The following is a 72,089-nucleotide window of genomic DNA, read 5'->3' as shown; positions in this document are numbered from 1 at the left end:
ATTTAACTCTCCTCCAGAGCTTGTTTGTGATTTGCAGGATAGAATTCAGAGTCTCAGGCAAAGACGCTCCACCACTAGGCTGTATTCCTGGCCCTGACTCACAGCTCTGCAGGTCAGAAATCCAACATCTGTACGCTGTGTTCATATCAAGTTGTCCATGGAGCTACATTCTATCCTGGAAACTGTAGAGGCGACTGTTTCTTGGAGCCCCATCCCCCAGCAGTCATGTTCCCTGGCTCAGGGCCCACCTTCCTATCATCAAAGCCAGCTGTGCATGGCCGTGGTTTTAAACCTGGCATCATAACACTGATTTTTGACTAACTGTTCTCTTTCTCGTTTGAGTGTCATGTGACTACACTGAGCCCACCTGGGTAGTAATCCAGGGTAGGATCTTGAAGTCAGACAACTGTTTTCTTCTGTGACTTTAGTTCTCTTTGGACACACAGCAGAACATATTTACAGATATGGGATGAAAGGGTGTGTATGTTTGGGAGAACAGTTATTTTGCCTAACATGGGGTCTGTAGGTTGATGTCAAGGCGATACATGATTGGGCAGTAGAGAGTGGGGCGGGGACAAAGTTTTTGTAAGGCCAGAGAGAGGAGGAAGGAGGGAGATCAGAGGAGGAGGAGGATGGTTCAGATTTAGGTGAACTAGATCGATTTCATCTTGTCCAGGTGGGCGGCTTACGTCTATCAAATGGCAGTGAATGTATTGTGTGGATGAATTGTGGACTGAGAATTTAACATGGAAATCTGATTGCTAAATTACAAGTTTCTGGAACTTTGATTCTACCGGGGTAAGGGGACAGTGTGAAAGAAATGGTTGAGAGGCGGTTGGAGCATGTGGATCTGGTTCTGGTGCCTTCTCGGAGTAAGAACGGGCAAGGGCACACAGAACCAGACGTGTCTGTGTGTGCCAGGTGTGGTAACTACGCCCTAGGGGACCTTGAGGAGAGGGTGGCTAGAAAGGAGACAGGCGGGGAGGTCTGCTTGAGGGCCACGTGGCAACCACAACGAGCGGATCCGACTCTCAGGAACCCATAGAAAAAGTTCCTTTTTAATTTACAGAGGGCCTTCAGCTCTCTTTGCTTATACTAATTGACATTGTCTAAATTAAGTGTGTTGGGAATTGAATAGCTGGGGGAAATTTAAGCTTATGAATTATAGAAAAAGATGTTTTATGTAAAAAAATGAAATGGAAAATATCTAGAAAGTAGGACATTATTGGCAATTCTCTTTTTAACAAACTTGACTATCTTGATGAATCAGCTCCAAAAATGTCTTTTCCTTATGCTTCTCAATATTAAAACTCTGAAGAGAAAGAGAGGCTCTCACTCATTTATGCTGAGTAATGTATACCTTTCTTAGCCAGGGACAGGAGGAACAACTTAACTGAAGAAGCCACGCAGGATTGGATTGTTGTCAACAGGAAGGGGTTCTTCATCAGTGGAAAACAGAAGTATTATTGTGAAAAGAGGGAATGTATCTTAAGCAGACAAACCCTAGAGATCTCCACTGTCACAGACAAAGATATTTTGGGTAACAGAAGCAATATGAACTAAATTGTAACAGAATCCTAATGCATTGGATACTTTTCAGACAAATTTAGCTTTGCTGCTGTGGAACCCTAACTAGCCTTGTAGAGCATGGAAAGGAGAGTGCCTTCCAGCCTGTAGAAGCATCCCCGAAGGACCAGGTGAAAGGGTCTAAGGCAAAGTCCGAGCCCTGGGTACTAGCAAGTGTTTCAGAGTGAGTGATAACAATGCTAGAATTATCCTGAGAGCTCAGAGTAATGGCTTCCTGAGCAGATGGAACTGAAGCTAATCTTAGAGGAATGTTTACGCCACACATCTTACCTAGTTATTTCTACTCTCGTTTGTATGACAAATTCAAGTCCTAGTTAGTGTCAGACTGGCTTGTTTTATGAGAAACTAGCTTTTAGGTCTCTGGGAAACAGTGAGATTCAAGGTTGTTTTGTGACTGGGGCTGGGAGGTGACAAGGGCTCAGTGATGGGTTTTGCTAGTGTGTGAAGGACCAGGGTTCAGTCCACACAGCTGGGGGGCGGGGAAGAAAGATCTTTCTGTGACTTCACTAGTCTCTGTATAACTACAGAACGGGCATACACAAAAGAGTCCTTCTCCACTCCTTTTATTTGTATCTGCCAAATCACACTATTTTCTCTCTTTGTTCTTCCTACCCAGCAGGCATTTCCCCCAGCTGTTCAGTGAAGGAATTATCTATTCAACCGAGCAGAGTTCTCAACTAAAATACAGTCCACGTAAAATTGCTGGGTGATTTTTCAAGGAAAGTAACAGAAAAAGAGATACACTCAAAGGGTGATCTTAGGCTTCACAAGGAGAACGTAAGTCATTTGAAGGTCAAAATTATTTGCAACTGAAGTACTCGCCACAAAAGATACAAAGAACTCCTGGTCAGAAGGACTGCTCGGGAATCCCAGAGGCCCCGTGAGAGCCAAGCTGTGCATCTGAAGAGGAAAGTGAAGAATTAACAAGTACGGGCAGTATGCCGCCATCACTGCCTAGAACTGTTTTCCCCTTGCTTCTGAAACATCATCCCTTTTACCTGCTTGATGTCAGGCTCTCGTCTCTCCCACTTGTTCTGCTGGCCAGTGGAAGTGATGAGTCATTTCACCATCCGGGCTACAGGGACGAGAGATGCATGGCCCGGTAAAGCTGCACAGTGTCTGCCCCACGGTCCAAAACATCTCTCCTCTGAGTGTCCTCGTCTTACATCTCCCCAAGACAAAGTGAAAGGGCATTCCGCAAAAGCAGTTTGCGGCTACCTATTTCCACGTCTAAGATGGCATTTCCAAACTTTTGGCAATATAGACTACAGACAACGCTGGCTTCTCCAAGCCCTGGGGAAGTCAGTTTAAAATATGTTATCGAAAACAGGCAGCATCATGTTTTTCTTTAAGCGTCATTCATTATCCTCAGCAATACCAGTCCCTCAAACCAACGTGAGTAGCTGAAAAACTAAAGCCAGGATTTGTTTGTTTTGTTTGTAGGTAGAATTAGTGCAGCTCAAAGGTTTCAGATTTTCAAATTGCGCGCCTGGCCCGTGTGTGTGTGTGTGTGTGTGTGTGTGTGTGTGTGTGTGTGTGTGTGTGTGTGTGTGTGTGTATGTGTGTACGTCTGTGAGTGTCTGTGTGCATACACCTGTGCGTGTGTATGCATGGGTGAGTGTGAATCCTGATAAATACAAAGTCAAGAAAATAGAATGTTTCTTATTCTCATGAAATATATAGATGAATGAAGTAAAAAATTATATTTTTTTTCCACTAGGAGTATGAACCCTTTACTCAAAGTGTCAGCAGATAATCAGCTCTTGGTTGTCTAAGATTAGAGTTATTTCTGTCATAAATAATCAATGTGAATTATATGGTATGTATTATATTACAGATTTACATATATCTTTATACTCAACCTTTTCTTCTTCAACTATGGGCAGGAGTTTCAGTTTCTTGAAGAAATAAGGTCACTACTATTAGCCCAAGGACTACAACTAAACGGTAGCATTGGCAGGGCAAAAAGCAAGATAAAAATGCAAAATAAAATTTAATTTTTACTCTGTTTTTAACCACACAGGACCTTAATGCCCTCGTTATTCTCTAAGTTATATTGGTGGTAGTGTGGGAGCCAATGTTATGTTTTACGTTTTAATTGCTGTGCCTAACAGATCCATGAAACAAAAGACCTCTGACCCGTAAGCCCCCTGCCCAAGGACAGGTACTGCCTGAAATGCTAGAGGCTGTTGTTGTTGTTGTTGTTGTTTTACTCCTCTTAGCAAGTTTGTCTGACCCATCTGCACCGGACCTGCTTGGTCACATGTGGACGGGAGGTATTCAGGAAGGAAATGCATCATGATGTATGCCTGCCCAGGATTGGATCTTGTCAATTTGCCTTTATAGCTTCTGCCAAATGTGACTTGTGGCCATTCTCTGGTAACCCAGGAATGAATTTACCCAGAGTCCATTATCCTGCCAGTATTTATTGCAGCTTGCTCCAAATTTGGCTTGGAATTGCAGTAGTGGTCTTATCCTCACCCAGTGAGGTTCTCAGAGGGTTTTGTTTTGTTTTTTTATTCTGCTATTTGGTCTTCGACACTAGTTCCTGACTTGAAAAGCTCTTCAACCTCTTGGAACTTCCTCAGTGGTAGGGATTTCTCTTGTTCTAATGAGATGCTCTCAATGAGTCCTCAATAGTTTCAGGATAGGGGCTGGTCCAGAAAGACCAATTATGATGGGAAGTTTGGAGTTTTCCACCCCATGCCCTTCTCCAAGAAGAGAGAGGGCCTGACTATTAAGATTGATCGTGCCAATACCTCGTGAATCCTTCACAAATTCCCAGTGAGTCAGAAGCTCACAAGTTTCCACTGAAATACTTGTTCTTGTAGCTTTTATCTGTTTCCTTTTTCATACTCCTTAGAATGTAGTGGGGAATAGGCTTCCCTGGGTTCTCTGAAATCCTGACATGTAATTGAGCAAGCACAAGGTGAAGTAACTTGGCAATTCACCAGATGTGATTGGCATCTCAATCTGGGGGGCAGTCTTGTGAGACTGGAGAGCTCTCTGGTCATGAGGTCCGACAGTAATACAAGGTAGAAAATGCCAGAATTGAATTGTGCAGTACTCAGCTGGTATTAGAGAGCCAGACAGTGTAAGGAAAAAAAGACTACACGTTTAGTCACAAAAGGCATAGAAAATGTTTGGTAGAAGAAAATGTTGCTTTCCATCTAGTTTCCTATATAACTTACATGAGGAATGGCTGCGGGATTCGGCTCATTGGTAACATTTCAGTAATACTCACTTATGTCACCAGGATAAGTAGACGACACAGGTGTGTATATAGATCTTGGAATTTCTAGCCATCGGATCTACAACTCATGGAGAGACGTTGGAAAAAGAAATCTTACAAGGAGAAAATTGCTAAATTTCTCTTTTAACAATTTACAGTTAGAATGAAACTTTATTTCAATGAAATCTACAAATACTGTTAAATGTTAAATAATATCAGGGAAGGGCTTTTCATTAAATAAAAAAATAAATGGATATCAGTGTCATAGCTATGTCAACTTGACACATGATAGACTTATCTGACAGGAGGAAACCTCCATTAAGAAAATGCCTCCATAAGATCAACCTGTAGAATATTTTCTTAGTTCATGATTGATGAGGGAGGGCCCAGCCCATTGTGGGTGGTGCCATTCCTGGGCTGGTGGTCCTGGGTTCTGCAGTAAAGCAGGCTGAGCAAGCCATGAGGAGCAAGCCGGTAAGCAGCACCCTCCATGGCTTCTGCATCACCTCCTACCTCCAGGTTGCTGCCCTGTTTGAGTTCCTGTTCTGACTTCTCCCAGTGACGGACTATGATGCGGATGTGTAAGCCAAATAAACCCTTTCCTCCCCAGTTTGCTTTTGGTCGTGTTGTTTCAGTGCTACAATGGAAACTCTGACTAAGACAGTCAGCTCATCTAAAGTCTTATATTTTAATCTCTTCCCCACTCAGTTCATAATGTGCTATGGACTCCGTAGCTTATTTGTCTCCGTGTTTTGCAATTACTATAATTAAAATGAATACAGTAAGTGTTCTAAACATCCACATTTTGGAAAGTTAATGCTGAGTGCTGTTCTGACATTGGCTAGGATCCCTGCAATGGATTTTTGTCATTTCTTTTGGAATCTGGACTTCTTTTCTATTTAAAGAATTCCCTACCCTATAACTCTTATGCAAAAGCAGACCTTCCTGTTATAGTATCAGAAAGCATCAACTACCTGCCATCCCTCTCTCTGCTGGCACATGGCTTAGGCTCTGGTAATCAGATACCCCTTCTAGGGACTTTGGCTCAGGAGCAGGCGAGATAAAGTGGCATGGTCAGAAAAGGATTTGTTTTGGCAGAAGCAGCAGCCAATTTTGAGCAGCCAAGTCCCTGGGACAGAGCAGGCTGCGTCGTCCCATCCCATGCTCGGTGGAGTGTCTGCAATGTCCTCGCCAGTTTGGCTGTGCTGCAAGCCTCAAGCTATCAAGCTGCACGGCCAGCCTTCTTTTCCTCCTGCCAGTTCCTCAAGTCCACCTCTCTATGGTTCTTTAACCAGCCATTTTCTAAACAAAACAAAACAAAATGGAAACAAAACTGTTACAGTCTCAGTGTAAGGTAACATGGGTAATCCCTTTCAATTTGACATCTTCCTCTTAAAAGTATGAGTAAGTGTGAAAGAGCCTCTGCTGAATACAGTGCTCTCTTCTAGGCAGTGCCCAAGTCGCACATGGGCATAGAACCCAGAGTGGGTATGCTAGGCTTCACTCGTCTCTTTGCCAATGTGTTTGCTCAAAATGGCATGTCATCTCTTATCCTCCCCATACATTACGATAATACTAGAGAATTTTATAAGCACAAATCGTTAAGTCACAGAGACAATGGGAAGGAGGCCACCAACCCAGAGATACCAATACCGTTATTTTTTTTTTTTTTTAAGAAATTAGTTTTGAGTATTACTGATGGATTCAGACAAGAAAGCGTCAAACTCAAGACTACTTGGAAGGAGTCCCAGTGGAAGTGGCAAACAAGGAGACTTAGGCCGATGCGGGAACCAGAGAGGATTTTAGAATGCTCGGCTTTGGTACTATATCAGTCAGTTGTAAGACCTGGACCTGAAAACAGGTCTGTCAGAATGGGACGAGTCACATAAACCATTCTGAGTTTCCCAGTAGCTCAGCTTAAATAGTAGAAAGGAAGGTGGAATTAAATTTAAAACCTAACATATACACTGTTAATACTTAGTATAGAAATTGTTAATGGGACATATGTTTGGCGATATTAGATCTTTAAAAACGTGGTTTGTACCTTGCATTTCCAGCCTCTTAGTAGTGAAGGAGCCAGAGTTAGGGCTGATCTGGGGCCAGTGGGAAAATTCCTACCACAAACCTCCCTTCCAGGAAGAAAAAAGCTGGTTTAGTTCCTGGAACAGCTACAAGCCAAACTGTCACACAAAGCCACCTGTGGCTTCCAACTGACCCCGCCTTGGGAAAGTCTTGAACGGTGCACTGAAGCTGATCTGGAAGTTGTTTGGCTCCACCAAATGTGCACAGTGCCCTGCCTAGTTACCATTGTTTGAATTCTGACCCAATTGTTTGCAAGGTCTATAACTCCCTGTCAGAGTCTGCTCGGGGTCATCTCTCCTTGAAGTGGGAGGACCCCGACATGTCAGAATTAAACTCCTCTTGCTATTGCATCGATCATTGCCTCTGTGAGTCTCATTCAGGAGGTCCTGGAAGAGGTTCAACTTGGACCTCACAGTAGGACATACAGCCTTTCAAGTGCCCTACAGTCATCTGAGCTGGCATATTGGACAGCAGAGTGCCATGTGGTGTAATATGTAAAAGCATTTTACAAATGTCTTTCCTCTCAGGCAGACAAAGGTAAAAAACTAAAATTCCTGTTAAAATACATTTAATGCCCCAGTTCATACTCTGGGCAATAAAATATTTAGGGTTTCACCAGGTAAAATTGTAAGCTATTCCTAAAGAACCGCAGTCACCGAATTTCCAATAAATGTATTATTTCTGGATCCACATGAACCACTTATCATCATGTACATGACGAAAGAGGAGTTCTAAAGTGGATAGATGCTATCAATGATGCTGGAATAAACGAGTTCATTCTAGAGAAAGAAGAAACCCTCCACGTGAGAAGGAAACCTCTGAGTCGAATCTTTGGAGAATTTTAAAACAGTGTTATGTCCATAAAGAGCAAGAGTGTTGTGAAAAGAAAGCATTGAAATGAAAAATATAGCGATTGAGAAAGAACGAGTCAACAGAAGGAATTAAAGGTGAAGTTTACGAACTCTCACAGAAGGTGGGGTTGAAGGGGGCACCAAAGTGCAAAGAGGTAGGAGGGCCGTCTAATACAGCTTCCCTCAAGATTTAAGCCTTGACCGAGAAGGATTTACTCAGCATCTAGCACAGAAGTCAAACAAGGCCTGCATTCAGAATAAATCATAAAGTTTTAGAGCATCTATGTAATGACACAATGCTCAAGGTTTCTAAAGGGAAATCCTTGTTCACCCACGATAGCATTCAGAACTATTCTAGCTAGTTTGGGAAAGGTTTATAGAACAGACTCAAATGTAAGCATCTATCAAATTACATATAATGTGTGTGTGTGTGTGTTTGTGTGAAATTACATCAAGGTCATACTGGGCGACCATGAGAACTTCTACCCTCCCCACAGCAGTAAAGGACAGACACATAGACACGGAAAAGCTGGGATAGTGGTCTGGGCTATCTGATGCAGAAGTCGCAGCATCCCAGACATTACGTGTTTATTAAACACAAATGAACAGGTGGGCAGGGTTATTACATACAGATAAACATGGAGGCAGGGTTAGCTGGTGTCATTAAGAGCAAGCAGTCTCTGTAGGCTGACACTGATAGCTTCTCTCAGCTTAACCGTCCTGCTGAACGAAAAGGTGAATGTAGGGAAATATACAAGGTAGGAATCTGAGGGCACTGGAGAGTTAGCAGTATGTAGGCAAGGGCTGTGAAGACACATGAGGTATTCATCCTGACACTGGCATTGACCAAAACACGGTGTCAAAGAGAAGCCCAAGCAGAAGGTGACATCCACATTGTCCTTCTCACCAAGAGACACAGATTAGGGTTCGAAATTATTCCAAGAGAATTTTAAAAACCCTCATAGAAGAACACTACAGAGAAGGAACCTGTAATGGCTGTTCCTGGTTGTCAACCTGACTGTGTCTGGAATGACCCACCGTCCAGAACTGGAAGGCTCACCAGTGATCCAGATCTTGAGGCTGGGAGATACAAGTTTCTGACCTGGATCTTGGCATGGAGATCCTTAGGCAGAGTGGCTATGAATCCCAGGAAACTAAGGCAAGGAGATCTCTGAGTTCAAAATCATCTGGGACAAAGCAAGTTCCAGATCCAGGTGTGGTGGTGCACAACTTTAATCTGGGCCACGCCTTCTGCTGGAGACCTACAAAAGGACACTGGAAGAAGGAAGATTGGCTCTTCTTTGCCTGCCTGCCTCGTGGGACTGAGCAACTGCTAGACCACTGTTGGGGAGTCGGACTACAGACTGTAAGTGATCATAACAAATTCCCTTACTGTGAGACTATCCTCAAGTTCTGTGACTCCAGAGAACCTGACCACTATGGAACCTAAGGGCCTCTACAGAAATCCTGCTCAAATCACTGACCGGTCTCTCAGTTAAGAAACAGACATGGAGCAAGCAGAAGACAACAGCTTGTGGGAGAGGGCAAGTCTGTCCCTAAGCTTTGCTGAGCTGTAAATCTGGCCATTGTCTTGTTAAACAACCCTTTTGAATGTTGTAGACTGTTAGTAGTTACTTTCCAGCACTCTGGGAAGGTTGTTTGCTAGGATTCCCAGGACTTATGGTAGCTGTCCTCAACCTTCCTAACACTGTGACCCTTTAATACAGTTCCTCCTGCTGTGGTGACCCCAACCATAAACTTATTTTCATTGCTACTACATAACTGCACTTTTCCTACTTTTATGAGTTGTAATATAATATCTGCCTCTTCCAATGGTCTTAGGGGGCTCCTGTGAAAGGGTGACTCAATCCCTAACAGGGTCATGACCCATTGGTTGAGAACTGCCGCCTTATATAGAAAGGAACATTTTCAGAGGTCTTTATAACCCCATGTTTGCTGGCTTCCCTCTGAGACTATGATTAGAACACAGGTCCCCTCTCAGCTTATGCCCACAGTTATTAAATTATATGTGCACCAAGATTGCTGGGAAAGTTTGTTTAAATACAAATTGTCACAGGGATTTCTGATTCAGGCCTCAGACTGTTCTCATGTGTCTTAGTTTGGGTTTTACTGCTGTGACCAAGGCAACTCTTAAAAAGGCAGACATTTAATTGGTGCTGGCTTACAGGTTCAGAGGTTCAGTTCATGATCATCATGGTAGGGAGCATGGAATCATACAGGCTGAGTTGCACTGGAGGAGCCAAGCAAACCTTGGATCAAAGTCAACATCTTGATCCCAAGGCAGCCAGGAGGAGGGTCTCATCTGCACTGGGTGGAGCTTAGGCCTCAAAGCCCATCCCCACAGTAACACACTTCCGTCAACATGGCCACACCATCATGAGCCAAGCTTAGTCAATTCACCACATCAGGCAATACAGATGTTGTTTTGATGAATGGCCTTTAAGTGTACACTACAGGGCTGGAGAGCTGGCTCAGCAGTTAAGAACACTGCTTTTCCAGAGTATTCTTACTTTCACATATTAAAAATAGTAAATGATAAATAATAAATAGTAAATAAATAGTAAATAGTAAATCCAGGCCAGAAGCAACAGTTATAAACGCAGGAGCTAGTGTGTGAGAATATCAGTCTGAGTTTAGAGTTCATGCTCTAAGGCTCCATCCCAGAGCGTCTCAGACTGCAACCTAAATCACGTGTGATGTCTTGGATGACTGTACTTGGGGTACATGCTGGCAAGACTAGAGACAATGACTCACATGGTGAGAAAGCGATTGCTATTTTAGGTTTATTTTTCTATCCTTTCATGACATCACAGCAAAATGTCACTCGAGTGCTGTGTCTTTATTATATGCCTCAGGTCTGATAATGTACCCTTTTAAGAAGGAGTTCCTGACTCAGAGATTTAGTTCATATCAGTCAGGGTTCTCTTGAGTCACAAGACTTATAGAATGAATCTTTCTTTCTTTCATATATATAAATATAAAGGGTATTAATTGAAATGACCGATAGGCTACAGTTCAACTAATCCAACCATGGCTGTCTGTGAACAGAAAGCCCAAGAATCCAGTAGTTGCTTAGTCCCCTGAGAATGAGTGTCTGAGCTGGTCTTCAGTATATGTTGGAATCCTGAGGAAGTAGGCTCTAATGCCAGTGAAGGAATGATGTGCTGCCAAGCAGAAGCAAGCAGGCAAAGAGCAACATCCTTTCTTCTTCCCCATGCATATATATATATATATTATTATATGTATAAATAATATATATATAAGTATATATATATATATATATATATCCAGTAGAAGGTGTGGCCGAGATTAAAGGCACATGTCTTCCTGCTTCAAGATCTGGATTTAAGGTGTGACTTTCTGTCTACCTCAATATCTGGATCAAAAGCTTGAGTCTTCCCACCTCAAAATCCAATCAGAAGTATGTCTTGCCAGCTCAAAGATCCAGACTAGAAGTGAATTTACCCACATCAAACCAACCAGAAAAATCTCTCACAGATGTGTCCTCCATTCTGGAGTGTAGTTCACTCCACAGAGTACATGATTCACAGACAGGGTATGAAAATGATTGAAATTTGAAAAATCCTGTGCCTGCCAACCTGTTAGTGTGGTCAACTGGACCAATCTGCAAGACTCTAAAGAAAAATTAGAGGAAAGTAATTAAAATATACTTTCTCTTTCAAGAGAAGTGTTTACCTAAAAGACAGAGTTGTTGTTGTTATTATTATTATTGTACAATGTATGCTAAGGGGTATTCTGGGAATTAAACTTGGCTTCACAAATGTCGAGCAAATTTTCGTAGGCTAGTATTTTATGGGAAATTTTGAATACTTTCTTTACATCAATGATAGAAAAGGTAGTTCCAGTTCACTGGTGGACTTTACAGTTAAAGGACATCACAAGAAGTGAGGCTCTTAATTCGGGGGGGGGCAGCGTGATAAATATATCTTGAGCTTTTGGGCTCTAGGTGCTGGAGCTGCGGGTGGGGGCGGGGAGTAAGAGAAGAGGACAGGACTGTAATCAGAGAAGCAGGCAAGCTTCAGGATGAGAAAAGAGGACATGTGCATCACTGACATAACGAACCTAAACTGTGACTGGGTTAAATTAAGCAAGGTGTCCAGGGACTCCAGCTGTTGTATTTATTTTGGTTGCATGCGACGAGAGCTGTTACCTCTCAGCCTGACACTCGATACAGCTTAGCTGTCAGCTGCTAAACTTTGGTCGGGCAAAATCTCCATCTCACCTATAGCTCCCCCATCCAAACAGAATCAGAGAGCAGGGTGAAGGTCTGACCAGTGGCGGGCGGGAACCGGGGAGAATCGTGAGCAAACGAGCTCTTCCTCTGGTACGTTTCTTTCCCCGTTGCTATCGGAACTGCAACTGGTTTGGGGGTTTTCTTTTCTTGCATTTAAATTGCAGATATTGCGTAGCTTCTCACTGCCTTGGGAACGAACCTAGCACCTCCATTTTGCGGGGTGCTGCGGGAATGTAACTGCGCCAGTCCTGCGCTCTGCTCTCCACACCCCCTTCCCTACAGGAGACCCCGCCCTTTTCTCCCAGCCAAACCACAAAAGGTCTGACAGCCGCTCTGGCCTCGGCGCCCCGCCCCCGCCCAAACGTCGCAGTGCTGCAGGGGCGGGCGCAGGGCCAGACAGAGGGCGGGGCCGAGCGCGTCTCCCCGCTCCTCGGCCAATCCGCGAAGGGCCTGGGAGGGAGCCTGCGGAGCCAAGCAGAGAGACAGCCCGAGTTATTTTCCCTTTTTCTGCCACGTCCAACCATGACGTAAACCTACTTCTCGGACAGCGATTGGATACGTACCTTTCCCCTGCAGAGGGTCGTGAAGCCTATTGGCTGCGCTCCGAGAGGGCGGGGCTGAGGCTCTCACTTCCTCCGCCTCCTTCGCGGCGCAAGGGGCGGGACGCGCCGCCGCCGCCACCGCCTCTGCTTCCGCCGCCGCCGCCGCCGCTGCAGCCGCTGCGCGTTCGGCGGGGGAGGAGTCGGAGGCGGAGAAGAAGGCGGTGGTGGCGGGTGGAGGATCGAGCGCTGTTCTCGCTCTGGAGCCGCTGCACATCTCGGTGAGGGGATTTTTTTTCTCTCTCCATGTCAGAGGGGATCTGGGTGAGGGAGCCGCTGCCCCGGCGCCTAGGCTTCGGGGGTCCACCGAGGAACCGGTCGGGCCGCGGCCGGCCATGGTGGGTGGGGTTGGCGACTGAGAGGCCTCTGGCCTCCGGGGCCTCGTCCAGCCCACCCGGAGCCGCGCTCTAGCCCGAGCCGCCGCGCCCGCCGCCCGCTCGCTCCCGCCAGCCGTCTGCCGTCCTTGGTACCCCGGCCAAGGACCCAGTGCCTTGCCCCTCGCGGCCCGGCAGTGCCGCCCACCCTCAGGCCCGCCGGGGAGGACCATGGCGCACTAGGCCTGCGGGGCCCCTGCCGGGTACGGCACGCCTTCCACCCCTGCCCCCCGTTTTTGCGTCCTTCCCGATTGTCACCGAGGCCCAGGCACCCTGTCAGGCAGGGCCAGTAACCTAGCTCCTTCTCATTCAGCGTTAGGCCTGAGCAAGCGGGTCAGAGGCACCTTCAGGGCTGGCCCCCACTCCCCGCCCCCACTCCATCCCCACCCCCACCCCCACCCCAAGATGCCTCCCGGTTAATCATGTTTTGCGCACATTCAAAATGGTGAGTTGAAAGCTGCCCAGACCAACTTGAAGAAAAGGTAAACAGCTTCTGATGGATGAAGAACCTGGAGGTTGCCCTCATCAGGCGTTAGAAATAATAATAATAATAATAATAATAATAATAATAATAATTTAAAAAATCGTATGTCTACATAGACAACTGCTTTGAGGCTCCTCGTTCTGTCAAGTATACGAGATTCTCTCTTTTTTAAAGAGGCCTTGCTCTATTTTTAATCACGAAGTAGTTGCTTATAATTCTTTTAAGATGGCAGTCATCTTTGCCGAAGACTAACAGGTCACTGGATGACTATGTGAAGGGACATTAAAAATAACAGAAATAAACGTGACATGTTTGTGATTGTCTTCTGGATTTCATGTCGTTTTTATGTGGAATAACTTTATTCTTCTATTACAGATGTGCACCCCTCGGTGTAAAATTCAACAGTATAAAGAAAGCAGTATTAAGTAAACACTAATATGTGAATACCTCCTTAAGCGCCCCACTAGTATTTAGGCTTGGTGGTCGTCTTTCAAAGTGCGTTCACAAATGCATCTTTAAAGACACGTGTACATGCAGAGTTGTCTGCTTCGGGAGTGGGAGTAAGGGTTTTACTGAGCACGTGTGCGCAGAGCTGGTTTCTTCCAATCAGGTATCTTGGACATAGTCCCTTGTTTTATGTAGGCTGCCCTAATGCTTTTTCTAAGGGTACATCCTATGTCTTTAACTTGATGAACTTCAATTAAATATTCCTCCTGGAAGCTGTTTGAATGATTGCTGTTGAAAGTTACGCTTTATATAAAGGTAACTAACTCATTCATTGATGCTGAATTGTAAGCTTTAAATCCTTTATTGTAGAACATTTCATGGTGTGGAAGACTGTGATGTAAAAAGAGCAACTCCCACTTTCCCTTCGAATATATTGCCTCCATCCCAAGACTCAGACAGTGTTTTAATAAGGGGAAAAACTGATCCTTCTGGAGCACAGACCATAGAAGTAGAGGTTCAGAGGTAAAGGGTATGAGTATTTAAACTTGATAGCAGTCTAACCCTCATTACTCTTTTGAAAGATATTTTGACTATTTCCTGAGTGTTTCTTCTAGGTCATCTTCAGACCACTTGTGAGTTAAAATTTAAAAACCCTATTTTGAATAATGTTACAGATAAATTCTTAGAACTGTTTTATAGTCTTAAGGCCCTCCAAAAACCTCACCATCTTTTCATACTTCACATATGAAATGTATAATGCCATTCCTTTTCAATATTTCCAGCTCCTTTATGGTTGTATTGCTGTAGTAGATGAAAACTTTAACTTTTATTTCCTGTCTCTGGCAATAAAAACAGCTCCCCCCCCCCGTTTTTTTTCATGGAGCTAATATTTTTGTTTAGTTGACAATTATCTGAAAGTATTTTTTTTTGTTTCCTTTCCAGTTTTTATAACATTCTGTTCACTGCATTGTCCATTAAGTGCTACATATTGTTGAATAGTAGGGCTAATAGTTAAAATATGTTAGTTTTCTTTAAGGTGAATGCCTCTGAGGCTGGCTGGCATTAAATACGATTTTTCACAAAGCTTTCTAATAGTCAATATTAGAAGTTAAAAATATGTCCTATTTTTAGCTTGCCAAGATGATGTTATTGTTTTCATTTTTAAAAACACTTAGCGAGTGTGTGTGTGCACATGTGTGTTGCCACAGCATGCTCATGGTGATGAGAGCACAGTGTGTGGGAGTTGATTCTTCTGTCGGGGTTTCTGGAGGTTGCATATTGTCAGGCTTTGTGGCAAGCACCTGACCTGTGCACCATCTCACTGCCTCCTGTTGCTTCAAAAAGGTATTGGAGGTTAAGGTCTTTCTTTTTTCTCTCTCTTCCTTCCTTCCTTTCTTCCTTCCTTCCTTTCTTTCTTTCTGACATCTTTTCAACTTTATATGTGGTTCTATTTGGGTGTTACTAGTAGTTTTTATATACTGGTTCCTTAAAAGAGATTATCTCTTTAAAAATCAACTTTTTAAAATTAGAGAGTGAGTTCTAATTGCTGAAATGTAATTAAGATGTGCTTCTTACTGTGTTTTCAGAAAAGCACATTTTATGTCATTATGTACATATAGATATGCAGAATATATAACACAGTGAGGGTAGTATTTTCATTTCTTTGAAAACTTACGTTCTTTTGAGGTCAACCAGACTTTGACCCTGAGCCCCGGGAAACTACATCTTTCTTACATTATTACATTGGTTTCACTTTGCCTACTGTTTCATGTAAATGTAATTATTTCTTTTGTATCTTCCATTTCCCAGCATCATGTTTTTGAAGATCATTTGTGTTTGTGTGTGTGTGTGTGTGTGTAACTAGCTTATTTCCATTTTTTTGTGAAGTAGCATGATAGTTGATTTACTGCTGTTACTTCATTTAATCAATTATGAATATTTGGGTTGTCACTGATTTGGGGTTATTAATAAAGGTTCTATGAACATTTATTCTGAATTCTTATGTGAATTAAAACTTTTTTTAACCTGAAAAATCTAGACGTGGTATTTCTTGACTTATATAGAGAGTCTAATCACTGTCCCATGTCACTTGTCTGCCAGTGATACACCAGTTTGGTTTATCCACATGCTTACACACTTCCAGCATGTATAGCACACTGGTCTTTATTACTGTTGTTCACTTGTTTATTTTCTTGGTCTTTTTGAAAAGAAATCTGTTTTGTAGCTGAGGCTGTAATGAACTCAAATGGTGTAGTCCAAGCTAGCCTTGAACTCTTAATCCTTCTGCCTCAGGCTTCAGACTTCTGGGATCGGATCATTCCTGGGCCACGGTGGATTTGAACTTGTATTTACTGGGTGACTCATGATGCTGATAAGGTTGTCGATGTCTTCATTGTAAATGCTTCCTTCAGGTCTTTCAGCCATCTTAACACTGAGCTTACCCTGATGAATGTTAAAGCATATTAAATATGTTTATGCAGCTGCTCTGACAGACACGAACCCACATTTCAACGTGAAGGGTTTTGCTTTCTTTATTTCCAAACTGTAACCAAGAGGAGGAGCTGAGGAGATGGCTCTGTGGTAAGAGCACCAGCTGCTCTTCCAGGGGACCCAGCTTCAGTTCCCAGCACCCACATTGCTCTGCTCACAAACACCTGTAACTCTAGCTCCATGGAATCTAATGTTGTCTTCTGGCCCCACAAGTAACTCCTTAAAAAGAGCTTTTAGTTAGAATTAGTTTGGCTAATGAGGTGTTTTTTTGTTTGTTTGTTTGGTTTTTTTTGTTTTTTTTTTTTCATCGTCTTTGCTAAGAATTCTTTGCCAAATGCAAGGTTGAATATGTTTCCTCATGTTTTTGGCTATATATTTAATAGTTTTGGTTTTTACATCAAGATGCATTATATATTGAGTTGTATTTTTGTTTTATGATGTGAGAAAAGGTTTAAGGCTTGTTTTCTTATCTAGTGGATATGTCATTCTAGTTCTGATTCTTGAGAACATTCCTTCTCTTCTTTAGATGAGTATAATCAGACCACAAATGTGATGTGTTTCTTGACTGCCCCTGGAGCTCTGTGCCTGTAATTTACTATATTATCCTATATTATTGAGGCATTTACTTTGTAGTAAACCTTGAAATCAGGAGATGGGAGCTCCTGAGCTCTTTTTAAGTATTACTTTGTTTGGCACTGGGGAAGATGGCCTAGTGTAGGTAAAGTGTTCACTCCTCAAGCAGGAGGCCTGAGTTCTAATCTGTAGCACCCACATAAAAAAGCCTAATGTGGCCATGTCCTTGTTACCCCAGCACTGGGGAATCAAAACAGGCGGAGCAGAGGCAGATGACCACCCAGAGTTTGCTAGCCACCAAGTCTACCCCATCAGTGAACTCCAGGTCCCTTGAACAGACTCTGTGTACCCACACGTGCATGGATACCGGAAGTGAAAAGCAGTAGGGACAGTTAGCTCAATCTAACCTTCAGCTAGAGCTTCTAGACTGTTAATTAGAAATGGAGATTGGCTGCTTTAAAAAACAGTAATTTTACCGTTTAATTCAGTTTTCTTATAGTTCCTTTACTGGTAAACTTTGCATTGAGAAATTTATTTTAGTTTTCTTAATGCAAGTCAGCTTTTCCCTGAGTGTTTCCAACAGAGATGGCAGCACATGGTACAGTCATAGTTCATTTCCATTCTGTTAGAGGTCATTGAATTCTAACTATGTGTAAGTATTGGGCTCGGTCCTGAAAAAACGTTCTGTCTTGTTTTTATTATATTTAGGGAGTTGTTTTCTGTAGTTGTAATAACTTTATTTTCAATTGTGTCATCTTGCCTTTTGTGGTTAAACCTCAGAGTTTTTATTTTTCCATCTGTCCATGAGGATATTTTTTCATTTAATTTAATTCATTTAATTCTTTTTTAGTATGTTAATAGTAAAACCTTAGAAATAATGTCTTTTATATTTTGGGGGAATTTTTTTATTCAATTATTGTTCTTTTTTATATGAATGTTCACTGGAGTTTTCAAGATAAACTTTCTTAGTGTAGAGTTTTAAAAGGCAAATTTCTTGAGTTATTACTTGAATAGAGGTAGGATTCTAGGAGTTATCTATTTCCTTTTGAAAACATGGTCTTTGGTACTGAAAGTGTCACTTTCACTAGTATCAGTATCGGAAGTTTGTGTTTTAAGAAATTCATTTAGTTAACACAATAAAGTTGCTTTCTTACTGTTAAGGACTTTGTCTTAATGGCGTGTGTTTTTTTATTTTTGGCTTTTTTTAAACTTATTTTTCTAATCATTCAGAGAAGACTTGATGTCTCCAAGTATAATTGAGAATATGTCTATTTCTTTCCTGTTCATTTTTACTGACTGTGTTTAAATATCTCTTGGTACATGTCAGTGTCCAAGATTATTCTATCAGTGTGATGTATAGACCCCATTATTATTAACTAATACCCCTGATCTCTGAAGTATTCCTCAATCTGAAGTCTAGTTTAATATTAATATAGATTCTTTTCTTTGGTTAGTGCAAATGTGATAAGTCTTTCCCATCCTTTTATTTTTATCCTCTGCTATTTTAAGTGGTTAAGTTGCTCCCTTAAAAATTATTTGTATGTGCCTGATTGTATTGATTTGTATTGTATGTGCAGTCAAGAACTCAAAGTCAGAAGAGACGTTGGATCCTCTGGATCATTAGGTGGGTGCTGGGAACTGCACCCCCTTCCTCTGCAGGAACAATAAGTGTCTTTAACCACTACAGAGCCATCTCTAACCCTGCAACTCACTTCTTAAAGTCTTACTAACAGTTTCCTTTTTATCGAGATGATTATGCCATTTACCTTTAATGGAGCTGTTGGTAGGTATGATAACATTCTTGGTTGTCAACCTGACAGTATCTGAACTATAATCCAGAAATGGAGGGCACACCTGTGAGAGATACTCTGCTTGGTTTGAAGTAGGTGAATTCACTTCTACTCTGGACCTTTAAGATGGGAAGACATCCTTTTGATTGAATCTTGAGGTAGGAAGACACACCTTTAATTCAGATCTTGAGGTGGGAAGACAGACCTTTAATCTTGGTCACATGTTCTGCTGGAAGCCTATATAAGGACAGGGAAGGAGGAAGGTTTGCCCTTTGCCTGCTTGCTCTCACTTTGCTAGCAGATCCATACTGTCATTGGAGCCTACTTCAGGATCCCAGTGAAAACAGACCAGCTCACTCACCCCGTCTTGTGGGATTGAGCAACTGCTAGATTCTTGTATTTTCTGTTTACAGCTAGCATGGTTGGATTAGTTGGACTGCAAGTAAGTCATTTCAGTCAGTTCCCTTTAAATGTTTATAGAGAGACTCATCGTATAAGTTCTGTGACTCTAGATAACTCTTAATACCGTAGAGTTAGATTTCAATCTATTAGCTTATAAATTTCTTTCTGTTTAGCTTACCTGTTCTTTACTTTGTTTGTCTGTAAATTCTTTGGGGCCAAATGATCTGCCTGTCTCAACCTCCAAATAGCTGTGATCCTTAGCTAGCCTTTATCTGTGAAGAGGCTTTCTCAGACTTAAGACCTTCACACCACACCGTCTCCCAGGAGTGCTGAAGATCACGTGTAGCAGGCAAGTGTTGTACACCAGAGCTGTGTATGTTCCTACACCTACTACCCAGTTTTGGTTTGTTGTAACTTTTACTAATGGATCACAGTTTATACCTCTCTAAAGACTATCCATTAACAAATACTGGTGTGTTTCCCCTTTCAAATGACTCCTTTGAGTTAGGTTTACAGATTATGCAGAATCTGGACGCTAGAGCACCTGGTTTTCCTCACTGAATTACTTATGTACTTTTAGATCCTTACATTCATATAGTGCATGCACTTAAAACTCTTCTCGCCTTCAAAGATGCTCGTAATAAATGCCAGGTGACGACCTTAGCAGACTCTTAAGACAACAGTTATGTCTGGACTGTAAGAAAGATGTTTGATATTTAAAACCTAATTCAGTCCTTTATTAGTCCTTGACATGCCTAGTGAGGCACCAACAGATTGGTATTCTACATTTCACAGCAGCCAAATATTTATTTCAGAAAATATGGGTCATTCATTTATACATAATAGGGCCCCACTATTTGGATCAGTTATATTTTCAAAACCACAAGATTTAAAAACTGCTTTGAAAATTCTTAGTGAAATAGCATATTCATTTTTTTTTTTTTTTTTTTTTTTGGTTCTTTTTTTTCGGAGCTGGGACTGAACCCAGGGCCTTGCGCTTCCTAGGCAAGCGCTCTACCACTGAGCTAAATCCCCAACCCGCATATTCATTCTTGATAGAATTAGTTGAGACAGCTATCAAATTTTCTAGGTTGTCTGCATAGGAAATAACTAATAACTTGGTGTTAGGAATTTGTACATCAGAATAAATACTGTGCATTTGCGTTTATAAACTACTTGCATTTATAAAGACTGTATTTCAGAAGCTCTTGTGAACATTAGGTAAAGTGCCAGGACTACTCAAACAACCCTGGTTTGTTCAGTGGTCATGATGTTGTGTTAAAAAAGACATGCATTAATTTGCATACTGCATGAACCTTCATGCACATTTCTTTGAATACTTGGCCCATGGCTAGTGAGTGATGCTGTTTTGGGAGGATGTGGAACCTTTTGGAGGTGGATCCTGCCTGGTGGAAGGCAGTCCCTGGCTGCAAGCCTTGAGTTGTGTAACTTGGCTGCACTTGTTTCCCCCTAAACCATTCCTGCTACACTGCCCTCTCATCTGTGATAGACGAGACCTGCAAACTGTGTGCCAGAAAGAACCCTTCCTGCCTTCAGTGTTTCTCGTCAGGAATTTGGTCACAGCAATAAGAAAAATTAAAGGAATTTCTCTGTGATTTATATCATGGGTCTGTAATCACGGTCTATATTCAAGCAACATATGACAGGTTGTTTCTTCCTACTGTCATTTATGCCACTATACATTTTATTTTACATATGCTATAAATTTGTACTTGCTTTTTACACTTGTCTTGGTGTCTGTAGGGCTTCTGGGGCCCACTGTAGATTCTGACGATCAGGGATATTAGCCCCTTATATGAAACACGATGTTCATGTTGGTCTACGTTCTTGCTCTACTTGAAATATTATAATGGAGATCTTACCAGTAGTTGCTAGCTTGTATTGTTTGAATAATTAAGACAGGTCGGGGAAAGGGTACACATGTTCAGTGTTGGTATAATCTTCTATTCCCTGAGTATTTTCCGTCTGAGTTAAGGTAACCGGTGGAGCTGTTTAAATTTGAGTTTATAATAGTTCCATATGGGCCTGGAGAGATAGCTCAGCGTTTATGTGCACTTGTCACTCTTGAGTTTGAAAAGCCAGCAGACATTTGTACCATAGAACTGGCAGCAGCAGCAAGGGATCTTGTTCTAGATTTTTTTTCTTCAGGCTACTTTTTGACTTTAAAAATAGAGTTTTTGACTTTGTAAAGTGTCTTCACATTTTTCATGTAAATCCTTCTTCCAGTTCCTGCTCTTTACCCTTCACCTAGAGCTTTGTATGTTAATTAGAATGGAGAGCAGGGACTTAGGAAATGCCATAGTTTCACCCCTCAGTGCCCCTTTGTTGTAGCTTCTTTGTCTTGAGAAATTGACTTGAATGTTTAGCTTCTTATTGAAAGTCAGTTTTTTTCCCCAGAGTGCTTAGTCTGCTTCCAACAAAGATAACAGCAAGTGATATATTCATCATATCTAATAATGACTGTTTTGGAAGCCCTTACGTTATATCATTTGATATAATTATTTGGCTTGTTTAAATTTCTTTGCATCTTTATTGCTAGAGTTGATCTGTAATTTTTCGTTTTGGTAATTTTGGCTGTTGATTTTTTTAAAACATTTTTTAACTTAAAAAAAAAAAAATCAGTTTGAGGCAGAATCTCATACAGCCCAGGCAACCTCAGCTAGGCACGTAGCCCAGGCTAGGCTTGAACTCTTGATCTTCCTGATTTTACCCCCCAAGTTCTGGAATTACAGCCCTGACTCAGCTCCTAATTTTTCTCATTAAGTCAGCTACATGTTTTTGAAGCTATTAAAATTATTTTGTGCTTTTTTGGAAAGTGGTTTAATTAACTTCCTTGAATGCATGGTAGAGATTTTATTAAGTTCTGAGGGCCAGGCACTTTGGGCCCCATGATCTGTGGGAGTCGGTTTCGTCTACTACTATATTCTGGGTTCTAGGAACTGATTCAGATTGCCAGGCCTGGTGGCACGAGCTAATGTACCGAGCCATCTCTAACCCTGTCTGAATTTCTCTACTGATAGAGACCAGAGCATCTTACCCCCTGGCGTCACAGGTAGTTGTGACCCTGCTGATGTGTGTGCTGTGAACCAACTCCCCTGAAACCCACCAGGCCTCTTTATGGCCTTCGCTCTGAATTCTCTGTGGGTTTCACTGGACTGGATCTGGGAATTTCCTTTATCCTGCTGTGAGAGAATAGGCTATGAGGGGAGAGGGAATTCACTTTTGCCTTCGACTCTGGATTAATAACATTCATATGTTCTCTTTTGGGATATTGTCTATGTTTATTTCTGTCTTATTCCACATCCCATGCCTTTTCTTTATGCCTCTGTTCCATATGTATTTCTGTGTATTATACCCTGAATATTTTCTTACTGTCTGGTTTCTGTTGTGTTGATTTTCTTTCAGCCATTTCTGATCTTTTTTGTGTATTTTAGCTTTTAAAGTTAGGATTTTTTTCTTTCTGATTTCTATTTAATTGTATTTAAGTGTTAGTTTTCATACATTAAAGAATTTTACTATCCAGTCCTTGATGTCATTCTCCAGTTATACCCTTTTGTTAGCACTGCTGCCTCTGTTCCTCATGTATTCTCTTGTATGTCGGGGGCGGGTGTCATAGTCTTTGAAATTTTATATGTGGAAATTCTGACCTGATTGAAAGAAAAGAAAGTGACTTTCTTTCACTAGAGAGGAAATGTCACCTGTTTCTGCCAGGTGCCTGGGTTACTGTCCTCAGATTAGCAGTCTTCTCAGCCTGTGATTTGAGGACTGAGCAGGTGGAATGAACTGCAGCTATGAGCTAGATGAAGTTGAGCTTACAACTTGGAATTTTAGGCAAGTCAGCCTTCTTTTTCCCTACTGTCTACTTTCTCACCCAAAGCTAAGATATTTTTATGTTCTTTGATTTGGAAGGGCTTTTAGTTGTACTACACAATATAAAAGGGAAAAAAAACCCACCAACAACAACTAGTCTAGTGGCTGTAACTCATGAACTCAGAGCAGCTGCGGTTGCCTGTTCAAGACCAGACTGGTGCTAATTCCTTGGTGGATGGGGGAGGTGTTTCTGAGGAGTTATTAGCAATTGATGGCTGCCGGGGAAGAGAGAGTCTGCTTTGTACTTTTCAGGCGTAAGTCCCAGCTGGTGTACATGCTGAAGTGGATGGCCCTACACCCATGTGCATTCTGACACAATTTACTGAACTCTGGGTTTTGTTTGCTTGTTTTTAATGATCTGCAGTTGGAGGGAGGTGGGTGGTTCTGGGAGGAGTTGGTGATTCTGAGAAGAGTTGGAGGGAGGGAGTAGGGGTAGATATGATCAAAACACCGTGAATACCTGTATGAAATTCTAAAAATATAAAAAATATTTTAAACGTTACTGTGGAAATTAGAAAAATCTGAAAAGTAAAATTATATAGGTCAGGATACCTGGAACACAACAGAATGGATGCTGTAGTTTATAGTGTTACATAAGTCAGAGAGTGGTGGATGTTAATATCAAGGCTTGAAAGGAAAGATGAGTCACACCCTAAAAATATGGAAGTCATGTAAAATCAGGAATTAGTGAAGCAGAGATTTAGAGCCAGTTAATTAAGGCTCCTTAAAAAATTAAAACCACGATAAATTGGTAAGGGAAAAAGGAGGAAAGCCAAATTAATAAAACCAGGGGTTAGAAAAAGAAATTCACTATTGATAGTAAATTGTCCAAAGGAAACTATAAGCAGCGTTATTCTGTTAACGTTTTCACCTTCAGGGGAAGGCCATGAGTTCTTCAGTCTCTTGAGACAGAGGAGAGGGTCTGTCTATCATGTGGCTTCTGGCTTCGGCTGTCCTGGAACTTGCTCTGGTGACCAGGTTGGCACTGTGCTCCACTTCAGAGTGGTAGGATTTGGTGCAGGGATTAAAGGCATGCACAGCCACACCCGGACAAACTGGAAGGTCTTAAAACAATTTACCCAAACTCACATGAAGAGAGAGAGAGAAAACCTGTTGTGCTTTGTAACAAGTTGGATTTATCAAAACTTTTTCACAAAGAAGGTCCCAAGCTTATATGTTTTCACTGGGAATTCATTAAGTAAAATAAAATGTTGTATTTAGAGAGCCTTTTCCTGAGAATTACCAAATAAACATCTCAGCACCTACTATGGCTATGGTTTTTATTCATAATTGTGGTAAGAAAGCTGGATGTGACAACAGACAGTTGTAGGTCACTATTTCTCCACAACATGGATTTAGAAATAATGAAGTATAATCTAAAAACAGAGATATGACCAGCATGAATTTCTTGAAGAATAAAGTTTTTTAATTTTTAAATTATTAACAGTCCATTGCTTTAGCTGAATAATGAAGTTCTACATACCCCCACATAAGAAATCATATCACAAAATTCAATCTTTCATTAAATACTATTATCAAATCAAATGAAGAGGGAACCCTTAATTTGTTACTGTATTAACAATTCCTATGATAAACACGATGAAAAACTCGATTCTTGTCCTGTCTCTTCTATTCAGTATTGCGTTAGAGCCCTGTTTATCATCCTCTGCCAAAACAAAAATTGGTAAACCACAAAATTCATATATATATTTACTAGCAAACTAAGTGATTTTTAAAAAGCAAGGTGATTAGCCATAGGATATAAGCCTCCAAAGTTAACGTAATTTGTTTAACAGTAGCTAAGAAATACCAAATGAGAATTTTGAAAGTGTATGTAGAGTAGCTGGGAGTGGTAGCAGTTGGCCGCAGAAGTGTGTGGCTCTCTATGTATTAGAGGCCAGCTTGGTCTACATAGGAAGTGCAGGCTAGACAGGACTGTACAACAAAATTCTAACCTTTAAAAAACAAAAAAAGTGTATGTAGAATAAGGAAACAATTCACACTGTCCAGATACATAAAATAACTAAATGTTTTTGCTGTCTAATGTGGGAAAGACTTGAATGCCGAAAATTACAAAGGCATTCAGAAACATTTAAAACACTTATGTGGATAACTATTTCATATTTATATAGTAGGAGACTCCAGATGGTTAAAAATGTCAATTTCTCCATACTTGGTATGTAAATGAAATACATTTGCAGTCAAGAACCCCAGGTTATTATTTTTTGTTATAGCAGACTTCGAATTTTTTATTTCAAATGCCAGTAGCTGTAAGGATCACAGCTTGCTGTGACATTACAGTGAGATAGTATTGGATCAGGACATGCATAGACAAAAGACTGTGGAAAGGGGGCGGAGCGATGGCTCAGTGATTCAGAGCACGGGCTGCTCTTCCAAAGGACCAGGTTCAATTCCCAGCAACCACATGGCAGCTTACAAGATTTTTATAATTTGTGCTAAGTCAACTTGTGCATCAATCAAAAAAAATCAAACCTTGACTGCTATTAAATACTGTATTCAAAAGTGACTTTGAATTGTATTGTGAATAAAAATTGAAGTAACCCTGACAGTCATCTTTGTCCTGCACCTTTCCCCTCAGTGTTCCCTGGGCCAGAAGTGCAAGGGTTGTGTTCTAGGTTCTTCAGTTGGGACTGGGTTCCACAACTCTGCATTTTGATTGGTTGTAGTTCTCTGTAATGAGTCTTCATACGTTGCAAAGAATCTTCTTGATGAGCAGTGAGGACTATACTTATTTGTGGGTAAAAAAAGGGGCTAAGTATATTGATAAACTGAAAAGAATATGCCAGTATAATAAATCATTACATGGAAGCTTTGATCATTATTCAGAAGTTTTTACATATTAATCTCTTGAAATCTGTGCTTAGCTGCTGAAAACAGGAAGGTAATAGTGTAAGCTCAGTTACACTGACTCCAGGATAGGTGAGAAGGTCAGTAACATTGTTGTAAACTCATCTGGCCCTCTCATCCTGGAAATTAGTTCTAAAAGTAAGTGCTCTTACTTCAGTAAAAATATCAACAGTTCTGAAATTGTCCCCCCCAAAAAATCCCTCAAAACAGTATATTTAATATTAATTCTCCTGTTTTCACATCTTTTTGTTCAAAATAAAAAGTATAGTTTCATGAGATGTTGTTTAGAAAACTTGTTCTAATATAAGAAAATTCAGTATCTAAACACTTGTACATTATTTATATATGTTATCTGTGGAATGATAACTAGTCATGCATTGCCCTGCAGTAAACAGCAGATACTGTCTCTGAAGGGCGGTGTGGCTAATACATGATTTCTCTTCAAGGCTTTTCAGGAAGTCAAAGTCATGAGGGCTTGATTTAGAAGTTATTCTCATGTGAAAGAAAACCTCAGAGACTCTCGTCAGGAAAAAGAATGATCACCATGTGGCTCTTCGCCTTGGGCTAGTTGAGTGAGCTCCTAATGGGGCACCTGCTTCTTCTAGAGTGAGCTAAGAGAGCACAAGAAGAAGGCTATAATCCCTCTTACCTGAGCTTGTATATCACACAGTCAGTTACCATGTCTTTAGAGACAAGTCACAAGAGGGCCTTGTCATTTAAATATCAAGAGCAATTATTTAAGTATCAAGAGCAATTATTTGTTTGAGCATCAGAGTTTGACTCAATGTATGCCCAACTCCTAGCCTTCTTTCTGTTACCTATTTCCATCAACAAAAGGAGCTCATTTATTCAACTCCTTTCATTATTTGTAATTAAATATTATACATGGTATTTTTATTATTCAGGGTTTTCTGTAGGAACAGAACTTAGAGAATGTTTTGTAGATGAAGATATAGATATATATATAGAGAGAGATTGATTAATGGCTAATTCAATGATAGCTAGCTGTCTACCAACAGAAGGTCCAAGAGTCCAGTAGTTGTTCAGCCCAGAAGGCTGGATGCTTCAGCTGTCATTAGTGTACACCAGAATCCCAAAGAACTAGACTCTAAGCTGGTGAAGGAACACACACGTCAGCAAGAGCGAGAACCAGCAGGCAGAAGGAGCAAGCGTCCTTCTTACACGTCTGTTATCTAGGTTTTCAGCAGAAAGCATGGCCCAGATTATAGGTGGATCTTCCCACCTCAAAAGATACAGATTAAAAATTGGCCCTCCCACTTTCAGTGATTTAATTAAGAAAAAAAACCAAAAAACAAAAACAAACCCTCGCAAGTGTACCCAGGCACTTGCATTTTAGTTAATTCCAAATGTAGTCAGGTTGACAAGCAAGACTACTCCTCACAGTCTGTTAGCTAATTAATAGACACAGTGTATTCAAATACAATAAAACCAGGCCACTGTACGTTAAGTAGTTTACTGCGGGCATTTTTGTTCTATACCCATGCTTGTCTTTCTAGTGTATTTAGTTTTAAGTTTGTATAGCTTCTCTGGAACTAGTTTCTAACATCTTAAATAAATTGATAGAGAGTATCTGAGCTACCAATGATAGCTCAAGATTTTAGACTTGACCCTCTTTATAGCAACATACACAGTTTTAACTAGAACTATATTAAAAACTCAGAGCAGTTGAAGTAAGTAAGTAGTTGTCGCAAATAGAATATAGTCATACTAATTCTGGAGGAAAATATCTTTAGAAAAACTCACAGACCAAATACTTGCAGTTTACTTTAAGAACAAACCCAAAACTGGAAAATTAATAATTTAAGTTTTCTGTGTGCCTTGTCCCTGTTCCACTTTTCATACTCCAGAGGGTTATGGAAACATAAAATTGTTATAGATGGTTGAGTATAATGGCATTAGAGGAAATTGACATATACAGAAGCATTTCGTCTATGTAACACAAGATCTGTTACCGAAAATCATAAAGGAAATGGGGGAAATCACAGAATACCAATTGTAAATTGCTATAGAGAGTAAAGGAAAGCTAGGAAAGTGATTTAAATCTCTCCATCTATAGAATGAAAATATAGGAGAAAGGTTTAAAAACAAAAGATTAATCCACCCATTGGTCAAATATAGAAATAATAGGAAAGAAAAAGACATCTTTGTGGCACTGATAAAAGTCTTAATTAAAATAGTACAGCTGTTATTATGAAGGAAAAAATTTTAAATAGCCTGCTACTAAGTACATACTTTTGAAGTTACAGGATATCAACTTACTAAGACAGGATCCCAAATAGCTCACAGAGAAAGACGTGGTTTTCCCACTAAAGCAGTAGTAAACTGGCTCGATGTTTCCCTTTCAATGATAAGTATGTTAGCAGACAGTACCTCGAAGGTTTACAGAAGTGGTTTGGTTTTTAACTATCCTAAATTGTGACTAATGAGGTGGTTTTATAGCATGCAAAAATAATTAAAGTTTGCCTTCTCTATAAACTATCCGAAACAATCATTTGGGGATATTCTACAAAAGGGACAATGTGCGGGCAGGGGGAAGTGTGATTCAGTGTGCGTCCGAAGGTCACAGGTCTTCACATTTAAATCAACAGGCTGAAAACCTTCCAAGAATTTTGTTTGGTTTTGGTGGTGTGTGTTTGTATGTTTGTTTTAATCGGGGGTCTAATTGTATAGTTCTTGCTGCCTTTGGTGTTGGATGTGTAGACTAGGCTGGTCTTATCTGACAGCGATCTGCCGGGGATTAAAGGTGTGCAGATCCACGTCTGGTTTAAGAGTATCTTTAAAAGGAGATTTTTATGATTCCAGTTCTGTCTCTGTTTCCTTCTCGAACCTACCCACATTCCTGTCAAGGTTTTGAAGACACCAGTGCTGCTTTAACAATGCCTCTCGTGTCTGTCTTCTAGTTGGAGGTCTCCTTGTGTTTTACCGTTTGGCACATGGTCCCCACTCTAAAGGGGTGGGACCTGGGAAACTGGTGCCAGTAAATGAGATCGACTAACGTCTCAGGCAATAGCCAGCTTTATTCAAAGCATCAGACTACTTATATTCGGAGGGTTAAGAGGAGTCACATAAGTAAAATGTTTAATTACAAGAACAAGTACACGTGGTGGGTAAGCCACACATGGTGGGCAAGCCGTAGATGGCAAAAACACATTTTTCCATAGAGGCATATAAACAAATAACAATAGCTAGCTGTAATGACTTGAAATAAACTGACTCCTTTATGATACACCTAGAAGGGGCACAAAAATATGATTCAAGAACAATTCCGTTGCTTTTGAAGAAACTGAGTTTACAAGACTCTTTATCTTGGGTCCTTGGACTTTTCTCACAGACACTCAGAAATCTCACATGATTCTGTTTTTGACCACGTTCTTTTATCTCTCTCTTTTTGATTCTTTTAAAACGTAGACTATCCAGAGGGGTTTTGAATTGAGATGTTGTATATGAATCATTGCCATTTGATGCAGGGGTATCCTGTGAGTAAGCAGAGTGTAACATAATGAGTAACAGACGAGTGAAGGCATTGTGTGTAATACTCTGCTGCCAAGGACAGGGGTCCAGTACTATTGATTACTTACTATATTGATTGCAAAAGATCTAGGAGAATACCTTTCAAAGAGACCCATGTGATTGATTAAGGCCATATTTGCCCTTTAAGAGGAATATAAAAGTTATAATGTCCTATACAGATAGAAAGTGATTAAAATCCCAAGTGAAAAGTGAATACGTTCCCTTCTTTAGATGAATAAATGAGTCTACTACAGTCCCAAGGTCCCATCAGGAACACAGAGTCACTAGTGAAATACCAGGAGCTGGATCCATCCAATCTCAGTGTTGAAATAGAGGAGGGTGAGGAACATGAGACCAGTACTACACATGCTCAGATGCATTCACTGCAGATGTACGGGTCAGAGCAGCCTCATCAGACGACGATTCTCGGGTGACACAGGGCTCTGTGTATGTCGTAGAATAATCTCTTCCTTGATGTGTAGGGCCTTAACTTGGCTCCAGGGGGGCAAACTTGACTTCTGATGATGTAGTCAATGCTCTGCTTTTGCCCTTAGGTAGATGTAGATTGACTGTCTTTCTGGTGACTTCCACAGTCATCCTTACCCTCCACAGTCATCCTTGATAGGCTGGGGCCAAAGAAAGCTTTGCAAAGAGGGCCAAAGAGGAATCCATGGTGTTTAAGTGCATACATCTGCAATGACAGGTGCAGACCCCTTCCCATTGTTTTTATGTCTGGAGAAGTAAATACAGAGTTTGTTAATTCATCAGCTTGGTTATTAACCTCTGCAGTAAAACCAGGAACATAGATTGCTGCTAATAGCCTACAACATTTCAGCAGAACCCGAAACAGTGTTCAAGGGTTTATGAATTAACTGCAGTAGGTGAATCAAAGTACATGTTGGGCAGAGGAAAGAGTATCTGGATCATGAATTCCACCTATGTCATTACATTAGCCATCCATAAAGACCTGTCTCAGAATATCAGGTGGTCGGATAGTTTTTATAATTACAAATTTAGTTCATAGAAGAAAATGCCAAAGCTTAGCAGCTGGATAATAATTTCCTAGCTTTCCATATTAATCTACAAATGAAGTTTGAAAGTTCATAGTTATGTAATGCTCTGTATTCAAAGCAGCAGACTATTTTTATACTCTGAGGGCTAGGAGGAGTCACATGTGTAAAGTATACAGTCACAGACTAAGGTACAGCAGGAGCGTGAGTGCGGCCACACAAACACGGTTTCCATAGAAGTCTATGAAACAAATAACAGTAGCCAGTTGTAATAATCTGAAGTAAGCTATTGTTTGCTACATCTGATAGGGACACAAATGCACAGTCCAAGAACACTTCTGTCTTTTGAAGAAACTGAGGTCACAAGACTCTTGTCTTGGTTTCTTGGAGTTTTCTCATAGCACTCAAAAAATCTCACATACCTCCATTCCTTTCCTTCCCATTAGTGTATTTATTCACTTGACATCCTGGTCACAGCCCTCCCCCAGTCTCACCCTCACACATTCCTCCCCCTTCACTGCTCTCTCCTATTCTCAGAGAAGGGGAGGCTCCACTTGGTTACTACCCTGCCCTAGAACATCAGGTCGCAGTCGGACAGTCTCTCCCAGTGAAGCCCTACTAGTCAGTCCCACTAGGGGAAGGGGAATCCAATGGCAGGCAAGAGTCAGAGACAGCATTCACTCCAATTGTTAGGGATGCACATGACATGAAGACCAAGCTGCACATACTACAAATGTGTAGAGAGCTAGGTCCAGTCCATTCATGCTCTTTGGCTGGTGGTTCAGTCTCTGAGCCCCTATGGGCCCAGGTTAGTTGACTCTAGGTCTTGTGGTAGTGTCCTTGACCCCTCTGGCTCATTTAATTCTACTCCTGACTCTTCCACAAGACCCCAGGAGCTCCACCTGATGTTTGGCTGTGAGTCTGGATCGACTTCCCTCTGCTGCTGGATGAAGCCTCTCAGGAGACATGCTAGGCTCCTGTCTGCAAGCATAGCAGACAGAATCAGTAATAGCGTCAGGGGTCGGTTGTCTCCTATGGGATGGCTCTCAAGTTGGGCAGTCATTGGTTGGCCGTTCCCTCAGTCTCTGCTCCATCTTTGTCCCTGCACATCTTGTAGGCAGGACAGTTTGTGGGTTGAAGGTTTTGTGGTTGTACTGATGTCCATTCTTGAACCGTATTCTGAAAAGCACATTGAAATTCCATAGTTCTCAGAACCTCTGTTCTTCACTGGCCTCTCCTGTGGGTTTGTCTTCACATTTCAGACTTTGTCCTCTTAGTGCTGTAAAAATCTCAGAATTACACTAATTGCTCAGAATTCTCCAGGTAAGTCCAGTTTTGGATTTTACACATTTTAATGTTTAGTAGTTCTCTTATGCTTAACACATTCAAAACTAAACTCATGGTGTTTTGTCCAGATTTGCAGCTACTTTCTTTGTCACGTACTGGCGAACACTAGCTGCCCAGGCTTCAAAATGAACCCTGTGCCTTCTTTTCTATCTTGTCAGTTAGTAATGTTGCCTCTAGTTCAGTTTGTCAGAACTCTTTCTCACTGAACGTTTTTACCCTAGTCTAACGTACTCTGATCTTATGCTGTTATTTTTGTTAACCTTGCACCCAGGCTTCCCGACAGTGGCATTTTGACAAAGTTCCAGGTTAAAACAGAACTCAGATGAAGTCTCGTTGCTCAGGACTATTCTCTGGCTTTCAATCTCAGTATAGAAGTCCACATTTCTCCCATTAGCCTATGGGAGACTCTATGGGGAGTCTCATTATATACTCTTTTATTATACCTAGAATGTGCTTTCCCAGTGTTTCCTCCTCTTTTCTGATGTTTGTGTCACTGATTCCCTCTAGTAACTCTTTGCTCTTGTGATGGTTTGTATATGCTTGTCCTGGGGAGTGCAATTATTAGGAGGTGTGGCCTTGTTGGAGTAGGTGTGTCACTGTGTATGGGTTTAAGAGCCTCACCCTAGCTGCCTGGAAGTCAGTATTCTGCTAGCAGCAGCCTTCAGATGAAGAAGTAGAACTCCAGCTCTTCATGTACCATTCCTGCCTGGGTTCTGCCTTGATCCCACCTTGATAATGATGGACTGAACCTCTGAACTAGTAAGCCAGCCCCAATTAAATGTTGTCCTCTATAAGACTTGCCTTGGTCATGGTGTCTGTTCACAGCAGTAAAACCCTAACTAGGCAGTTCTCTTCTTTACTCTAGGATAAAGCAATATAGTATGTATTTATTCCTTATTTTATTTGGCACTATAGTCTTTGGTCAGCAGATAAATCCAGTGATTTTATAATTCTTATATTCTCAGCTCTGAAAATAGTGCTTGGAACATGTTTGGATATAGTCTGTCCTAAGAAAGAAAACTTTGATTTAAGTATTTGTGATGTGAACCTAACGCTGTGGTCTTTGATGTTAGGTTATGTCAGACTTTCTTATGAAAGCAGGGTTAATGAGAACCTGTGCTTTTTGACAGCATGGTAAAATTATGATTTCTATATATGCCTTTGGTTTGATCCAGATGCATTAGAAGATGGCATGTTGCACGGTATGTGATTTTTATAAATGAATGTAGATATGTGATCTCTGCAGTGGTCAGGCATAATAACCTATGTGTAGAGTGCTTATCTAATAATTTTGTGTGATAGAAAGTTGGTGGTAGTTTTGGTGCTTAAATATTAAAAGTGTTTAAATAAGAAAAAATATGCTAAACTTAAAAAAGCTCGTTGAATGATAAGTTGTAGTACTGGTTTAGACTAGGTAATGGCATTAAATTATCTGATCACAATGGGTATGTACATCATTATTTGTATAATTACATATTTCAGTTTTCTATTAAACATGTATTTTTATGCTTAAAAAGAATTTTGCTAATTTGAAGTTACATGAATTTATGGAAAAGCCAAAATAGCATTGTGGACACTAATATAGTTAGGTCACTCTCTTATTCTATCTTGGTTGCTGTGATAAAACAATGACGAAAAGCAGCTTGGTGAGGGAAAGGGTTTATTTGGAGTGCAGGTTATGGTCCGTCATTGAAGGAAAACAAGGTGGGAACTCCAGACAGGAGCTGGATTGGAGACCACGACAGAATGCTACGTACTGGCCTGCTCTCCACTGCTGTCTCAGTTAGCAGTCGGGGACCACCTGCTCAGCGGAGGCATCGCCAAAGTAGGCTGTGCTCTCCTCAGTCAGTAATCAGGTGTGCCCACAGCCAGTGCATTGTGGGGCATTCCTTAACTGCCACTTCTCTTTGTCACATATGTCTAGGTTCGTGTCTAGTTAACACAAAAACTAACTGGCATATCCTGTTGCCCATTTGGTTGTCAATAATGTATTTGATTACTTACTTAGAAGTTCTGTAAGTACGATTGTTTGGGCTGTTGTTGCTTTGTCAAGTCAAGTTACATTTCAAAGTGAATAAAAGGTCAGTATCTTCAGTAATACCAGTTTTGCCATTATTGATTTATTCTTTTATTACTAATACTTTGTTTAATGCATTGGTTCTTTATAGGAATCATTTGCAGCTTGTTCACTGTGTAAGGAAAAACCAAATTACATCCATAATTCTATTGAACTGGAAGCATAGACGCTGCCACATATGTCACAGTATACAGAAAAAGAACCATCAGGTAAGGAAGACAGACGGTCATGCTTCCGTGTTAAGTTCTTTTTTTATTTCTGGGACACTGTAAACATGTGAAGCCAGGCAAAGTGGGTCATAGTTTTGATCTCAGCACAGGGAGGCAGAGGTAGGCAGATCTTTCTGAGTTCAAGGCCAGCCTGGTCTATTTGAGAGCTCTACGACAGCCAAAGGTTCATAGACAGAACTTGTTTCCGAAAATCAAACCAAATAATAGAACAGCCCCTCATTTCTATCCTACGTTCCATTTTGGAGGCTGTTCTTTTTATGATAGTAAAAGATGTTGATTCTTTTATTACTGAGACAAGTGATTAAATACTTTTTCTTTTTTCCTTTTTTGTAACAATTCATAATTAGTAATTGACTAAGCAGGTATAATGTATGTGTATAGTATTATACTCTTTAGTAAAATATGAATTAATATTGAAGTTGTTTAAATGCCGGTGTCTAGTCTTAGCTCAGTGTCTACCATCCATTTGTAATTTTGAAGATGGGGTAGCATGTGTTTGACTTCTGTGATTGTTTCCTTTTAGTGAATTTTTTCTTGCCCTGGGCTTTAGTACACAACTGTTTAGTTGTTTCTTGTCATCCACACACCATTGAAACAAAAGCCTGTTCAGTGGCCTGTAGGTTAGAGAGTAATAGCATGTCTGTTGAAGCACTTCCCCTCAACTTGTTGCCATAGTAAAGGTCATTGCTGGCCTCTTAATTTAATTATATTTTCAGTAATGGATCAAGACTCCAGCAAGGCTGCGTGGCCTAAACCAGCAGGAGGATACCAGACTATTACAGGCAGGAGATACGGAAGGAGACATGCGTATGTCAGTTTTAAGCCATGTATGACCAGGCATGAACGAAGCTTGGGTCGGGCTGGTGATGACTATGAAGTACTGGAACTGGATGATGTTGCCAAGGAAAACACCGCAGGTATGTAACATGTCGTCACCTAACGGTTAATTATGGTGAGGATTTGTATGGTTTTCACTATAAATACAGTACATTTTCTATTTTGAAATTTTTATTGAATTTAATAGCAGTAACAGATAAATTAAATACAGAAGAAGCTTCAGTAAGACCAGTCACTAAAATAAAACGAGCTGTCGTGGTGGTAACTACGTGGAGACATTGACAGTAACTCCTCTCCCAAGCCTTTTTTTTCCTTTTTTTTTTTTTTTTTTTTTTTTTTATCTCATTTGTATTTATCTTTATAGCAGAATGTAACTGGACATTATTTTTCCACTCACAAGCCTTGCTCAATTACAAGACCTAGGGAACGTTAGGGTTTTGTTCTGAATATTTATTGAGAATTTTTTTTTTTAAAAATCCATTTATTTATGAAAACTGGGCCATGCCAAGTCTTTTTTATGTGAACTGAGAATGTTTTTCCTGCAAACTATAAGTAACTTTTCGTTTGCCTTCCTGTAAATAACTTAGCTAGCTTATTTGTTCATTATTTTATAAAATATAAATAAACATCAAGGTGTCTGGTAATAGACCTTAATTTTTCAATAGTTTGAAATGTTATATACAGATATTCTGTACAGTGGTTACATAGTTATGTATATTTTATATAAAGTCATCTGGTTTCAGTTTTTTAGTTCTAAGCAAACTAGATATTATAGAATATTTTCATTGTCATTTTTATGTCAGAATTTAATTGCTAGCTAAGTCATTCAATTTTCTGTTATAAGATTAAATTTCAATTATTTCTATGGTTTATTCATTTTATTACAGCAAATCTCAATATCTTTGTGAAATTAATGATAAAGATAGTCAAGTTTAAAGTAGTTACAGATTTGATTTTCTTTTTTTTTTTTTTGGTTCTTTTTTTCGGAGCTGGGGACCGCAGATTTGATTTTCTTGAGGGATCAGGATTATGACAAAGTATGACTAATTGAATCAGTATATTTTTCAGTTGTATCTCTAATACCTAAATTATAAATGTATTATAATAATACATTTTGGGCATAGAATATGAATGTCTAGAAACTAGAATGTAGGTTTAATTAACATCAAAGTATGATCAGAATCTCATTTCTTACAGTTCTGTTACCTGGTATTTAAGTATATGTCATGTTTCCTGTTTTGTTTTTTAATTTTCTAATTAAAAGAGAGATGAGGAGAAAGTTGGAGGCAGGCTATTCCCTCGCTGCTTCTGTTTCCCATTGTATAGACAGCTTCTTTTTTTGCATTGAAAAGATTTTTGATATTGACACTTAAGTTAAAAAAAAATCTCCAACAGAAACACAAGGGAGAGGGTAGTGAGAGGCTCTTGGGGTCAGAGCCTAGAGCATAGTCTAACCAGGCTGACTGCAGTCACGGTAAGGAGATAGAATCACTTGGTGTGTTGTCAAATAGGTAATTACGCACTTTCCATGGGACAGATATTTTATACATTTTTATCTAAATCAATCTCTCCAAAATGCTTTCGTGTGTCCTTTTTTTTGAAGGTTCCAGTTCATTGGATCAAGTCCATCCTTCTTTACCCAGTGAACCTACAGTTGAAAAAAGTGAAACAGAAATTCCTACTTGTGGTCCAGCACTGAATCAAAGCACGGAGAGCAACCCATCCGTTGCCACAGTGTGTCCTAGTGAGGAAGTCAGGGAGACCTTAGACAGCAGTACGAATCTTCAGAATCACGCTGAGAGAGAGTGTACGCCAGCAGTTTGTAATGCCTCAAGTGTCCAGAATGGAATCGTGTTGGTTCATACTGACTCTTATGATCCAGACAGCAAGCATGATGAGAATGACTCTCTTCAACTTTGTGCCCAAGCTGTGGAAGGTGGTAGACGTCAGAAGGTTTTAGGCAATGCAGTCTTTGAGCTGGAAAATGGAGAGGTAGAGAGATATGCTGATCTGTGTCCCTCAGTTCCCTCTCTCAGAGGTGAAATAAGGGAGGAGTCTGAAGAGCTAGGTTCAGCACTCTTAGAGAAAAATTCTGCTGGCGATGCGGAGGTTGTCCATCAGGATGGGCAGGAATTTCAGAGGTCTTCTGAAGACGGCATTGTTAGAAAGAGGCGACAAGATGATACTGATCAGGGAAGACAGACAGAAAATTCAACTGAAGATGCAGACTGTGTTCCAGGCCATGTTGAACAAAATACTAGTGAGAGAGCCAACCACCATGGAAGTTCTCCTGAACAGGTAGTGAGGCCCAAAGTTAGAAAGGTGATCAGTTCAAGCCAGGTGGACCAAGAGAGTGGTTTTAATAGGCACGAGGCTAAGCAAAGAAGTGTTCAGAGGTGGAGAGAGGCTCTGGAAGTTGAGGAATGCAGTTCAGATGACCCTATAATCAAGTGTGACGATTATGATGGAGACCATGACTGCATGTTCCTAACTCCATCCTACTCAAGAGTTACGCCAAGGGAAGCAGAACGTCACCGTGCGACAGCGGAAAATGGAGCCACAGCTTCAGGAAGGCAAGAGGCTCGGGAAAATGCCTTTTGGAATGCCTGTGGAGAGTATTACCAGCTCTTTGACAAAGACGAAGACAGGTAAGCTCCACAGAGCGTTTGGTTGACTTGTGGACTGAGCCAAGGTTTTATTTTTATTTTAATATTGTATATTCATTATATAAAGTAATGGGTTTAATTATAACATTCTCATACATGTATCTTGCACTTTGATCACTACGTTTTACTGGTCCTTTCCCATCTTGCTGCTCACCTCTCTTCTCACGTAGTTCCCCTTCCACTTCTGTATCTTATATTTTAAAGCTAGATTCTGCAGCAGAGCGAGCATGCAGTAGTCATCTTTGCAAGTTTGACTAGTCTTGCTTTACACCATAATCCCCAGTTCCATCCAGTTTTCTAGAATGGCATGCATTGGTTCTTTTATGAGTGAGCAAAACCATACTGTATGTTCACATCTGTTCATGTGCTGGTGGACATCCGGGCTAACTCTTCAACCCGACCACTGTGATTGTGTTGAGACAGAGCCAATGAGATGGCGCTCTGTGGGGAGTGCTGCTTAATGGCGAGCTGAGCCTGACAGCCTGAGTTCAGTTCTTGGGTTTCATTGGGTGGAAGGAGAGAATTGATCCCCACAGTTGGTCTCTAACCTCTATACACGCACTGTGGCACTTACATCTACATACCTATCCGTGCATACATGCACATATAAATGGAAGTTTAAAATTTAAATGAAATAGTGCTGAAGTAAACATGACTGTGCAGGTTGTCTGAGATAGGCTGGCTTGGGTGCCTTTGTGATAGAACTTGATTATATGGTAGTTGTTTCCAGTGTGTTAAGTAAGGAAATCTCCCGTACAGTTTCTCCACAGTGCATACGCGAATTCACATCACTATTGGCATATGAAAGGACCCTCCTCTCGTGCACGCTCCCCAGCCTCAGTTGGTTGTTCGCTTGCTTACAGCCACTCTGAATGGATGAAGGAGACTTGCAGTGAAGTTTTAATTTGTGTTTCCCCAGTACTAAGGATGCAGACCTTTGGCCATGTGCACTTCTGAAAGCTGGCTGTTCAATTCATTTGGCCATTTACTGTATTGAAATCATTGCTTGTGTATGCTTGGTTTTTTGCACTCACCCCCTGTTGGATGTGTACCTAGTAAATTTCTCCCCATTTCATAGACACTTTCCTGGGTTAATTGCTTTGCCGTGCAGAAGGTTTCTAATTTCATGCCGTCCTACTCATCAGCTCTTGGTGATGTTTCCTGAGCTACTGGAAACCTTTTCAGAAAGTCCTTGCCTCTTCCTGCGTCTTAAATGGTTTACACCTGTGTGGGGAAGGCTGGGAGGAGGAGCCCGCCCTGGTCGCTCTGCAGTGGATGTCAGTGTCTCCAGCACTGTTGTTAAGGAGGCTGCCTGTTCTCCAGGGTGTGCTTCTGGCGGGCGTCTTTGTCCAAATCAGGTGGCCACAGCTGATGGGTTTGTTTCTGGGTCATCTGTTCTATTTCATTGGTCTCTGTGCCGGTTAAAAAAGTACTTTATTGCTAATATGTTTGATGGACTATCATATTTGATCAAGAAATGAGACATCTTGATGATGAGATATTCTGAGTACTAACCATACATAAAACTGCAAATTATTTTAGGCATTGCAATAGTTTACAGACAGTAGACATTTAGATACATAATGGTTATTACAAAGAGTAGAGGCTGATTATTTTAATTAACAACATTTCAGTGAATACAATACAAAGTATAAATTTATCGTACCTTTTTAATTTCTTAAAACCACTTTGTGTTTAGAGAGTGATTAAGATCACTGTTGATTGACAATACTGCATTAACTTTTAGTAGTTAATGTCACCTATTTCTCTTTATTTTGGATTCTTATTCTCTCTTCCTATCACTAAGTTTACTTCTTATTTATTTAAAAATTCATTTCTGAGTATAAGCCTATAGTCCCCTCATTCTTGTGGCTGAAGTAGGAAGATCATGAACTCAAAGCTAGCCTGACCTGCATAGGGAGACCATATCTCAAAACAAAAGTCCTCATTAAGTTTGATATGGTAGGTACTGTTTTTTCCTCCATTCATAGATGATGAAATGGGTATAGAAGGGTTACCTAGTATAACGTCAGCTGTGTAAGTGTACCTGGGCCTGATTCCCTGAACTCCAGGAGGATGTATTCTCTATCACTGTGCTATGTTACTCTCAAGACTTTCTATCCTTTTCAAACATACATTTCTTCAATTTTCCCCAAACTATAAAGCAGCACAAGTTGGTGGAGTGGGGAATAGAGAGTTATATTTTGTGCAGCTGCTCAATGTTAATGGCCAGAGTACAGATTTTTATGTATCTTTGTAAGCTATTTGTAAGCCTGACAGTGCTCTGTTATATACATATTTTATGAGCTGTTAAAAAAACTTTTAACTAGAAATGGATAAAGAGAATTTTCTAATTTGAATATGAAAATATTTTATACCATAGAAGAATAAATACTTGATTGTCCTTGGAAAGTGTATTTGTCTAGGGGAATTTTAAATGGTTATAGAATGTGTTCTTAGTGTGTTTAGAAGTGGTGTCAATATTAGGAATAGAGTTTTGTAAATACAGTGGACATTAGGAGAAACATTTAGCTTTAATAAAAGCTTTTCTTTGAGCCCTGCTGTAGTGTCTTGGTTGGCAGAAGTTGTTGCTGGGTGTGCCTGAGTGATAGAAGTAAGAGAAGGAAATACTAGAATAGGTCTATGGTGGTAAGAATCACAGAAGCTGGGCGTGGAGACGCACACCCGTGATCTTAGCACTTTGGAGGGAGGGAGATGAGGAGTTCATGGTTTTCTTTGGATATGGAGTAAGGTCAGGGCACTGGTCTCATGAGATCTTGTCTTAAACAAATTTCAGAGTAATTTCTGAAGAATAATGACTCTACCTTCGGCTCCATTTGTAGTTTGTAAAACCTTAATGTTGTAAAAATATAAATTTAAAATTTTCAGGCAGTCTTCCTCTATCAAATCTGATCAGTATGACTCTGTGAGGTTTCCAGAGCCTAATCACACTTTTTAAAAACACAAAGACAAAATCTTTCTCCCAAAATACTGTGTTTCTTAGTCTGAAACCAGAAAAGCTTGTATTTTGCACTCTCTCCCAGAGTAATAATATAACCATAAAACTCAAAGTCACACCCATCATGAAGACTAAACAATTTTTTAAAAAGGAAGTAAGCTAAACAATGAGCCTGATAGGCTTTTGTACTCTGTGATATCAGGACATTAACCCAAAATTCCCATGGAGCCCACGTTAAGAGAATCCGAGCTTCATGTTGTGGTAAATATCAAAAGTAACAACAAACCCTCGCTAGCCAGCATCAATGAGCCATATGGCCTTTAGCAGGGTAATTCATAAAACAAACCAAATACCTTCTACAATTCCAATATCAATAAGCAACACATCAACCAGGACTTTAGCCCAAAATATATCCATCTGTTAAGCTCTCTACCCGAAGCCACAGATTTTTCTTTAACCTTAATAACTTTTAAAATATATGTCTGCATTCACTCTGCCTGATGTTAACAGACATTCATCACAACTCTCTACTTGGAGGTAGTGACTAATTTTTCCCTATCTAAGTTCTGAACCATGGATGAAAATCCCCACCTGATTCAGGTAATCTCTTTACTCTCTTCTTTCTAAAAACAAACTCAACACCTTTTAATAATACCTGTAATTAAGAAGTAGCTTGTCTAACTAGGATTTCAACCCAAAATTCCTGTGGAGCCCACATTAAAAAGAATATGAGTATCCTGAAAGATTTTCTAAACAACTTTCTTTAAAAAGCAGCTTTTAATCTCTAACTCTCTGAGCTGCCATTACTTCTCACACAGTAGGGGACCTACAGCCTGCCAGTCCAGACTGCTTCCCCTTTTCTTTGTTTGAATTCCCACCCTAGAGATATCACATGACTTAACATGGCGCCGGCCTCCTCTTAGAAAATAAAAACTTTCTCTCAACTCTTAGGATTACTAGTGGATTCTTGCCCATCACATTGGTTCGCCATCTGTTGTTGTAAAAATATAAAACATAAAAAAAGTATTGTGGTCTTTTACCTTGCTAGGTCCGGCACCGCGGTGCCCCAAGATATCTGCTAGAAACACATCCCAACTCCGCGGCAGCCCAGTGTCTCCTTCCCTACACTCCACAAACTGTCACATAAAAGAACACACAGCACAATAATCTTAGATCCAATTGATAAGATATAATTGCCCACTTAAACATACAAAGCCCAGTACCAACCATCCCTTAGGAACATTGATAACAACCCTGTAAATACACAGAGTGAGATCTTTATGTCAGCCTCCATTGTCCTGCCCCTCACCTATACTTTACAAATTCAATGGAGAGAAGTTTCTGGTGCAGTCACCTGATTCCTGAGTAGTGACTAGGCAGCTGTCCTTGGGGCAATGGAATTAGCATCAAAATACAGATAACTCCAGGGCAAACCACAACACCTTAAAATGTATTTTAGGATTGAATTATTGAAATGGTATGACTGAATCTTCTTGCTGATCCTATTTCTTGCTTCTGTTTCTCGCTCATCTTATCTAACTCTGCTAAGTGTTACTAACCTTTTAGTCTGGTACCTGCCTAAAGCCAGAGCAAGTAGCAGTGGACTCTGGTGTGCTTCTGACCCCGCCAGTCTATCTCGTGTTTACTCTGCAGCTCTGATGGTAGTGCACTGGAGGAGGGAGGCAGTGACCACCTTCCTAGAGTGTCTCCAAGAAGGAAGTCTGTAGAACCTTTTTATTTGAGTTTGGAAATTAATGAAAAGAGTTAATCCTCTCCTTTGTATAACTTAACAATGATACACTTGGAGATATTTTGTTATGTTTGTATTATAAATGTAACATTTATCAAGAATACAGCCAAAATCCATTTGGATACTATTAGATATTTTAATTTAGCTACTTAAAAAAAATAGGTGGGCCATCAAGTAAGAGCACTTTTGCTCTTGCAGAGAACCCAGGTTCAGTTCCCGGCACACACATGGTGATTCATAACCATCTGTAACTCCCAATTCTAGGGAATCTGACACCTTGTGACCTCTATAGACACCAGGCATGCCTGTGTACAGATACACACCAGGTAAAAGCTAAATGCACATAAAACAAATGTATCTAAAACCTTTCAGTAGTGATTATACATTCTTTATAAGTAGAAGAAGATTTGATTAATATCTGGTCACTGTCTTCCTTGAAAAAGTGTTAAGTGATGGCTTAACAGTAATAGAATGCTGCGGTCTATCAGGTAAATAGCATTGCTCTGGGCTACTTGACAGAAAGTAAGTGCTACATTATGAGTTAGAACTGCAAGGGGATTTAATAGTGTGTATCATTACCAGACCTACACTCAGACTGAAGAGCTCAGGTTAGCACTGACTCTTGAAATATACCCTGAGAACTGTGGTACCTGAGGACAAGGATGAAGATAAGGACAGAAGGGGGCGGGAGGGAGGAGGGAGACTCCTTCGGTAATACTAGCACTTTTTTTTTTAACCTTGGACCTGATGTGCTGTCCTATTCTTGTCTGAAAGTTAAGCAAAGCAAAGTAAAAAAGACAGTAAGACACAGGGAAACCTCCAGAGACAAACAATGGAGTCCAGCTACACAGGAGGGCAAAGCGGGAGAACTGGAAATGTGGCAGGCTTACCTGAGTTACAGAATGAGTTCACAACTAAAGTTAGCAGACCCTCCTCAACATAGAAAGTAGAAATGGGTTGGAGATTGAACACAGTGGTAGAGGCTCGCTTTGCACGAGTATGGCCCTAGGTTTAATCCCTATAACCACAAATGTAAACTAAAAGCCTGTTTCTTTTGATATTGTTGGGAGAATAAAATGCAGATTATCTTTTTATTTAATTTGATATATTAAAAGGTATCAGACTCTGTTACAGGTGTTCTATAAATATATAATAATGCTGTCTGTTCCCATAGTGACCACCAGCCTTACAAAGAACAAAACAGAATGCACAAATTCATTGTTGAAAGGCCAAAATTACTTTTTCACATTCTATATAAATTGTCTGAGTATCAAACAAAACAAACATTTCTGACGTGGCAGTTGCTACCACAGCCAAAGGAAATAGCAAACATCTACAAGCAGCCAAAACAAAGACCTTAAATCACATGCATAGATATTTTTACAGACTTCCCTATCTTGTTCTCAAAAGTAATTTAGTAATCCCAGCTCTGGGGAGGCTGAGGCAGGCAGACCTCTAAGTTTGAGGACAGCCAGGGCTGCTGTTTGCTGAGAAACACTATGGAAAATTTCAAAAAAAAAAAAACAAAGCAAAAAAAAAAAAAAAAAAAAAAAAAAAAACAAAAAAAACAAATTGCCTAACTTCTTCAATCTTCACGTGGTATATCGTTGGCATGCTTCTTAGATAACATAGTTATATTCAAATCAAACAGTAACTTAATGCCACCCTCTCTATACATGCAGTTAAAAAACAAATGAAGTTTTTAAAAATGTTCTTTAGTGACTGAGAATATCCTTTGGTAATGGTCACTCCCACCTTCTCCCAGATCCATGTCTACCTCCTACCCCACCTTTAGCTCTGTGATACCTCTCTGCTTTTTTATTGTGTACATTTATTATAATAGTCCAATCAAATGCAATACTTTATTTGTAAATCTCAGGTAGAGGTAGCATTAAGTACCATCTAAAAACAACTTCTTGTTCCCTGATGCCTCAAAGTGCTTGGTTTACCTTTTTAGCTTTATACCTGTAAGCACAAGTGGTGTTCAGGGTCAAACCCTAATCTGTAATGGTGATATTTTTTGTTTGGATCTCTTCCCTGAACACAGTTTTTAAAGAATCACTGTAGGGTAGATTTTTTTTTTTAACTAGGAAATATATAGATATAGATATATATAAAATAACTGTTTCAAACTGGAAAAAAAAATCCTTATTTTCTTGCTCATGAGGAAGCAGATGACCTAGTTTGGATAATAGTCCAGGGTATAATTTTTTATCCTTAGTGTAAAAAAAAAAAAGACTAAAGTTGGCTTTCTCAGGAGACTGAGGTCACCAGGATAATTGAGCTGCTAGTGTAGCTTTTCTTTGGCACAGAAAAGAGAAAAATTGTGGTTAGCCAGTAAGCAACCCACTGACATAACTAAAATGATAGAGCCCGTTCTATAAAAGAAGTTAATGTTGCCTATTAAGCTATTCACCTCTTTTCAAAAATTGTATTATATATTTTGTCTCCATTTTTAATCTAAACATCATTGTAGGCTTGAAACATGAATAATGCCTTTTTTTAGTGAGGAAATAAAGCACAGAAAAAGTATCATGGATTCTAAGGATATTATTCTGGATTCAAATCTGTCTGACTTCAAAGCTTGTTCTTAGAAATTTGGTATTATCAATATTACTTTGTGTTTTCACTAAAGAAATTGGCGATTGCAGGTCTGAAAGTTTTAGTCCTAGAAAGTCAATGTGGTTAAGGGCCAGTTAGGAGTTTAGGGTTACAAATTATTAATAAATATTAGTCACAATTAGGTAACATTAATGTCCTGATTAGTAACATTCAAATTGAAGTAGTCCTAGAAATCATGTGTTTCAGTCACTTGTCACAAATATACACATGTTTTTTGGAACATCCTTATAAATGCCTCCTGCTAGCCTTTTCAAGTCAAATAATACCAATACAATCCTACATTCAAAGCTGTATGACTGTAATGAACAGTCTTTAGTATCTACTAAGAGCTGCTAAACATTTAGCTCTCCTGTCTTCTAGGAAACTGCTAGTAAGTTCTTAAGACTGACTTTATATTTATGTAACTAAGAAAATACCTTAGATCAATTAAATTTTGTAATACTGTTTGTTTTAGTAAAACAAGACCAAAATCATTCATGAATTGGGCATCTCCCAGAACTACGGCAGGATGTGAGGCAGAGTCCAGCTTACTAACTACAGCTTAGTTCGCTGGCCTTCACAACTTACAGCTTAGTGACCTGGCAAGAAGGCTGTCTGCAGCCACCAGGGCTTGATGGGGAAAGCCCTGGGTATTGCTTTGGTAATCCATTGTGGGGGGTCACAAATTTTACTTAATGCGTAAGAAAAGTAATGCAATGTTAAAGAAGTAGCTGCAATTCACAGATTTGGACCACGTAAGCCCAGTGCCCAGGCCATGAGGAATTACCCCCTCAAAAGGCAATTTCTGACAGTTATCTTCAAAGAAACGGTCTGGTCTGTCCTGAAGGGTGAGGGGCCAGGTGGTTGTGGGGCCATTTTGAAGGAGAGAGATGCATTGAAGTATGACGCCCAGACGACAGGGATAGTCTGTAAGGGAAGAAGGCGATCATCGCTGACTGCTCTCCAAGTTTCTCCTTCATAAAGAACTACTGAGTACTAATAAGACAGGCCCAGTCTCCTTTAAAGGGTCAGTATATATTTAGAAAATTGTTTCATTTACATCAGGTGAGTAATTCATACTCATTTCAGACATTGTTTCTGAGTCCCAAATTGCATTTATTTTTTTTAATTACTTAATTTATTTACATTCCAAATGTTGCCCTCCTTCCTGGTTCCCTTCCACAAGTTCTTCACCCTGTCTTCCCTCCCCTTTGCTTCTGAGAGGGTGCTCCCCTACCCACCTACCTACTCCCACCTCACCCTACTAGCATCTCCCTTCCCTGGAACATCAAGTTTCTACATGATTGAGTGTATCCTTTCCCACTGAGGCCAGAGAAGTCAGTCCTCTGCTACATATGTATCGAGGGCCACAGACCAGCCCATGTATGTTCTTTGGTTGGTGGCTTAACTCCCTGGGAGCTCTGAGGGGTCTGGGTTAGTTGAGACTTTTGTTCTTCCTATGGGGTTCCAATCCCCTTCAGCTCCTTCAGTCCTTCCCCTAACTCTTCCACAGGGATCCCCAGGCTCAGTCCAATGGTTGACTCTATCTGTATCTGCATCTGTCTTAGTCAGCTGCTGGTAGAACCTCTCAGAGGACAGCTATGCTAGGCTCCTATCTGTAAGCAGAACATAGCATCAGTAATAGTGTCAGGCTTGGCTCCTGGGTATGGGATGGATCCCAAGTGGGGGCAGTTTCTAGATGCCCTTTCCTTCAGTCTCTGCTCCATTTTTGTACCTGCTTTTCTTTTAGACAGGAACAGTTCTGGGTCAAGGATTTTTGAAGATGGACGGGTGCCCCCATGCCTCTAATGTGGGCCTTGTCTATGTACTGAAGGTGGGCTCCTTAGGTTCCATCTCCCCACTGCTTGGCATTTCTGCTAAGGTCATCCCCATTGGGTCCTGGGAGCCTCTCACTGCCCAGGTTTCTGGGACTTTCTAGAGGTTCCCCGTATGCTCCCTCCACTACTGCACATTTCTGTTCATTCTCCGATCCCTTGGGCTTCTCTCCTGTCTCCCTCCATCTCTGAGCCTACCCCTCATTTCCCCTCCCCTCCCCACCTAGATCCCATCTGAACTCTTATTTTAATACCATTACTTGTGTATTCTAGTGTAAAGGAAACACAGCGATATACCCCAGAACCCGCTGTGACCCTGATCATCGGACAGTTTCACATTCTGTTGACTTTATTTTTGTTACCTATTTATGTATGGTTTTTTTAAATCGAATGAGCACCTGACTCAGCCTAGACATCAATAGCCCTACCTAGCCCATAATGACTCCATACGACAAAAATATCTTAGTATGTGATGGTAGTTTATGTCTGTTCTGATTTGCAGTTCAGAGTGCAGTGATGGGGAATGGTCTGCTTCTCTGCCTCACCGATTTTCTGGCACAGAAAAAGACCAGTCCTCAAGCGATGAAAGCTGGGAAACTCTGCCAGGAAAAGATGAGAATGAACCTGAGCTACAGAGTGATAGTAGTGGCCCTGAGGAAGAAAACCAAGAATTGTCTCTTCAGGAGGGGTATGTTGAACAGAGAGACTCGTTTGTTTAAGTGTGCATAAGCAAGAATGGCATACACCACATTCCCACGTAGGCCGTACTCTTAATTACACTTAGAGGCCCATGTTGAACACATAGACTCTACATGGTGCTTTGGTATTTTATAGGGAATGCGTTTAAATGCTAGCGATTTCAGTATTTTTATGAGGATAGAATGTATGTTTTTATATTGCTTTATAAAGGAAATTTGAGTATTTAAAAAGTGGTTTGCAGACTTCCTGTTGTTACGACTTTTTAATACAGTTCCTCATGTTGTGGTGACCCCCAACCGTAAAATTATTTTTGTTACTACTTCACAATTATAATTTTGCTGTTATGAATTATAATATAAATATTTTTGGAGATAGGTATTATAACTCACTGGTTGAAAACTGCTTATTTGAAAGGTCATTTCAGCTAAGTTAAGAATAATTGAATTAATGTTGCCCATTGCCATACAATGAAAGAGACGTAAAAGAACATCCGTTGTAAGAGGTAAATCTGTGGTAAATTACACTTAGCATGCCTTGGTAGTTTAAGTGATTTGTGCAAAGAAATGGAGGCAGTTGAAATTGTAATATTTTTATCTAGCTCAATTAGATAATGTTTCCAGAACATTGGTGACCTATGGTAAATATCTCCGACTTTATAACTTGAATGGGAATATTCCTGTCTAGGGGTTGTCAGACTGAAGTTGTGAAAAGCCAGATAAATATTGTTATGTATGCCAGTGTCTGTTGTGGCTACTCATGCATTCTGTTGAAGCATAAAATCAGCCATAGGCAGTATGTGAATGAATCGGTAGAGTTGTGTTTCCAGAACCTAGAAAGGACCTGTGGGTCTCAGCGTGGCTGTCCTTGTAGTATTTCACCAGTAGAACAGGTTGGAATTCTTCTGTCTCCTACCCCCATGTGTGTGGATCTGTGTCTGTTGTTTTAGAAGCTGTTGTGAATGTCATTTTCCCCCTTGATTATTTCTCAGCAAGATCATTTACTGCCATGTAGAAATGGCTGGTTTTTATGCTTATGTATCCTATCCTGCCGTGTTGTTTCAGGTGCTTACTGGATCTGTTTGCTTCTGGTAGAAAGTTTCGGTTCGTTTAGAATAGAAATATACTGTCTCCAAACAGGGACTGTCAGGCTTCTCCTTCCCTATTGCTTTCTCTGGCCACATCGAGCTACATAAGGCACAAAAAGCACTATACTGAGTAAGAGGAGAGACACCCTCATCTTATTCCTAATTTTAGAGGAAAACATTGTTTAAATCACATTAAGAAATAACTTTTTAATTTATTTTATGGGATTCTACCAAGAATATTAAATTTTAAATCTTTTCAATATAAAAATTGTAACAAAATCATTTTGGTCGGTTGATCACAGGAAATTTTATTGCTTAAAACGTCTTAATTATACTTAACCATCCTATATTTAGGATGGTTTTTAAATATAGGAAGCATGATTATGTAGTCATGGTTTAATGGTAGATTGTTTTTATTATTTTGTATAGAACTTATCTGTTGATATCTTTAAGTTAGCATGATTTATAGATTTTGATATCAGTATCAATTTGCTTTCCTTTAAAAACATAATGTTTTTCTTTTTTATGTACTCTTCCTCTGCTGTTAAAATAAATTATTTATTCTAGTAAACGTTGGCATTGGATAGTGAAACAGCATCTAGCTACTTTATTTATAAGTGAATATCTTTGATTATTTAAAAACTTTTTGTTAATAACTAAATCCTTTCAATTTTTAGTTTCAAAATCTATATCCTAGAAAAAATAATCAGATCCTCTTGTGAGTTGAACTGTGATTGCTATGAAATGTGATGACATGCATGTCCCACGAAGCACTTACACACGCACATGCACGCACAAAATAAATGCTAATTTTTGAAGATTTTTTAAAAAAAATAAAGTAACTTTAATGGTTAAAGTAGAGCTATCTAGGCAGAGTTAAGGACAGAAATGCTGAAAAGGATCCGGTAAAGACGCTGATGTGGTAGGACCCAGACTGCAGGCCATACTGCACCTTCTGAAGTTAAATGAAGAGTTAACTGATCTGATAGGTGTCTTACAAGACCGTCTGCTGTGTGCTGATTACTGAAAATGGGCTACGGTGTGTAAGAGAACAAAGGGTTCTGGTTGGAGGATACTTGTGCATTTTAGAAAGCAAGCTGTATAGCTGAGGACCTGACTCTGTGGGAGCGCACATGGCTGTAGGTATGGAAACCTGGGTGATGATCAGCTCGGGCCCTCCCCCTCCAGAACAGTGCTGCTTCCAAGTGTGAGCATAGTTTGAAGTTTCAAATAATAAAATAGGTTGTAGCATTGAGGGAGAAAGAGTCATCCGTAATATCATAGCTTTCACTTTGATCACTAAGTAGATGGACAAGTCTGATGGAGAACTAGAAAATAGGAATGTAACTTGCCAGTGTTCGTTATGCACTGTGGATGATGAGTAGACAACTGAATGTAGTTTTTAGTTTAAGAGAACATCCTTCTTGAAGTTGGATACCAACACATAAGAATAGATAAAATACATTTGGGGGATATTATCTGTTTTCATCAAAATCATCCATTATGTAGCTGACCTGGTAGTTTGTTCTGTTCTAGGTTTGTTAGGGATGTAACTCAACATTTAACACCGTTGTTTTTAAATGGCTGGGCAAATCTGCAGTATTAGTTGGCTTTATTACGTTGCATGTGTATAGTAAGTTTCTAAGGATAACTATTGCAATGAGGAAAATCATTCCATATTATTACAGACTGGAAATGTAGTTCAGTGTCAGAGTGTTTGGTGGTATACACAAGAAATGGGATTTGTCCCCAGTATCAGGGGGGGAAAGGAATTAAAACTTGAATAAAAACTTTAAAATCCACCCAAAAAGAAAAGACAAAAGGAGAAGAAAAACAAAAGTGAAAAAGTAGGCTGTAGAAATAGTTCTTGCAGTCACTAGTTACAAAAATATGTGTATAAAGTCGCTGATGTTTGCTTTTTTATGAAACAGTTTATCAGAACTTTAAAAAGCTGAAGAAGACCCATTTAAGTATAAATATGTGTATAAAACAAAAGGGTAGTATGGTCTTTTAGACAAAAACTAACCATAAAAGAACTTAGAAGAGTTATATTAATGTTGGCAAAATAAAGATAAAAAAGTGTAAGCAGAGGCTAGAGCGATGGACCCGTGGTTATACTCTTACTGAACAGTCTGAAGCTCTGCGTCAAGATCCCTGTGCCCTGTGCCCTGCACAGTCAGGCAGTGATCTGGCTGTGCTTGGCCCAGGAAGTGGCCCTCTTAGGAGGTGTAAAGAGGACAGGGGTAGAATCTGGGGTAGAAGCTGGGTTTGCTAGGATTGATGGCTTACAGAGAAAATGTAAGACCCAGGTTCCAGTCCCAGAGAGACCCTGCCTCATAAGAATTGGTGAGCATTCCAGGGGAGGACACTTAATGTCTTCTGGCTTCTGTGTGGTGTGTACAGACATGTGCTCAGACATACATTCAGACCCAAAACAACTTTGTAAAGAGGCTTTGGGGTGTGTGTGTGTGTGTGTGTGTGTGTGTGTGTGTCAGAGAGAGAGACAGAGAGAGAGAGACAGACAGACACACACACACACACACACACACACACGGTGGGGGCAGAGAGAGAAAAAGGACAACTTAGAAGAGTTGGTTGTCTCTACCATGTGGATCTGGGGCTTGAACTCAGTCCTTAGGCATGGCGGCAAGAGCTTTGACCCATGAGCTTTGACCCACAGTGTCTTTCATCTCATCAGCACATTGTTTTCATTTGGAATGCAGATGAGGAAGGAGCCATTTCCATCCTAAGTACCAAGGACTTAAACCACAGGAGTAAGTCACACGTACTAAGTAGAATGGCTATAGGATGCAACATGGCGGCATGTTTGAAAGCAGCACTGTTTTATTCCTTCCTTTTCAATGTGTGCATCAGAGAACAGACGTCCTTGGAGGAGGGGGAGATTCCCTGGTTACAGTACAATGAGGTCAATGAGAGCAGCAGCGATGAAGGGAACGAGCCTGCCAATGAGTTTGCACAGCCAGAAGCTTTCATGTTGGATGGGAACAACAACCTGGAGGACGACTCGAGCGTGAGTGAAGACCTGGATGTGGACTGGAGGTACGGGTCTGCAGGCTTAGGTAGTTACCCCTGAGGAGGTCTGCAGGCCTAGGTAGTTACCCCTGAGGAGACAGTGTAGGTGCTGCATCAGTCAGGTGAGCCTTGGCTTCTTCCCATCTCATTACAGATGTCACTGCACCCATGGATGGGCTGTTCACTCTTTTTCTCACCCATCTTTGACTTTCACATCTTTGTAGCATTGATTTTAAGAGAAAAAAAATGTTAAGGCCCTGGTTTTGACTATTTCAGTATTAGAAATAATTTAAGACCTACGGAAACATCAGCAAAATTAGGCAAACTACTCCCATATATCCTTCACTAAGATCTCTTAAATGTTAATATTTTAAAACAGTGTTTACACCATTCTCCCTTTTCTTTTCTCTCTGTATTTATGGTATGAAGTCTTCTGGCCCTTTTATACATAAGTCCTCAGAAATTATTTTTTATCTATAAAAATTCTAGAATGAATTGCTGAAAAATGTGAACTTTTTTTCTTAGATAACACATAATCACTGAAATCATAAAATTAGTGTTGATATACTTCTAACATTTTAACCCCCAGGGCTTACTCTAGTGTTCAGTTATATCACGACTGACTTTATAGGAGATGTTTATCTGATTTAATCCAGGACTGTCAGTGCATTTAGTTAACTTGTTTCTGTAATTGGCCATCTCTTCAGTTAATATTTGCTTTTCAATTCTCACAAATGTTTTAAAAGTTTAGGACGTTAATTTTATGGACTGTCCTTCACATCGTATTTCCAGTATCTCACATAGAGTTACTAATTCTTAGCAGGAACAACAAAAAAGTTACACATTTTGTCCTAAGTGCATACCAGAAGATACATATGGCGGGCAACTTGGAACTGTCCACTCACCATTCCTCTTTCTGACCAGTGGCTACTTTGAGACTATAAATAACCTGCTTATTCTCCAACTACTAAACTTACATCTGCTAATTTCAGCATCCATTAGTAATTCTTACCTGATTATTCTTTAGTGGCCCAATGACAGCTAGCTATCATGTCCTGAGTGTCCAGGTTTGTTTATGTTACTGAAGAAAAAAATGATTAGGAAGTAAATTACTTCAGTCATTCGGATGGATTTTCTGTACGAAGTAGACATGTTTGTGTTGTTTCAGAGTTTTAATCTGACCTTTTGGAAAGCAGTGTTTATGGAAGGACTATTTCTACAGTTTCTTGTGTATCTGTAGTATAACCATACTACATTCTCTGTGCCTGGCATCTCTGTGTGCCAGTTTATTTTATAGATGAAGAACTGGTCAGAGTCATAAAATACATTTTTCAATTTAACTGTGATTCAATTAAATCCTATTTGACTGATCACAAGCCATTCTCTTTGCATTCAAGTTCACTGTTAGATAAAATGCCAGCATTGCAAGAGTAAATTGGTGACTCCTTTCCTTCTAAAATGGATGGATGGGTAGGAATGTTCCTGTATCCTAGGTGATTGTCTCAGTCAGGATTTCTGTTCCTGCACAAACATCGTGACCAAGAAGCAAGCTGGGGAGGAGAGGGTTTATTCAGGTTATACTTCCACATGGCTGTTCATCACCAAAGGAAGTCAGGACAGGAACTCAAGCAGGGCAGGAAGCAGGAGCTGATGCAGAGGCCATGGAGGGATGTTACTCACTGGCTTGCTTCCCCTGGCTTGCTCAGCTTGCTCTCTTATAGAACCCAAGACCACCAGCCCAGGGATGGCACCGCCCACAATGGGCTGGGTCCTCCCTCTTGATCACTAATTGAGAAAACGCCTTACAGCTGGGTCTTGTGGAGACATTTCCTCAAGGGAGGCTCCCTTCTCTGTGATAGAGAGTTGACACACAAAACTAGCCAATATTGTGATGTTTGTTGATTTCCAATACTCTTAAACTAAATTTTCTTAATATATCCTTTGTGCACTTTATTTATAATTCCATGGTAGCCAACTGGTTGACTATTTTAAGCTAACTTTTATGACTGTTTCTGACTCTGATACTCAAGTGCTGAGAAGGTATGGAGGTCAACAGAACTTAGCCTTTAGACAAACCATTTTAGACTCTTGGGTTTATACAGTGATGTGAGCACATCCACACAGAGCACCCCATAGGCAACCGGAATGTGGGTCAGGAGCTGCACAGAGATGGGAACTAAGTAAGAATGTGCGAAGAAACCATAAATATAATTGAATTAATTCCCGAGGCAGCAGGGTTAGAGAGCAAAGGCTAATGGCATGTGTGGGTGTTTTGTTTTGTTTTGTTTTAAGACAGACTATCAATATGTAGTTCTAGATACCCTGGAACTCACTGGAATACACTGCCTTTGCCTCCCCTATGCTAGGATAAAGGCATGCACTGTCATGCCTGGCTTTTCCTAATTTTAAAATACTTAATTCTACGGCCAAGGAAAATTTGGAATCTGACTTAGGATAAAGGAAATCACTTTATACCAGAATCAAACCTGTTCTTCTTGAAGGGCTTATAGTTCTTTAGCACCAAAAGTCATAAAAACGAACAGTTTGGTGAAAAATCGTTTTCTAGCTATTAATAAGTGAAGGTGCTCTGACTCTTAGCCAAGGGGAAGAAGAGGGATTGGTGAAGGCTTGAGAAATAAAGTCTTGTAAAACCCAAAGGAATTAAGCAGGTCAGAGTGGGCAGGGGTTTAGGGAGAACTATTACTTAATGTTAGAATTAAATACAATACTTTGCTTTCTCATAGTTTCACCTTTACCCAGATTGGAAACTAAAGTTAGCAGAGAGGAAAACACAGGGAAGGGATTATGTGAGTAAAAGCCGTGTGCTGTAAGCAGGCTTCTGTGTCTGAAGCTTCTGCACGCTCTGCAGTGAGACTCTGCCGGGAGGTGCAGAGCGGTGACCAACAGGCTGTATTAACTCTATGTACAACACTTAGCCTTTCTGTTGTTTTCCTGTTCTTCGGGCCATATAACTCACATGAAAATATTTCAAGAGTTTTCTGCTTACACAATTTGTACAATGTAGGAATATGGTAAGATTTCTGAAATCATAGTTATGGATCTTGGTGGGGGTTTTTTGTTTTTTGTTTTTTTTTCAGCCTATTTGATGGTTTTGCGGATGGACTTGGTGTTGCTGAAGCTATTTCTTACGTGGATCCTCAGTTCCTCACCTACATGGCACTAGAAGAACGCTTAGCCCAGGCTATGGAGGTATCTTTATAACGCCTACTGTGACTGTTTGATTGTTTACACAGGAATACACACAGACACAGCGAGGCCCTGTTGTCCAGATAGTGCTGACTTTTGACACACGTACACGCTTTTCGGCAGTAGGACACACTATCACCCCTTTTCACTTTAGCCCCCATTATACCCTTGAACCTCAGCACTGGACTTCTTTGGTTGTGTACTAAGCAGCACACCGCTCTTGTCAGCAGCGCTTTTCTTTCTCTTCCAGTGCTAACTACACCCATCGCCATCTTAGATAGTAACTTTGGGTGCAGGTCTTGGCAATGTATATTAGACTCATTATTGTCTCATGTTTGAGTGAGCACAGAATAAAATAGCAAACATCTTTAATTTTTGTAACTTAAATAATATTGCTTGAGCACCTTTGCAAAGAAAATATTTTTAAAAATTTAATCTAAGGTTAACAAGATAGCAGGTCAAAGGGAAATGTGCTTTCTACCAAACCTAGCAAGCAGGACTCAAACCCAGGGACTTACAACGTTGTGGGAGAGGACCAACCAGGAAGTTGTACTCCGATGTCCATACCCCTGCACACATGCACACATAGACACACAATAAAAATGAATTATAAAGAAATTATAAACAATACAGAAAATTGGCTTAAACTGAGTTACAGGTTTCTCATTTATAATTACAGTTACTCCCAGCTAATACTGTGTGTGTGTGTGTGTGTGTGTGTGTGTGTGTTTTACCAGTGCACATTTGGTTTGCTCCTACTTTCCCACTGTATGGCCGTTGTAAGTACTGTAAATGGTGCTGTGACAGATACATCTGTACCGATCTGTACTTGCAGGTGTTTTGAGAAGTGGAATTGCTGGATTACGTACTGTTTGTATCTATTTCTTTTCATTTAGTTATTGATTTGGTTTTATGAGACAGGGTTTCTAGTGTGTAGCCCTGGCTGTCCTGGAACTCACTATGTAGACCAGGCTGGCCTCGTACTCACAGAGATCCACCTGCCTCTGGCTCCCAAGTGCTAGGATCAAAGGAGTTCACCACCACCGCCTGGCTAAGTAATTCTAGTTTTAAATTTTAAGAACTTGCCGTACTGTTTTCTGTATTGGCTACAACATTAGGCATTCATACCAGGAAGGGGGCCCAGTTTTGGTAGCCATCTCAAAAATAAAGCATTAAGCTAGATTAATGGAGTGTTCTAACTTTGTGATCTTATGTTGTTAATAGGATGTGCTGCTAACAAGTAGTAAACTGAGAACATTAGTTATCTTGATTGAGAGCAGTTCAGAAAGAAGATTCCATTGTGACTTGAGATTGCTGGTGTAGGTTTTCTAGAAGAGTAGGCCGTAAAGGATGGACAGAAAGTGCAGGCAGAGGGAGGGAGCAGCACTGTGTGCAGTAAGAACGAGTAATGAAAACCGGCAGCAGCAGGAGAGAGACCTGCCTGTCAGATCATCTGAACTGGGATCTAGAAGAGAGAGAGAGGATGAGGCCTACAAATGGTCATGTGACCACTTGTTTTCCAGCCTTCCGTTGGACAGTCATTCGCAGAGATTTAGCCCCTAACTAAAGTTGCTGGTAGCCTTGTAGTACTTGTTGACTAGCTGTGCGCATGTGCTGGTTCTGTGCCAGGAGAGAAGGCCACAGGAAGCCGTTCATTGTTTTCGATTGTAAACCGTAGTCTCACCCTGGCGTTGTCTCAGAAGTGAGCCTTTCTGAAGTCTTTCTTTTCCTGACATTGTTGATCCCTTACAAGAGCTCTGACCATTCATCTGGAAAATGCAGATGTAATGAGCAAGGAGCTTACTACTGAAAACAGGATAGGGAGGGGACATAAAGGAGAAATATTTGACTTAATGATCTTGGTGGTAGTCTTATTGGAAGGGAGTTAAGTGGGCAGAGAACTAATAGGAAAAGAATATGAGAATGTGGCAAATGTAAATTGACGAGACAAACGGTTTCCCGTTGGTATGTAAGGTGCCTTCTGTCTAACGAAGAACTCTGACTTTCCTTTCCAGACTGCGCTGGCACACTTAGAGTCTCTTGCTGTAGACGTTGAGGTGGCTAACCCACCTGCCAGTAAGGAAAGCATCGATGGACTTCCAGAAACCCTTGTCCTGGAAGATCACACCGGTAAGGCCACGCTCCGGACTGAGATGGAGTGCTGTACACTTGGTGTACACTGCAGCATTAGGCGATGGAGTGGTTAAGATATGTATGCAAGTAAAGTACATAGTGTTATGTATGTGTGATATACACTGTATGTTTATTTATTTAAGCCAGAAGCTGACAGACCTTGGCCTAGTAGGAATTGTGTGATAAAATTACAAAGGTCAAGTGTTACCAGCATCTTTTTAGAAGAGGAATGTGTATGAAATTCCAAATTAATATGCTGGCATCGTGCCTGCCAGCTAATTGATGAAGCCCCGCCTCTCTGACCGTCCATAGCTTGCATGTGAGCCGCTTTCTTCCTGCTGAGCATGTGTGCGTGACAGATGATGTGTGCTTGTCGTTCTCAGCTATTGGTCAGGAGCAGTGCTGTCCCATCTGCTGCAGTGAGTACATTAAGGATGACATCGCGACCGAGCTGCCCTGCCATCACTTCTTTCATAAGCCTTGTGTCTCCATTTGGCTACAGAAGGTGAGTTTCCGGTGGACTTTCTTAATACTTAACAGTTGACCATACTTAATTAGAGTAATTAGAGTAGTGACCTATGGTAAGCCCAGCTTATCTAGACAGCAGAGCTGTTTAGTGGATTTTCACTTACAGCTCCGATCGTGTTTTCGGAAGTATCTCAGAAGACTCACACCATTCTAAGTGCACTGTGTGGTTTTTTGCCAGTGTGACTGGTGTTGCTGAAAATGTGTGAGAGAAACACAGTAATCAACCGGGTGACCCCTCATCTAGTTTGTGTAGACCTGCCTTGAAGACAGACCAATAACTTCAATGGTCTTCAAGTCACCTAGAGTTTACTCACACCCCGGGACCTCCGTTGTCACATGGGTGCTCACTGTTTAGCTCAGCAGAAGCCCTGAGTTGCTTTCCTGGCTCTGTCTTGGGGTTGCAGCTCCCTGTTCCCGGTAACAGCCCTGCCCGCACCCCCTCACTCCTTCCCTCCTTTCTTCTCTGCTGTTAGCCCTGTACTGTCACTTCCTACTTTTGCACTGTGTTTAAAGTCCCTGAAATTCATTGTAGAGACGTGCTATTCCCACAGCGCCTTTGCCATGGCCTTCTGCGGTGCAGTGAGGTGAATACTCACTGGGCTCTCCAATGTGCCGAAATCTTTTTCATTCCTCTGTCTCCCTCAGCTGCTTCTTCGTCCTGCCCACAGTACCCATATTCCCAGCCACCAGTGGACACATCTACACTGTCAGTAGTTGTTGACATATATGGGATTAATTTTCTTTATTTTTTTTTCTCCAACAGGATTGAATGGGTTTGTTTCTAATGCCTACTATATTTTTTAAAATATATTTCTAAGTACTTTTTTCTGCCAGACTTTTAAACCTTTTATTTCTGTGCCCCTGCCTCTCCTCTCCAGAGTCTGTTACTGTGATAGCTCTGAGTCCTCCGCCCTGTTGGAGACTTGCTCTGAGTTGGATTAGTGGAACACAAAATGCCCATGAAGCGCAGCGCCCTTTGAGTTGAGGTTGAGTTGTGTGATAGCCTAGGAGGCAGTCGGTGCCGAGTGTGTTACAGACAGAAATGACATCAGCACGATTAGTGAAACTTAGAGACGGCATGTAAACCTTAACTTAAGGCATAAATTACCTCAGTGAACCGCGTGTTAACACCAGGATTGCTAATGGATGCGTGTCGATCCTGTGTGCTTCAAGTCTCAAGACTTCTGGCATTGTGGGCGATGACTTCTCTTAACCTGTTTGTTTGCTGTTATGTTGATTATAGCATAGATGGCTATTTCAAACAATAGAATCTATCAACCTCAAATTTTATATAAAGTTGAAATAGTCCATATTATATTTAACATTTATATGTTGTATTATAGTATAAACACCCGGTATGGAAAAGTAGCAGTAAGTTAGCAGAAGTTAAGGCCAGAATTATGTAGCACAGGACTTATAATTCTAGCGCATGGTAGCAGGGATAGTAGCTAGTCAGAAGACATTTCTGAAATGAGCAGGAAAGCAGAAACGCAGGCTACAAGTCTGCGCCCTGTGCGCCGAGCCTGGGGTTCCTGTCCACGCCTGCACAGCGGCCTTCCAGCCCTTGCTCCCTCACCTGTACTAGTTGCCTACTTGAGTCCTCGTCTTCACTCTAGACTGTAGCTCTGGTCCTGTCACTCCCTGTCCTTAAACAGAGTCAGACTGAGGGCGTTTTCTTTACTTGCGGAGTAGTGGATTTCTGTCTTGGCTTTCAAGGCCTTCTGTTCCCTAGCCCCCAGCCCGTCTCTTCAGCTTTCCTCTTCTGTGTGTCTGCTCATATTTCTGTGCGTTTGTTCCTGAAGCCTGGCTCTCCTCTGTACCATCTATAAGACGAGGCACCCTAACTAGATAAGGTGAATAGAACAGCTTTCTTGACACTCAGTTACAGAGACTTAAGAAGGACTCCCTGTTTTGTACAAGCAATTGTAGTCACCACTAGATGATGCCCTGCAGTTGCCCACTTAATCCTCACAGGAACTGGGAAGTGTACTGGCACTCTGTTCCCTAGTCCAGATGTTGTTACATGGATTAAGGTGACACAGCTAGTGCATCCTAGGCCAGAGCTACACTCCTTACCCAGTACTGCTATAGAAGCCACTCATTGTGGGGCAAGTATGTAGTCAGTGTCCTTGACTTTGCTATAGCGGGGCTGACAATCTAATTTTTGTCATCCGAGGAAAGATAACCACAGTTAAAAGTGCATCTCCCTTTTACAGCCAGGCGAAGGGAATTACAGTAGCTGGATCTCCAGCTCTCAGGGAATCTTAACACTCTTGTGGCTCCATGGGGACCTACCCTGGAGTGCGCGCGCGCGCGCGCACACACACACACACACACACACACACACACACACAGTTTAAAACAAGTCTTCCCTAAGAGAGACTTGACTTTGCTTGTCTGTGATTTCTGACTGGTTGGTTGGTTGGTTTGTCTCCCTCCTCCCAGTCCGGAACGTGCCCTGTGTGCCGCCGCCACTTCCCGCCTGCAGTGATTGACGTATCTGCAGCTGCTTCCTCTGAACTGGACCCTGACGCCTCGCCTGCAAACGACAATGCTGAGGAAGCCCCATAAGCCGTCACGGGGAAATGAGATCGAAATTCTATCACAGTAAATCTGCAAATTCCTTCTAAATCTGATGTGCAAATAATTATATATAAATATATTTAAAATGCTCTATATAGTATATGCCGTAGTTTAGAAAGAGAATACTAACCTTTCTAAACTGAATTTAGGTTTGCAGAAGATACTAAACATTTTCAAGCTGAATGTTGAAGCAGTGCATCCATTTTCTTTAGTTGAACATGGTGTCCATTGTAACGTCAGTAGTCATCTCTGTGGCATACGTTTCTGTTTTGTCTGAAGTGCTGCCACTAAGAGATCAGAATTAAGCTCTCCTTTCCACATCAGATGTGAAAACTGTGATCACAACAGTAGTACAGTTTGGTTTCATTGAAAATAAACTGAATTCTAAAGCATGCTTTTTCACTGGTCCCTTTGCTTTTGCTACTTCGAGACCTCTTGGTTTATATAACACTGAGGTTAAGATTAAAGCTTTTCAGAATGCCAGGCAAAGACTAGAATTTTGACCCGAACACACACACAAAATAAAAAATAAAAAAAATTAAAAAAAAATTACATCTTAGATGTAAACTTCCTGAAACTGTCATGTGATAAACTATTCAGTGAACGTTGGATGTGTTTAAAGGCTAGGAAAGCACGTGAATTATCTGATGTGCTTCATGCTCGGCACAGTCTCATGTGCTTGGCCTGTGAAACACTGTCTAAGCCCTCGTGCAGTCTGCTTCTACTTGTTAAACACTGAAGGTGCAGACCAGTCTTGGCATCTGATTAAGAAATTGGATGTAGTTAGCTAAGGTCGTTTGGATTCTACTTTAGGAGGTCCGAGGATTTGCACATGGCCGTGTCTGTAACAGCATCACCCCAGATTAGAATGGCACAGCTTTTAGGTGGTCACACGAGTAGGCAAGTCTGTGCAGACGCCGGTGTGATAGGTAGCTTACAGGTGAGCCCTGACGTCAGCACAGGGACAACGGCCCAGCAGGCCCAGCACTGGAGCCCATCCGCGTGCACTCTACCTGCCTGCTCATCCAGTTCGGGAATATTTCTATAGCTTCCCAAATGCAGCTTCATCTGATTTGTGTAATATATCTGAGTATTTATATTCTTTCTTTTTTTTCCAGTCTTAAAAATAAATGAATTTTCACTGTTGGCACATTTGAGGCTTAAATATAAGAAACCTAACACTTGCATTCTGATTTTTGCATATATTGTAAATGTGGCTGGTATTTACAGCGAATCCTGTGTGTCCTTTTATGGGTAAAACAAAAGTGAACATTGCATGCAAGTAATGTGGTGAATTTGTAATTTAGGGGTTTTCTGGGGCTTCTGTGACTGTGGATGCTTAAATTCAGGCCTTAATGTTGCTCTAGCTAGCATGTTTCCTTCTAATGTACATAGTCAGCCTGTATCCACTAATCTCTGCTTGTTCTCCTCCGTGATCTTCACGCCGTATCCACTGATGGTCAGTTAGTGTCAGAGGTCACCCAGGTTAGCATCAGTTCCCGTGTGTGCCGTGCGGTTTGTGAGCCGTGTTGAGCTTGGTTGGTTTTCTTTTGTGTACTTTGATCAGCTGCGGCACTTACTGAGTAAACTTACGTTGCTGCAGACTGCTGTGTGACAAGCCACGTGTTATGTTTCAGTATTACACACGGGACCTTGTTTTATTCTTCTAGATAGCAGCTGTCCCAAAGAAAATATTTCTTCTTTGCCTATTAAGATTTAGCTATTATCTGCCAGTTGATAAGGGGTTTGGTTCCAAATCAACCAGAGTTGAACGTAAGAAAGCTGCTGCACTCTTGCTGTCCATCTGTTACGTCCTCCGTTGTTGGCTCCTGACTACGTACCCACGGCTGCTGAAGGAGACTTGTTTTAATTTGTTTTAAAAAGGAAAATGAAGTTTTAGGACTTTGATGGTGGGGAAGCTGACAAGTTCAGACCCCAGTCTGTCATTTGCTCTTAGCTTGGATCCTTTTGAAAAGTTAAGAATATATGAAGGTAAATTAGAAAAAGTAAAAATATTGATAAAATGTCATTTATCTTATGTTTATTTTATGTTGTTACTTGGCCTATTAATTTTAATTTTTTGAACATTTTCTTATTTCTTGTAATATGAATGCTGATATTTAAAGTTCGACTCACTTGGGTTTCTTTTGTGTTTCTTAGTTGTTATCTCTAAGCTAACTAACTTTTAAGATTATTTGTGATATGGATTTATATAAGCTGTTAAATATATATGAGCTGTTAAAATGGAATGCAAGGTTTTCCAAAGCCCAGGTCTAACTGTAATGATTGGTTTATTGTTCTACAATCCCAGCCCGGCATTTTCCGTGTAAATCATAAACAATAAACAGGATATACTCAGTGTTCATTTCTAATATTTAATTGTGTGATCCTATCACTTTTATAACACAGTCCCTGAAGGATTTAGAGTCAGTAACAAGGAGCACAACTCTTTAAGGAGCTCTGGACTGAGCTGGGACAGGGTTTTTGGTTTGGTTGTTTTTTTTTTTTTTTTTCCTAAGAAATCTGGGGCCACATATGTCACGTACAGAGGCAGCGGGCGAGCGTGTTCTGCTGCAGAGGCCCTGACTTCAGAGCCCTTTCCTGCCTGGTCTCAGCAGTCCCGCAGTCCCCCGCAGAGCCTCGCCCCTGTGCCAACTCCAACTGTGGGAGCTCTGGAAGCTCTGGGATGCCTCACTTGAGTTGGCCGTCTCCAGACCAGTCATGGGCCGCTGTGGGGCCGCTGTCAGAAACGCCTGTCAAGGATGATCCCCGTGGCTCACAAAGGGCTCAACAGCGTATTTCTGAGTTGTAGCATACTAGATTATGTCCACATTATTAAACAAAAACTAATTTCGTTTAGAAGGGCTAGAATTCTAATTTCCCTAATAAAACATGCTAGAAAAATAGCCTTAGAGTACGAATAGCAGTGTTGCTCCTATGCCCCACACAGTGCTAAACCACTTCCAAAGTGGCGTCTTCCTTGTCCAGCCACCGGTGCTGCAGCCACCTTGTCTCCCTGCAGAGGCAGGATTCCACTCTGAAAACAGCGTCATTCAGACTCTCTATAGATAGCATACATAAAAGAGTAGAGTACGAAATTGTGTCCCTTCTGTCCCTGCCTCTTCACAGCCCGCTCCGGCTCCACGTTTAAATGTTCCGTTATGTCTGAGCCAGTCTGAGGCTGTCCTTTGAGTCATTCTCTTACAGAGTTTGCCTCATGAGGCAGGCGGCTCTGAAACCTCACTAACAGTTTACAGGCGCCTCGCCAAGGTCAAGTGAGGGTCGCTGCACATAGTGGCTATGGTCACTCTTAGGCAAGCCTGCGGCGTGGCGGTGGACTCGGGCATTGCCCTGAAGCCCGTATGTAACTTACAGGGTTTCTTAGCAGCATCTCTCTGTTTCAACCAGTAAACACCCTCCCAGAGCTGTCTGCTCCAGCGTCCGTCCGTGGAGCATACTTTCCACGCAGGGTGGCGGATTTGGTTTTGAAGTTTCCGAGACGTGTTGAGGATGGACTAAAAGCCCTCCGGCAGCCCTGTAGACAGCTGTCTAGGCTGATGTATTAGTACTAACAATTCACACAACTGCCAGCCACCCTGTGGGCCGATTCAGCTTTTCCCGGAAAAGACATGGCAACTTTTTTTGCCATGTTTTAAAGATAGGTCTTTGAAAGTAGTTAAATCTGCTAGTGCACCAGAGTAAGAAAGGAAAGGGATTCAGCTGGTGATGCTTCCATTGAACAAACCGTGTGAGCTCTGTGTCTTGTTCATTCGCCGTCTGTCCCCTCGGCCATTCTAGGCTTGATAGGCCTAGAATGATAGGTCAAGCTCATCACAGTTTCTGGAACCTCCCTGTTCCCTGTTCAGATTTTGTCTGAAGTAATCCGACATTGACAAATGATAATCACTCTGCTTCTATTTTGTTACAGCGGTAAATCTAGTTAGGCTCTGCAGTCGCTCATGAACAGGTTTGAGATATTTTCTGTTATGTGCTGTCCTAAGGGGACAGTTGAGTGCTTGGTTTCCATCATTGCTTTTAGGAATGTCTTTGGAGTTTGAGAACATCGTACTATAAAATCGTAAGTGTACCATAGTCACCCTGGGGGTGGAGAAATTTTGACAGGAGAACTTCATTAAGTCAAATAAACTTTGGGCCCTGAGAGATGACTCCACAGTTGAGTGTGGGAATACACACTACAGCGTGTGGAACAACTGTCTGGATGACTCAGGGTCTTTGTAAAAACGTCCCCCACTGCCCCATGTGTGGGCTTGTGTGTGTGACTGTCATTTCAGTTGCCCCTCCATCCTAATCACTGAGGCAGGGCCTCACGGGCAAACCCAGAGCTCGCTCAGTCTTGTTCTTCAGCTGGGCCCGGGATCTCCAAACTGTGTATTTCAGTGACTAGGTTTGGTTTTTCCTGAATCTCAGAGGCCTAACTTAGTTTAAATTTACACTTAAAGCAGATAAAGTTGAGAGTGGAGAGCTTTCAAAGTCAGTGTTGTCTGGAAAGCACATTCTTGTCTCAACTTTGATCATGTTGAAGAAAAGCAAAAATGGGACTTGGACTGCAACCCACATTTAAATGAATAAAACACAGACGACAGGCCAGACTGTTAGAGTAGTGTGTGAAAATAACGCCCAGAACATGTCACACCGCCCTCTTACCTGAGTCTGCCAAGGAACATCACCAAAGCCAAAAAGGTTATCTACATAGCCTCACCTGAGCCATTCCCTAAAGATCTACCAAATGCATCGTCCCTGGCAAGGAGCGCACCCAGCTCTTGACCCCTGTGGTGAATTTCATCTTAGGGCCTCATGCCCAGGGCCTGAGGGGCTGCTATGTGGTTACTGAAGCTAGAAACAGCCAAAGGACGGAGGAAGTTGAGTGCTGTTTCCCACAGGGGATGTTAGCTACCAGAGAGTCCCTGAAGCTAAAGGACTCATCACTGGGCTTCAGGTCTCTAGGAAGTTCGCTAGACCCTCCATTAGCCATGGTGTCTCCTGGCTACCACAGTTTCAAACTGTTTCTTTTTTAGCAATGGAACTGGGTGTGGTGGAAAGAAAGCCAGAGTTTCATTTATCTTTATCTTTCCCTCTTCCCTTTGCTCTAAGACTTTCTCACACAAGCTTCCACTAAGGACTCACCCCCAGACGGAACATAAGCCAGACGTATCTGAAACATGGCTGGCAAAATACCCTGCTAGGAAATACAGTGTGCATTTTGGTGAACCCCCAGCACAGCAGTTCACCGCAGACTGCCTTACCTAAAGACTTCACAAGGAGTAAGCCCCAGAGGAATGGCTAGACTTCCTTCATTGCGGCTCTCAGAGCCACTGAAGAAGTTATGTGCACACACGGAGCCCCAGAGGAACTGAATGCCGTACAGATGCATAATTATGCTAGGACAACCCCTCCCTGCCTCAGCCAGTGTGTCACACAAAACTGTCAAACCTGGTCATGTCAGCAGCACACCACAGAGCTCATAGACAGGTTTGTCACAGTATAGCCACAACCCTTCTACTTCAGCAAAGTCTACACCGTCGGGAGCTATGAAGGGTCCTAGGGTCCAGCAAAGTTTGAGAGATACCTGGAACGCTGACGAATAGCTTATTGCTTCCCCTAGCCTAAGAAATCTAACTGCATCAGTTGCTCTTGCCCATCTGAGCTCAGGGATGGTACAAAGGTGGTTGACAGTCGGTGCTGTACAGTCAATAGTTTGTGTCACAACCAAGGAAATCAGCTTAGGAAACCCCATTCTTCGGAGATGGCTACTGGCAAGCCTGCCTGAGAGCATGGCATTATCTCCCCTATCCAGTGCAGGAAACAGATCTGTCTTCTGACCTGAGGGGAAGTGATGTGTGCTTAAGACTGCTTCTAAAACAGCTGCCTTTGAAAAGACAGCACAAAACACAGCTACCCATGCTTGTTGCTCCGAAGACCTCCAGAAACAAATCCCTGACCAGTTGTTCCCCAGCACCCCACTCTGCTAATGTGTGCCCCAAAGGTCTCACACACAAAGCCGCTGTGCACGGGCGCTTATAAAGGCCAGCGGTGGTGAGAGAGAAGGGAGCCTCGCCACTGCGGGAGTCGCCAGCCAAAAATGGACACCCTGTTATGACACATGCACAAGCCATTACTGGAAAGGGTGCCTGAGCCTCTCTACTTAGCTATTTGATCGTAAAGATCAGGAGGGTTGAGAAAAACATTTGACGTTGGGTATATACTATGAGAACATTTTGGAGTTGTTTTTCCATGGTTCATCTCAGTCCTAACAGTTTTAGAAGTAGTCCAGCTGATGCTCTCCAAAAGGAACCAACGGATGTGCTTGGGACTTTCTGAGTATTCGCCTCCTGCCTAGGACATCCACTCTTGCCCTAATTGGTCTCTGTCCCAGGCAGCTCATGCCTTGGTTATTGGATACCCAGAGCCTGCTCCCATCCAGTAAGCGACACCATGGGAGGCTGTGAGGGAGTTGCCAAAGCAACTTGGAGGAAGGTATTTGTCTATTCCTGGACTGCTTTGTACTTAGAACCACTTGAAACCAAACCAAACCAAAACCACAACAAAAACAACAAAAGGACAGGAATCATTAACTCTCTCTATGGAGGAGACAACGGCTTGCCTAAGATCACAGCTGTAGAAAATGCCGGAGCCAGGACTTATCTGCAGCCTCTGACTGCAGACGTGTCTTTGCTGCTATGTCAACCGTCCCCCCTGCCCCGCTGTCATCCTCCGATGAGTGATGAAGCAGCTATGGTTGGGTCAGAGAAGGCCTGAGTCCCAGTTCGCTTACCTGCAGCTTCTTTTGAGACAGAGCAGGACAGCAACAACCACATGAAGCCCTCAGGGGCCATGCTCTGCTTCCCTGTGGGAGCTGAGGGGACAGTTTTAAGGTGGAGGCTTGGGTAGGGAAACAAAGTCCTTTCTCTGAGCCTTGCTGTTCAGCTGTCCCTTAGGGAAGCCCAGGTACAGGATGGAATTCTGAGCTCTTTTAGGGTGAGGATACTGATTAGTAATCCCTGGGAGCTGTGATTGCCCCACCTTCAAGTGAGAAACCTGCTGGGTTCTTTAAAAGACAAAGCAGTTTCCCTTGTAAATCGAGTAACCCCGGGACTTCCAGGCCCACAGAGGTGAAGGTGAACTTCACCCATGCAAAGAGAATGGTTTTTTCTTTTCAGGTAGAACAGAGGGTTGTTCCGCAGGTCTGGGAAGCAACATTTGTACACTCCTGGTTGCAGGGACAGGCTTAAAGGATGCTGCCAGCCAAGCGGCGACGGGCACTAGCTATTCATTTTTCTTCCTTCCTTCGATTCTCCTACCCTTCACTAGCTAGACACTGAGCTCAAATTCTTGCTATGCCTCATACCCAGCCTCCATGTGCAGGCCGCCTCTCCAGTACAGCGGGGATGGAAGGAGTCATTCAGGGTTGTGAGGGTTGCGTTAATATGAACAGTGATTTAGAATCTGGCACCTAGTCGGGTCAGGGTGGGACAGCTCTCTGTCTTGCAGGTTTCCTTCCATGAGGAGGCACCCTCTGCTGGGACACAGCCTCTTATTCCCTCACCCCTTGTCTTCTGAGGAGTGGCTGACTGTGCCCTATGGAAGGCAGCGCTGTCTCAGATCCTCCTTCGCTCTTTGGAAGAATGAGCTGGTGCCTCTGCCCTGCATTTAGCCTGGGTGGCTGATGGAACAGCACAGGGTTAAGATCTGGTCACAGAGTTCTTGGGCCTTGGAATTGCTTCCTTAAGATGGTCTCATTTGGGTATATGCCCAGGAGTGGCATAGCTGGGTCCTCAGCTAGTACTGTGTCCTCAGACTCTCCAGACTGACAAATACAGAGGTGAATGCTAGCAGCAAACCATTGAACTGAGAACCAGGTCCCCATTGGAGGAGTTAAAGAAAGGACTGAAGGAGCTGAAAAGGTTTGCAACCCCATTAGAACAACAATACCAACCAACCAGAGCTCCCAGGGACTAAACCACCATCCAAAGAGTACACATGGACAGAGCCATGGCTCCAGCTGCATATGTAGCAGAGGATGGCCTTGTTGGGCATCAATGGGAGAAGCCCTTGGTCCTGCCAAGGCTGGACCCCCCAGTGTAGGGGAATGTCAGGGTGGGGAGGTGGGAAGGGGTGGGTGGTTGGGAGGGGGAACACCCTTATAGAAGGGGGAGGGGGAAAGGGATAGGGGGTTTATAGAAGGGAAACGGGAAAGGGGATAACATTTGAAATGTAAATTTTAAAAATCTAGTAAAAAATAATAATAAAGATAGTCTCCATCCAGGGGCCCACCAGGATGTCTGTATGAGAGCTAGAGCACACCCCAGCGTCTGTCTCCCTTCAGGGTGTTCTTGTCATCCATTCACAAGGGCTATGGCTCCTGTCCACAGGGTGGTTCTCTAGGCCCCCAGCCAGGCTCTGGTCTAGAGAGTGAATTCCACTGCTGACTTGTAGCATGTTTGCCTTGCATGATGGCAAGATCCAGAGTCACTGAGTCAAACTGACTCTCAGGTCAGACACAAGGCAGCTTCAGGGCTCAGCTGGAGTTGGGTCACACCAGGCCCACTTCAAGTATTTAGCATTCCAGGGGCAGAAGGCGCTCTTCTTATACTGTAGTACTGGTCCCAGTGCTAGCCCTGAGGGCTGTCACCTGACCCCTATACAGCTGTTATTCCACCCCTGTGGGAAGTCCAGTTTTGGAGCCTGACTCATCCTGGGCTGTACAAACCCGTCACTCCCTCCACCAGTGGGCCCTGTCTCTCTGCCCTCTCCTGCCCCTCCCCCAAAGGCTGTCCTAGCCAGGATTTCTTGTACACCAAGGATGAGTCTTCTCTAGTCCAGCCCTCCGCTGTGCTGATGACACAGATGGAAGGCAGGGGCAGCCCACATGGAAAAGAATCTCATGCCAGGAGACAACACAGTTCAGGGAGTTGAAGCGAGGGTGTGGCTGGAAGCTAGGCTTATGTGTTTACACTACGAGTGAGATTCGAAACCTGTACACTTAGCATTCATTCTCTTAGGGTAGGGTATGAGTGATTGCACAAAGTTTCCTGAGTAGTCTGGGCGAGCCTTCAGAGGTGGCCGTTACCGGTGAAGCATGACTCGCCTTTGATGGAGTTGTGGAAGCCATTACTCGAAGGTCACAGGGATGCTATAAGGACTGTGAGTGATGCTGTAACCAGCATCAAATTGCCACAGAACTACAGAGGCAAGAAGGCTTACATTTTCCAATAAGAAATAATAGGACATTAATCAGGAGCTGTGCACATAGTAAAAAGCAAGGATAAATGTTGCCCGGACGCTGGAGAGCTAGCGATGGTGCCTGGCCAGCATGAGTGCTCTCCCATGTACTGATGAATCCATAAATACTCATAAATGTCCCAGGCCTCCATGGGTAAACCGTAGTACCTCACATGCTCATAAGTTCTTCAATCAAATAGACCTTATCGGTAGGAGGCCAACAGAAATTTTTGGCCTAAGGAAGTCCTCTCTGTCTGAATGAGAAGACCTAAGGGTCGCAGTGGGGCTGAGAAAATCTGGACTGATAACACCTGTGGGCTCTCAGGATCCCCGAAGCTTCCTGTCAGCACCTGTGGGCTGTCAGGACACCCCACACACAAGCTTCCGGTCAGCACCCCAACCCCCATTGGCGTCTACAACTTGGATACTGCAGGGGACTGACCTACACCTGGAGTCTCCCAGCCCTAAAGTCCCGGTTGCCTGCACTATACAACCCAAGCCCCCTGTGTCACGTGCACAGTCCCTACTCCCCGGGAGACACTGGTGTTCCCCCAGCTGTTCCGATTAGTAGAACAACTCTGCTTCTGGAGATGCCTGTCCTCTCTCATTTCCAGGTCACCTCCACCAGTGCCATCAGGTTTGGACAAGCACAAAGCTGCTGCACTGGCAGAGATAGAGAGGCGCTAACTTATTCAGACTCCTCCAGGGTCTCAGTAGCGAGCGCTTGATCAAAGCAGGTGATGTCATTTCCATCTTTTCCTTCAACAGTCTCAGATCCTGCTTCCCTTAACCCATCGGTTATTTCTCCGCCGGTAAAACAAGCCAATTCAAGCCGGATTAGAATATATTAAAGGCAGGTTTATTGGGAAACCGCTCTTGAGCGAACTCCGTGGCCCCAAGGAAGGAGGCCAGGGAAGTCGCCATGGAGGCCGGGGCACTCTTGAAGAAAGAAGGGAAGAAGAAAGAGACCAAAATGTCTGGATTATATAGGGAGGAGCCTCTGGGGAAAGGTCAGCCCAGCCCCTGGGCTGGAAAGTTCAGGGTTGGGGGCAGGGTATGAAGGTAGGGACTGAAGGATGCCGGGAGAACCTGGAGGCCAGGTCTGCTTTGATATGTAAAATATGCACCTCAGTCCCTTGCCCAGGGTCTGAAACCAAACATTAACTTCCTCTGCTCTGCCTGGAGCTCAGAACAATACTTGTTTGTTTACGTGTGTTTTCCATAAGCATGGACACTTGAACTCGCAGGCGTAGTCGCGCTCACACGGTCCAATATTCTGAGAGATGAAATCCCATGGTTTTCCCACCCTGACCTGCTCTCCTCTTGAGTCCACTGAGCTAGAGAGGAGAGCGGTCAGATCAAACAGGTCTCCCAGGATACCCAGCAAAACCAGAAGTGGTATGGTGATGACGTAATCGGAACCAAACAATTAGGAGCTTCTCGTGGCGTGCCCCTGAGGAGAGGAGCCCTGAGGAGAGGAGCAGGCGCATCATCAGTATAGGTCCTGTAGTTATAGCTCGTCAAAGCGGGCCTCTCAGCAAAAGGTGGGGCTAAAATAACGGGATTTAACAGCAGGCTTGGATTATAACATTTGCTGTTGCTCTTCGCAAACCGCATGAAACGTAGTTCTGTAGTTTTTATCCTTCCAGACGTGTGGCCTACCTTTAAGGGGCCATGGCTGCCGGCGGGGGCAAGCACTGGTTTCACCCTACTCTTCTGCAAAGCAGCCCTGGCCTTTTCCCGTGCTGCCTCCTCTTCTCGCTAATGTACTCGTTCTGCATTTGAAATGGTCTCTGGGAATGGAGCTGAGAAGTCTGCATTCTAAGCAGGACCCTGGGAGATTCGTACACACGCTACAGTTTGGGGAAAAGATTGCTTAATTTTCTACCGAAGTCATTAGAAAGAAAACCACAGAGGGATTTTTATGATCTTCCTTATTTCTTGAAGCAGAATTAATCTACTGCAATTATGTCTGTGTGTTTGTATTCCAAAGACTCTCAACACAATGGCTTTTTTCCCCTCTTTTATTTCCTAGACATTTTCACTAGTCCTTTTTGTTATAAGACATCCTATTGGACATAGGTTGACCTGTCAGGGTTCCTGGTTTGCCCCACTCCCACATGCCAATCTCAGGGCTGGCTGGCCTGAGAAGTCACTTCCTTGATCAAAGAGAAACAAACTACAGGTGGTGGGCCTGATGACGAGTTTCAGGTTTCCTACATTCTCATCCACTTCCTGGATGCCCAGGAACACCCAGCTATGATGTCACACTAACAGTAGACCCTCCACTTGTCCAGTCTTGAGTCCCGATAGCACCCCAGTTTGGGTGGCTGGAGATGTGTAGGCACTAGAGAGACAGGGCTCCTGACCTCGGGGAAAACCCCAAACTTCCAGAATTTCACTCAGCAGAAACTAGGGACTCTGAATGTTCCCCCAACCTCAGTTGTGTTTTACTTGGTTTCAAGAGCTGTTTTTGATTTTGTTTTGTGTTTGTTTTTGTTTTTTTAAAGTCAAGAATTTCACCAATCTTTTTAGAAAAATGAGAATGTTTCCAAACTCTCAGGATGTTCCACCGGTCTTTCTTGGTTAGTGTCTGTTGGGGTTGGGGGCAAGGTCATCGGGCTGTGGTAGGTGTGACTCAAAGAGGAACCTGTCCCTAAGTGCAGTCACCACCTGATTTGGATGTGCCAAACTCTACTGAAATGTAGCTCGCAGCCCACTAACACAAACTTCTTTCACTTCCTAAGCCTGTGAGTAAACATAAATTTAAAAAAAAAAAACTCATGTTTTCAT

General features: G+C 41.8%; 1 protein-coding gene across 2 annotated transcripts; it reads left to right on the top strand.

Annotated features, from left to right (window-relative positions):
- The first annotated feature begins 12,720 nt into the window (after positions 1 to 12,720).
- On the top strand, positions 12,721 to 62,430 carry Pja2 (praja ring finger ubiquitin ligase 2). Of its 2 annotated transcripts, XM_032901715.1 has the most exons (10): positions 12,721 to 12,848; positions 34,003 to 34,120; positions 34,858 to 35,058; positions 36,582 to 37,626; positions 47,292 to 47,477; positions 51,447 to 51,632; positions 54,704 to 54,815; positions 56,828 to 56,942; positions 57,329 to 57,450; positions 59,919 to 62,430. In XM_032901715.1, exons 2-10 carry the CDS (start codon positions 34,090 to 34,092, stop codon positions 60,042 to 60,044), a joined length of 2,124 nt encoding a protein of 707 aa, XP_032757606.1. In that variant the 5' UTR covers positions 12,721 to 12,848; positions 34,003 to 34,089; the 3' UTR covers positions 60,045 to 62,430. The 2 variants fall into 2 exon arrangements, with proteins under 2 accessions (XP_032757606.1, XP_032757607.1); XM_032901716.1 differs by lacking the exon at positions 47,292 to 47,477.
- Positions 62,431 to 72,089: the final 9,659 nt, after the last annotated feature.

The sequence above is a fragment of the Rattus rattus genome, chromosome 4, assembly GCF_011064425.1.
Source record: "Rattus rattus isolate New Zealand chromosome 4, Rrattus_CSIRO_v1, whole genome shotgun sequence".
Classification (NCBI taxonomy): domain Eukaryota; kingdom Metazoa; phylum Chordata; class Mammalia; order Rodentia; family Muridae; genus Rattus; species Rattus rattus.
This window is presented reverse-complemented; position numbering and strand designations above follow the sequence as displayed.

What these genes read in the sequence shown, in the direction of transcription:
- Pja2 (XM_032901715.1), top strand. Translation starts at nt 34,090, where the DNA reads ATGTCACAGTATACAGAAAAAGAACCATCAG. An exon ending in TTTGACAAAGACGAAGACAG is followed by an intron (nt 37,627 to 47,291) that starts GTAAGCTCCACA and finishes TCTGATTTGCAG; the next exon opens with TTCAGAGTGCAGTGATGGGG. An exon ending in GCTTAGCCCAGGCTATGGAG is followed by an intron (nt 54,816 to 56,827) that starts GTATCTTTATAA and finishes TTTCCTTTCCAG; the next exon opens with ACTGCGCTGGCACACTTAGA.